Source organism: Symsagittifera roscoffensis, chromosome 2 (genome assembly GCF_963678635.1).
Source record: "Symsagittifera roscoffensis chromosome 2, txSymRosc1.1, whole genome shotgun sequence".
Lineage (NCBI taxonomy): Eukaryota > Metazoa > Xenacoelomorpha > Acoela > Convolutidae > Symsagittifera > Symsagittifera roscoffensis.
The window spans coordinates 27,386,756-27,456,128 of NC_087063.1; the positions used below are offsets into that span (position 1 = coordinate 27,386,756).

Sequence of the window (69,373 nt, forward strand, 5' to 3'; positions counted from 1 at the left end):
GCTTGACAGCAGCAGGGAGAAGGCACAACGAAGGAGTGGTCAGGTGGAACATTATTTTGAGGAAACTCGCAAGTCGGAACGCCGGAAGAATGATCCTCGTGGACATCGAACATGAGTTGAGAGCGATGGATCAGGCCAGGCTGACCACAGACGGCATCCACTTCGATAGTATTGAAGGACAGGCCTGGTTGAACAGAGTCTTCCAGGAGCGATTGGATGAGTTGGAGGTAGAACTCTTTGACACAGGAGTGCTGAAGGAAGAAGGAGCATCGAGCGAAACGGTTATTACCACCTTTGTGCCTCCTAACCTGGAAAAACGCTTGGTACGGTCCCGGCCGTCACGAATTATAGACAGCACAGCTCCAGCGAACCAGGTCAAAGGACGGATGTTCAAGATCGATTGGGAGAAGCACCGGTAAGGAGGACCATTCATCCTCGGAGAAGACTAGGAACTGTTAATCCAATCGAAGAGACAGCCAGCACGTCTAGATTGGACACGAGATCGGAGACGACAAGTACCAGTCGAGAGGAGAGACGCCCGGGCAGAGGCTCGTTGATGTGGTCAAGGCCCATACCATCTCCCTGGCATGTATACAAAGATGAACTAATGAAGCTGGATCTCCAGAGGGTGAGCTTCATCGTAGATGCAAGGATGATGCTGAATGGAGCGAGGCTATCCGTCAGCAGACTGTACTCGATAACAGGCGTGGACTGGTTGTTAGCCGCTAGCATAAACTTCAGTTCCACGACAGCCTTGAGATTTGCTGACCTAGAGGGACTGCCCTCTAATAACACAAGGGGACCAGTGAATGCAAGATCATTGCAGGACGTGAGGTTAAATCATGATGAGGGGAATTGAGAAGAGAGACCGGGAAGATTTCTGACAACGAGGGCGCCGATTGGACAACATGTGAAGATGTTCAGGCAGGTGGCGACACCCCCGAGTCATGTGAAAGCTAGAACATACCCGAAGCTAGTGAGTCAAGATGGAGATGTCCAAAGATAGGGCGGATTGAAAGCGATAAAAACAGATGAGACCATCTTCGCCGCCTATGACAAAGCAGAAATAAGGAAGGCCAAGATCATGATAGTAGCGAATTCAGAGTTCGTGTATACTTCCAAGTCTCTGTTTTGACCGGACGTCATAATGTTGGCAGCGGTCGATCTGGACCTACTGCAATCGGTATCTCTGGCTATAGGGGTACAAAGACAGACGGAAATGAACCCAATTACGATCGTGTTTACTGGCATCAATGACCATCTACACAGTAGAGGTTTTCTGATTAGACTCAGAGATCCTACAACGGCAGAGAATGCTGTGTGGCCAGCGATAAAAGATATCCTTGAGTCAATGGGTGAAGTGGTGGATGCGACGAAGGAGGGGTCGTTCACCAAGGTGACACCGAGAGTAGTATTCGCGTTGTCTCCGGGGTATGCATATCTCCCGGATGGACTAAAATTCGTGTATGCGATCGTGACCTTGCTTTCGGAAGGGAAATATGATGTGATCATATCAGCCGCAAATCGCATGATAGAGATGGAGAACCTGAGGCCACTCAGGGCTGAACTACCTGCAGTATGGTCAGATATCTCGAACGCGATGAGAGGATTCAAGGACCATGCGCTGCACATGTTAGTGTTGGACGAGGTGCTGGGGTTGGAACTGTCCAATTTCAGTCGACAGCTCAAACTGAAACCGGGAATAGACGACAACCATCGAGTGGTCGTAGCGATGTCCAACGACTTATGGTTCCGAGCAATGGAGATGACAGGTGAAAACACGAGAAGGAAAAATTCCCAAGAGACTAGAGCTCAATTGGAGGCTATGGTTTTGAGAACCAAACCGGAAGCCAACCAGTGGCTACACCTAAGTCCTCGAGTAGCGGCATTGGGTGCAGATGCTTTTGAGCAAGGCCCTGTGATGATCACGAAGATCCATGCCTACTTGTTAAAGGAGGTGAATCTGGCGGAAAATGCTGGAGAAAAGACCGCTGAATTTGTGAACAGAATGTGTCAGACCACCCTGGAAACCTTCTGGACCCAGGAAGTGAAGGGACAGGAAGGCTTTGAATGGACGGACAGCATGCTGGAAGGGTTGGGAGCCGGATGGACCGCGTCCTTCTTGGCAAAAGTCTACCCGAAAGTCTCTCGATATTTGATAAAAGAATTCCTCCAAGCAGTGGTGGAAGTATCAATCGTTGAAATACTAGCCTTGTTTGTCACGTTTGGAGCAGAGAATTTCGTAAAAGGACCAATTGTGCTGCTCACCGAAGGAATTCAGAACTTGCAGTTAGATGGGCTTCTAACGCTGATTGCGATTACCCACGGAAACTTGGGAGGACTAATGAAATTGACACGTTGTCCAGAGAAGATGAGAGAGAGAGAGTGAGGAATTTGGATATGAAGAAATCCACGGACTCGTGGAACAAGAAAAGAGACCTGAGACACACTCTCATCCAATATCTCTTACAACAAAATCGCTTTGGAACGGGAGAAGACGAGACTATTGAAAGAGAAGAAGATATTAGACGACATGTTGGGGGCATGCCCGTGTTAACCGATCTGAGCTTGGCTATGAGAACCGATCCCTTAGCATTGATCAGAGGAGCCACGGAGCTCGTGACAGTGATCTATGGACCAGCAGTCACGTTTGCGTTCCCTGACGTTAAGGTGGAGGCGTATAGGAGGTCGGTGCTGCACTTGAACCTCATATCAGCAGTGGACGGTAGTGCACTGAACTGGTGTGAGCAACACGCATTGCTGGAGCTCATGAGTGAAGATCTGTTATTTGCGAAAATATCAGAGCCAGAAATGACAGTCATCAACATTGACGATCACTTCCGTGATCGCATGGGAGAAGTAGAAAGAGGACACATCGAGGTGTTTCCGAAGCTTTGGAATTTTAGACCCTATGATAAAACGAATGGTGAGATAACCAGAGTGCCTCGCCTCGTTGCAGCATATCACAAGGTGAGAGAAGAGACGAAGGATTGGGGTGATTACGAGAAGCTGCCGGAAGAAATCCCCGAATTCCCTCTGATAAGAAGGATGTTGCTCGGAGCAGTCTCCGTGGTGCAAACTCCTAGGTTGAAAGCATTTGAAACCAATGAAAGGAGAATAGGGAATTTCGTGGGAACGATGGATCCATACTTTGTAGGGAGAAAGGCCGCCGTGTTACAGTACACACGATTTGCCTATACGGATCAAGCGACGAGAAGGCGAATAAGCAACGCCGCGACTCCCAAGCCTGGAAGATTTGACGAGGAATGGGCGGGATTAGGCTTAGCTCCTATGAAGATGAGAGGCAGGACCGAACTGCCTGAGGCCTCCTTGATCCTGACTAGTGTGAAACCGGAATTGAAAGTAGGAGGAACACTGCAGGCGAGAACCTTCCTAGCACCCTTCGGCTGCGAGGAGATCAAAGTGGTCCATGGAGAGGAGGAAGATGGATCAGCAGGCACACTGATCGTACCGAAGTTTCCGGAAGGAACCGACAATGAGAAGCAAGGACCCTCGAGCTCAAAGAGGGACATGTCAGAAGGAGATGATGGACAGGGAGGAAGCCGTCAAGCGGAAGAACCCATGAAACAAGATGCAAGTCAAGCTGGTGGGGAAGACGACAGGGCATCGACAGGAGGAGTATCCAGCATGGACTTCAATATCTTCAGTGATCTTGAGAACAACGCGGATACGTTGGAGACGACTGAGCCAGCGGATGAAGGCATTTCGACACTGGAACCTCCGACATCTTTTACAGAAATGAAACGGAATTTGCCGGAGAGCAGCTCTCCTGGCAATTCAAGAAACAACGAACAAAGAATCCTCATGGAATCACCTAGAAGAAGAAGAATAGAGGGCTCAGCCAGAGTACCTTTCTTGGGAACGTTGCCCGAAGAGGAGTGGGAAGTACATCACCGAGACCATGAGAATAGGACGGGATGTAAATTGGACAGAGTGGCGTTCATGGAAGAAGTCTGGACAGTAGTTCAGAGCTATGGGACCCAGTCCATTTTGAAAACAGGTCTCAACCGACCATTGATGCGGGAAGTCCTTGACAAGCTTGATGAGTGTGAAGGGAGATTGAGTGAGTTGTTGATTGACTCAGCCACTGACGAAAGTGAAGCGAACTCTCCCATCAAGATAACACCGCAGGACGATAAAGGAGAGGTGGTGTATCTGTCAAGAACCAGGAAAGGAACGATGCGATCGAAATTGGTGATTGATAAGATCAACGAGATGAAAACGAAGTTAGGCAGCAGAGTGATGCCGAGGAGAGTAGCAAGGACGAAGGTGGATTCGGAGATATCGATAAAAGCTGTCAATTCAGCGAAACGAAAACGAGTCGAAGAGGCCATGGATTTGGGACAAGGTGATTATCAATTACCTGGCACAAACAGAATGTTGACCGATGTAGCGATGGTGCCACCTATTCTCATGGCAGGGATAAAGTCAACAGGTTACAAATCCAGAAGGAGTGACCACACTCTGACTGGAGCAACCTTAGAAATGGAAATACTCAGCCAATGTGGAGAGAGCATAGTGAAAGACTTTAAGCCATCTCCCATGAATCACGGAAAGGGAAGTGTCGCAGGACAACTAGTACCAGTGGAATATAACCGTCTAACAGTGTCGGAGACTGTGTCGATAGATAAACCCACCGGTGGATACATGGAGATGTTAGAATACCGAAACTCGGCTACAGGGTATGTGATGGCCCTGGAAGACGAAAAAGCTAGGAAGGTTATCTGGAGACGATGTTGCGAGGTACCACCCTCAAGCAGAAGGCGTACGGGACTCTAGCATCGGCTGAGATACAGGCAGAAACGATGGAGCAGTTGGTGAGCCTTCCATGAAAAGCAGTGGTGTTACGGTACTTCGAAGAAGAGATGAGGACTGCGCCAAGAATACACGCTCTCATGGCAGTACCTTACGTGAGAACCGAGTTACAACTGAGGTTTGCCTGGTGCATGATGGGACTGACTCGCGAAGAATATGATTCAGAAGAAAAGAAGAGGTCAAAAGAGGAGAATGTTTTCCTTATGACGAACCTGAGGGATCTGATAATCCAAGAGGGAGCAGCAGTAGCGTGTGCGAAGCGGAGAGACGCTCTCTGTTTCATCCGATTCATGATAGAGCAGATTTCAATACCTGCATTGAACACCTGTGTCAAGATGCTGAGGGATTGCGATGAGCGAGCGAAAGCCTTACTCTTGCTAGCACTGCTGAATATGCAGCAAAGCAAACCGATGAGGGTGAATATGAAAGAACCCGAGGAGTTAGAGCCCATGAGAAAGATAGACGAAATCAGGAGATTTTCAAACAAGGAGCTGAGACTCACTAAAGAGTCTATGGGGGCATTGCCGGAATCCAGTGAGTACTGTGGACCGATCAAGAAGAAGTCGTACAGCTACGTGTCCGGAATCATAGGGATAGCGTACAACCCTTTCCTGAGTAAAGACATACGTGATTGCTTCTTCGATTATGAGCAGGCAGTGTTGCTAAGATTCTGGACGTCGAGAATTATAACGATGAAGAGCGCTACCAAGCCTCAGATCAAATTGGGACTGGTCTTGGAAGAAGAGGTGACTGCACCTTCCGTACTAAAATCCGACAAAAAAGTGGAATTTGGGTTGGGATTCTCAGATGAATTACTAAGAACGAGCCTGATGGTAGTGTGGGAATTGATGAGGCCATCATGGTGTCCTAGTCCCAACGCTGACTCGATATTACGGGCGACACATGACGTGCAGAGGGAGCTGAATGCAGACTGTAACCTGCGTGACCTGAACATCATATATAATGTGATGATAACGGCCTCTAGGAGCAACGGGCAAGATAAAGTGGAGTTGCCTGGCTGGGGACCAGAAGACTGAGTCAAACCTGGTAGCTGTCTGGCGGAAGTCTGTGGACTGGAAGGTCACGTTTGTGGAGGTCTGGACTGTGTGAAAACCCTAGAAAGACAACACAAGCAATTGACGATATTGTTTGGGAATGTCGTGATGAAAGCAAGGACGGAAACGGAACTGATCGCAGATTGCCATGGAGGAACCGAGTTAAATCTAGTGACTGCACTAGGATTCTAAAGCATGTTTAGTTCTTTAGAGTCACTATTGAATCTAGAACAGAAACATGAGATGGTCACAGCCATCAGTGTAGAAGTATTCCCAGGAGTTCTGCAAACCGAGCAGAAACACATAGGAAAATGGAGAGAAGCGATCGAGGCGGCGGAAATGAACATGAGACACAGTGAGACTTATTGTAGACCATCAAGAGCACGATATTTGGTGGGCTCGACATTGGCTCCAACGTGCAAGAGCAGATACCCGGTGCATTTCGTAGCTGTGGATGTAAAGAGTACGAGAACGATCGTGGATCAAGCCTTCTCAGTGCCAAAGTGTGTGAGACTAACGAGAATGTCCAAAAAATCTTACGAGTTGCTATGAAAGATGTTCTCAGCAGTTCCAGAGAGAACAAAGGAGGAGTTGGAATCGATACTGGGAAGGAAGTTCATGGGATACGTGAGTGGGAACTTCAGTGATTTTGAGAGACAGAAACAGAGAGGATCAACTGTTACAGATTACAATACAGTAGACGAGAATGATGAAGTCCACCGAGTGATGATGGAAATGGAACCATTACTGGAAGCTTCGGGAAAGCGCAATTGGAGGAGCATCATGTTGACACATGACGAGTTTCCCCGTCACTGCTTGCTGCAGACCTGGTGGTATCCCAAGCGTAGTAATCTGGTGTTGATCTGGGACTCTGGAGAGCTGCTCTCCATGGGTTTACCAGACTCATCACAGCCCATAACAATAGTGATAGTGGGAGTTATGATGGCGATACGATGGCTGGAAGCCCACGTAAGAGAGAACAATAGACAGGAAGCGCCAACGAGAGAACAGTTGCGGAAATTGGATTGTCTGAAAGATTTAGATCTAATTGAGACAATGTGCAAGGATCTAAACATTCCGATGGAAGTGAAGAAGATATGGGCAAGAAGACGATTGATGCCATGGTTCAGAGCTAACATGACTGCATGGTTGTACGAAAATGCTAAGAAGCATATGTCGAAGCACGGCAGAGTGTACAGTGAATATCAGCTGGATATTGGAGCAGGAGCTTTCAAGCGAGCTTTCGTGACTCATCGGAATGCAGTGACCACCGCTGTAAAGAGAATTTCCAGGACGAGTGAACGTAGTGGAAAGCAGAAGGAAGAGATGTTGAAGGAAGATTTGGAGAGAAACGTGACGTTGTGTCTCCACAACAGCTTCTGCCGAAACAGAGAATCTAACGTGGATCTCCTACCTTGTTGCAAACAGAGGGTAGAAGAGCAGAAGTGTTGGAGGACTGCTTCCAACAGCGTCAGGATAGCTAGCGATGTGTTGCAAGACACAGAAACTGAGAGTGCAGAGTCAGTGTCACAGGAGGAAGAGATGGAACATTGACAAACGGTCGAAAGAACAAGAAGCAAAAAGAGAGAAAATTAGAAGAATTTAGAAATTTTAGACCTTCTAAACGACGAAAAGAGAAAGAAAACAAAGGAGTGACGAAGAAGAAAAAATTAAAACTCAGAATTTTTTTATGTGTGTGAAAAACTCAAGTGAGAAACCAAGCAACCAAGTTGTGATTGAAAACTGGAACATTTAGTTGATCTTTGAACATTGAAGAATTTGTTGCATTTATAAATTTGCATTTTGATTTTAGTAAGTGGCTTTAGAGACACTCACTTATTATTTATTTAGAAAGGCTTGAGTGAAGAGTATATTTAAATATTCCAGCCTGCATGATTGTTTTTAATCAGCTAGGAGAACTGATCACTTTGTGGTGACATGGAAGGCTTGGGTAATCTCTCGAAGAGGGAGATTGTTTCATTGTTCTTTCTAACCACAGAGTTTCTTAGTTTTAATATTCAGGACAATAACAAGCAAGATTTTCGAAGGGAAGAAGCATAGTAGGATAATTTTAGCTTGTTGGTTGGCAGGACTGTCCTGCAAACCAACACTTTTTAAACCTAAGAGGAAAAGTTTTAATCGGGACATTGACATTGGAAGTCAGAAAATATGTTTTATCTTAGGTCATATCCTCAATGTGCAGATTAATGAAAGATTTTGAAGGCTATAGTGATGTGGTATGGTGCCATTTATATTCTGCAGTGAGTCGATATGACGTAGATAAAAATAATTTCGTGCATTTTGTAAATTCTGTTCGATGACACTGTACCAATTTTACGAACATTGCAAGATTCATTGAGGACATTGACCGCACTGTCCGGGGAGTATGTGACATTCGACCAGAATGCGACAAAATGCAAATTCAGCAGATTCGGAATTTTAGCAGCGAACCTTCTGAATTGACGGTTTTAAGCGATTAACAACGTTATTGGGACGATTAGTCAAACGGTGAAGGTCAAGATATTCTGGTATTTTGAAATTTTAAAAATTCGAAGTATGACGTCATATTTCTGAGAAACGTCAGAAATGGCCATTTTGTGAAAAAACCGAAGAAAAACACAACAACGATAGTTGCGATAGCGAAAACAACGGAAATTGTGATTGAAAAACGACAACAAATTGCAGGAATAGCAGAGACCGTTCCGAGTTGCAACTATTGTGTCGCTACAATAGTTGCAAGGCTTTTGCGAACAACGGTGAAGGGTGGAAGACAGCCTTCCGGAGGGAAGATAAAGGTCTTATTGCCCCGGATTCAAGAATCCGGAGGGGTCTCGGGACTGGAACTTTTATTAACTTATATAAACTTTTAGCTTCCCTATTATGTCCTGAATTGAATTTAATTAACATTTGAATTCATTCTGCTAAGATGAGAAGCTAGGAGTTGGGGGAAAGGGTTGATCCATCTTCGATGGAGATGATGATTTTTATCTACTGAACAAAAACAATAATAATTTAATAAATAGTAGTAGCCCTGATTTTAGGAGTGACCTCGTGGTCTGGGGATACTGAGACCCAGCCATGAGCTCACTATTTCTGCATGTAATCTAGTTAATTTGAGTGTTTTGACCGAAGCCGAAAGCAGTAACGTTTTTGTCGACCCGATGTTAGAAAGACCACCGAAAATACTGGCTTGGTAGAGACGGTTAAAAGCATGTAAAGCTCTGTTTAGACGTTGGCCAGTCGTCTTAGGACTTAGTTTTATTTTCCGTCGATATGTATCTTCCGGGCGAATGTTACATCGCCTGACTACCATGCATCCACCTAACCAGCCATTCATCATACATCAAGCTACCGTACATTTCGCCATCGATTGATCCATCCACCAGTCATCCATTTGTCTAGTTTGCCATCTATCAATAGTTTTCTATAATTCTTCCTCAATCCTGCCATCTCTTCATCGAGCCTATGATTCACCCGACTCAGCCAATCATCGAGCTGTCCATCCACAGAATCAGCCTGTCCTCTATACAGCCTTTCATCGTCAGTCTAGCTATCTATCCAACCGTCATGATATCCATCCGTCCCACGTCCATCCATCTAGTCATTCATGCATCTCAAGGGCATCCATGCAGCCCTCCATTGTTGATCAACCGTCAATCCAACTAGCCATCTCCGGTCAACAACCTATCCGCACAGCCATAAACTTATTAAATAGATTCCTCTTCCCTCGTTCAAACTGTGTGTTTTCAGACAAGTTGTAGCTAGGAACAAGAACACCTTATTCGAAACGAAAAAAGTCCCGTCCGTTCCTAGCCGTGGATGGGTGAAAACCAATGAGATTTCACATATTCAAGAAATCGTCGTCGCAACACTTGTTGATCGGAGACTCACAATTGAAAAATCTAACTTTCCCAAATTTCAATATCCTCAGCCTTCCTGGTGCAGGTATCGCGGATGTTCTAAACTTCTTGCCCCGCAAGAACGAATACGATATTATAGCTCTATTCATTGGTGCGAACGATCTGTTTACGAAAGACAAAAAAGACTCAACGAGAACACCCGAAGACGTTGCTGAAGAATTATCCCAACTTGGCCTACGGTTGACAGAACGTTGCAATAAAGTTTTCATTATCGCTCTACCACCCAGACTCGGAAGACCAGCCCGAACGGAACGTGTAAACGACATTCTTCGCAAAAAGAAACAACTCTGGCGATATCGCGGTATATCGAAAGGAATAACCACCAAAACTGTTCTATCTTCCGACGAAGTGCATTTAACAACAGCATCGCTTGCGATTCTCCAAACGATTTTGAAAAAGAAGATCATCTACAAGAAGTTCTGTGTAAAAACTGATAGCGAGGGCTACTTGAATATATACCACTGCGGCAACAACACTTGTCGGTGTCATCATTTTCACAGAGACTGAATTTTCTATTGATACCCTTTAGGTATCGCCAGATGTGATGTCTTTGTGAAATCACATCTATAAATAAAACCGTTTTCTCCCGCTAGTCATCAAGTACCCTTAAGGTCCCAAACAACTGTTTTCATAACCCTAACACTGATACTTCAGTCCTCAACCGGCGCCCTTTAGGTACCACCCTGAGGACTCGAGTACACTACCTAAACCTTCAGCCCCCAAACACAGTTTCCATAGAGATAAGAGGACGTAAACATAAATAAAACTGAGAATTTCAAAGGACAAAAAACCTTGCAAAACATGCAAGAAACCCATAAACGAAAATGACCCAATATACAATTGCATCACCTGTAATTGCTCTATGCACCTTGAAGTTGTCTGCACTGGCCTTTCGACCGTTGCACTCAATGGAATACTGGAACTTGGTAACAACGCACTACTGATATGCAATACCTGTTTGGCCAACGGAAAAAGAGATCAAGTAATCAGAAGCACAGCATCACATGACAAAAGTGAAAACATCAAAAAAATTGAAGAAGAAATTTCAAAACTAAGTAAAGTAGTAGCCGAAGTCTCGACAAAAATGGAAAATATTAAAGATCCCATCCAAAGCCTGCCAATAGCAGAACAGGGTAAAATCTGGTCACAAGTAGCGGCGCAAAACATAATCAAACCCCTGAGCAAAGGATTGAGAATAAGAGGGGTCCCCGAGATCAAGGAAAGAGATGGAAGAAAAAGACTTGACCATGACTATGATGAGGTAAATAAAATCATGAAATTCTTAAACCTCGAATGCAATATCACTGATCTCAAGCGTGTGGGAAAGTTCAGCGAAGAACGAGCAAACCACAGAACTATACTGGTACGAGTAACCTGTCCAAGAGAAATAGACTTGATACTATCATCAACACCGGCCCTCAAAAATTATGACAAAAATGTCTTCATAAGTAAGGAACTCTCAGTCGAAGAAATGAAATTGGAAAACGCCATCCTGAGAGAACGTAGAAATCTCATCAGCAGTGGTAAAAACCCCAAAAATCTTCGAATCAGAAACCTAGAACTGCATGAAAAAGTAGACGACACCTGGACAAAAGTTACAATTAAACCGGAGGAAAACAGCACAATTCAGACTAGAAATGACAACTGACTAGAATCGCTGAATGTTATGTCATTCAATACACGAAGTATACTGGATATAAATAGACGTATGAAACTTAGCAATATAATACTATCGAACGATTATGACATCATTTGCTTAAGCGAAACTTGGTTAACTGAAAATATCCCTGACAACGCGCTTTTTCTGCCTGCACACATAATAACTAGATGTGATAGACCTACCAACTCAACAAAATTGAAACACGGGGGCGTGCTCATTGCTGTTAAGCAATCCCTAGCTTTCACAAAACTTGAAATACACACTACGGACTGCGTTGGACTCCTCCTTAACACTCCGACACCTCTCATCCTATGCTGTATCTACAGTGCCCCGAACGAAAGCAAATATAAGCTATCCACAGATGACTTCAACAAACTATTGAATATGCTAACTGACTACTCAAATGAATTTCAATGCCCAATTATTTTATTGGTTGGTGACATCAACTTCGCTAATACGCATTGGCAAACCTTGCAATCAACCCAAAAACACGAACAATTAGTACTGCAGACTTTTACTGATATGAACTTTCAACAGTTTATCGAACCCCCTCATGACCAATTAGATATTGTCCTTTGCAACAACCCCGACATTATTTTAAACACCACGATAGACAACCATATGAAAAAACACTTCTCACACCAAGAAAGAGAATTATCAGACCACAACCCTTTTCTAATCACGATATCATCTCTTACACACAATGACGAAAAAGCCACTCCCATACAACACGGATCCGACTTTCTGGACTTTGGTGTCTTCTCATTAAACAACGTCGATTGGATTACTTTAAACAAATACATTTTGGAACACCCATTTCAACCGTTCATTCTACTCTAACATTGACCACTTAATCAACTCATGGTACCTCTGGCTATATATAGCACTAGAAAAACACATGAAAAAAGAGACCAAACACCGTATGAACCTAGCACCTTGGATCACACCTGAAACCTCCAATATTATCAAAAGACTCAACACAGCATCAAAAAAAGTAGCCTTTAAAAATACTCATACTTATAACCGCAATCTTGAAAGACTTAAAAACCTTGTAGATCATTTATCCGAATTAGATCAGAAAAATTTCGAAGAATCAACTTTCAAGGGCAGAAATTTCTCAAAGCTCCAAAAATACTTTAAAAGCATACGAAAAAACTCAAGTACTCCAAAAACAATGTACTGGAATGAAAAAACCGAATCAACAGAGCACGATAAAGCTAATCTTCTAAACAATTATTTCGTAAGCGTTTTTAACATTAAACAGAATGAAAACATTTTACCAATAGCTGAATTACCTGGCTCAATCAAATGCTTCAATTTCTCTGAAAATGAGATATACGACATCCTTAAAACATTAAACCTCCAAAAAGCAAGAGGACCAGATAGACTCGGTAACACAGTCCTAACCAATTTAGCAGATAGCATAACTTCATCTCTAAAACTGATTTATAACACCATCACCAACAAAGCAACATTTCCAACGATCTGGAAACTTAGCCAAATCATCCCAACTTTTAAAAGTGGAAACAAGCAATCGGTCACAAACTACAGGCCCATCAGCCTGCTAACTGCAGTATCCAAAGTCTTAGAGAAACTGATCTTCCTTAAAATCTCACCAAAGGTCTTCTCGCAAATCCATGACAGCCAATTTGGCTTCTGTCCTAAACGATCGACAACTCTGCAAATGCTCCAATTCCTCGACAAAATCTATGATGACTTCGATAACGCTAATATCAAGTCTCTACCGGCAAAATACTTAGACTTCGAAAAGGCTTTCGACAAAGTTCCTCACGACTTGTGCATATATAAACTCAATAAATTTGGCATATCAGGAAACGCACTTAAACTATTAGCAAACTACTTAACCAACAGAAAACAGCAAGTACGAATAGGTGCGGCAGTATCCAGCCATCTTGAAGTTAGTAGCGGCGTACCTCAAGGCTCACTGTTAGGGCCAGTATTCTTCATTACATTCATCAACGATTTACCGTCATCACTCACCAACTCGTGCTATAGTTACGCAGACGATGATAAAATTGTTGCAACGAACCCTTCCCTGCTCCAACATGACCTAATCACGATCAACTTATGGTGCAAAGATAATTCCATGAGTCTTAATTTGTAACAATATAATATTCAAAGACCCCCAACTTGGCCTAAACATGTATCTCGGTGACCATATACTTGAAAAAACCTGTTCAGAAAAAGACCTTGGTATACAAATAACCAACAACCTAAACTGGTCAGCACACACAAAAATAAGAGCCCAAAAAGCAATAGGCTGCTTATTTTTAATTAAAAGAAATATTTCAAAATCAGCGAGCTTAAAAATGAAACTGAACTCCTACTGTGGATATGTAACCCCAATTGTGTCATATGGCTCACCCATATGGAAAGCAAATAAGTGTGAATTAAAAATTATTGAAGATGTCCAAAGAAAAGCTACACGTTGGATACTGTCATGTAACAACATCAACTATAAAGACAGACTGATTAGATTAAACCTGCTTCCACTGTATCTCTACCACGAAATGCACGACATTCTCTTGCTTCATAAAATAATAAACGACCAATACAACTTCCATTGGAGACAATTTGTTCAGTTCAAAGAATCTACAGCCCCAACAAGAAGATCAACGAAAAATAGCTTAGCGCATAAAAATTATCATTACGAAAAATCGAAAAGCAATTTCTGGCACAGAACACCTATACTAGCAAACAAAATTTTACAGACTCAGGAAGAAGAAGACCTGTTTGCGATGAAATACGAAAGACTCAAATCAAGCCTCAAAAACGTTTTCTGGATATATTTCATCAGTAAATATGAGGAAAGTGTCCCATGCACATGGAGAATAAACTGCTGCAATAGCTGTGTAAACTCAAAGAAACTATAAAACTCAGTTTAAAACTCCCAACGCGGGGCATTTTAGCCCCATGGCTTGATGTCTAAATCCTTGTTTATTATTATTTTTATTATTCATGCACCTGGCCATCCATTCATTTAGTCATCTCTCAATTCCGTCATCCATAATCAGCAAGCCATCAAATTCATCTAGCAATCCATCCAGCCATCAACTCATCTAGCCACCCAGCCAGTCATATCTAGTCTTTCAACCAACCAGTTGTCCTTGTTGCCTTTCAACCAACCATCACTCAAGAGATCCTTCTCTCCAACCCCTGTCATTTTAAACGCTGTCAGAGATAATCGCTGTCAGTTTTCAGGAGAAAATTTAGCTGTAGAGGGCATGCTAGTGTTTCTCAAGGGAGTAATCCCGGGACGAATCTTTAATAGATACATACATCTAAACAGCCTTCAAATTTATCATTTTTCATGACTTTTTGACAAAATGTTTGAATTGAAGTCCCTTTCTGCTTGATGTGTAGCACCCGGAGTCTTAAGATTAGTGCCGTGCAGTTTTCCAAGTTTTCTCAAACTATGGTTGTCTGAGCTTTTAACTTCGATTTACTGTTCATTTGAAATAAATATCAAATTATTGTTAATACCAGATTGTTGGCAATTGCTTTTAGGTCAACGAATCTGAGCAAAGTTAATCAACCCTAAACTGATCATTTTGATGCGGGAAGTATTATTATTTTCGCCGACCCCAGCACAGAAATTTTTTTGAACAAGCTTTGTAAGAACCTTAGCATATGCACTGAGGAACCCAGAACAGGCAGCTTTTTAAAACAGAGAATCTCGCTGGCAATACAGATTGCGAACGCCGCTTGCGTACTCGGAACAATAAATGACAAAATAACTTTCGACGAAATTTTTTATTTGTAACACTTGTATTTTATATTTTCTCGTGTCGAGTTGCGTGTTCTTATTGAAGAAACGTAACCCGTATCGATTTTAATGGAAAAAGACTTCAACACTTGTCATCTTCTTTTATCATTATCACTTCCATATCTAGAAAATTCCAAGGATTTTGACTGGAATACGTGATGAAGGGACTCCTGACTGTAATTCGGTTACTATGATACTTTTGACCTTCTGATTACCCGTTAAAAAATATATTTTCATCTACATTCGTAAAAACTGAGTTCAAAGAAAAAATTAACCGAAAATGACATAGATTTTGATCGATTTAATTCATTTGGCATCAGCTACAAAAAATAAACATGTTTTGCATGACTCTTGATGTAAAATTTTACCTCTAGGTGCAAAGTTTCGTTGATATTCATTTTTACTTTTTTTCTTTTTTTTGTACCTTACTTATGTGCGTTGCAAAAAAAATATCTGAGGCATTTTAATTGATAGTAACTAGTTAGCCTTGATTTTAATTTTATATATTTTCAGAATGGCGTCCTTCCAAGTAGTTAATGTGTATGTTACGGGCAATACGAATAGCGGGGAAAATCAAATTTCACGACAGGACATGTTGGTATGGTTTAACGAATGTCTAAAACTACAGATTCGCGATATCGTTGAACTCGGCAAAGGATTTCATTATTGTCAAATGGTCAATGTGCTATTCCCAACAGTTAATGCTGTCCACCTGAAGCACGTGAAGTTTGGTGCTAAATCTGAACATGAATTCACAGAAAACTGGAAGAAGCTTCAAAATGGGTTCAAGAAGCTGAATATTGACAAAGTTATTCCTATTGAACGTCTAATAAAGCTTAAAATGATGGATAACATGGAATTCGCGCAGTGGTTCAAAAAGTTTTTTGACGCAAATGCAGGTTAGATCTGGCGCTCAGAATCAATGCAGCACGTGTTTACCAAAAATCCGATTTTTTTACGCTTGCGATTAGCAAGCGTTATTTAATCGGAATTTATACTTTTTCGGATTATCAACTTGATAAAAAATGACTTGTATCGTCAGATTGTGTTATCCCTCCCCTGGCGTGGCAATGATAGTGTGGGAGGCCGAGCTCTCAGTTGGCCTTCAGGTCTACCACAGCCTGGCCGATTTCGGCTGCAATAGTAGTACCACGTGAAAGTTCTAGACGCTTAAAAACTGACCTTAGTCGCAAAAAAAGAGCTTCGCTCAACAAAATAACTGTCTGGAATGCGGGGAAATAAGAAAAACTGACTATGCTTAGACAAGCTGCAAAGCTTTTCATGGATCCTCTGGGAATCGCAGAAACGAAAATTTTTATTGAATTCAAATTTAAATGCATGTTCGGCATTTAGCTTGGAATGGAGGTGAAGAATAAGCCTGGGACGGCAAAGTTGGGTTCGAATCTGACCTGGAACTGTTTTTTTTAAACTAGAAAAATTCCTTTCCAAAAAATGTCGGCCGATATTTTGCCTGATTATGTTTTTTCAGTTTAGTTGCCACATGGTGAATTGATTTTTATTTGTACTCAATGAAGTTGCTTTTGTTGTTTTGAATAACTCCTGCTATTTTTAATTATACTAGCCTTGACTTCGTATATTTTGATTTTTCTTTTCGCTTAAAAACTATTCGGCTTAAATGTTTTCGGCTTATATTTTGACTTAGTGACCTAATTTGGGGTCAGTTCAAAGGAAGCATGGGTTTTATGCTTCATTCAGGATAGCGCTAAATGCTAAAGTTCCTAGAATAGAGTTTGGAGTTCGACGTTTTTCATGACAATAATTATGTTTTTAGTTTTACGGGAAATTATTTAGGTTTCTTCGCCTTGTTGCCTTGAAATATAAAATAGTTCTAGACATCATTTTGAATTTTCATAAGTTAACGTTTTTTCATTTTTTTTTGGAGTGTGGCTTTCTTTTCCTGTCTGCTAGCTTGCGCTGCTATTTGTATGTTGTATCGCAAGTGGTGCGAAGCGGTTGAGACAAATGGCGCGAAGTTGTTCAGACAACGATGATCCGGCGTTAAAATTTGATGTGTAAACTGAAGTTAATTGTCGAGCTATCGTTGGTTCGCTTATTGTTTGTCGGCGTAGCCTGCTCAAATCGGGCTCTTCTTCTGATTCAAGCAATATTTACGATTTTTGAAAATCCTGATATGTTAGGTAAACTATTTATGTTCACACAATGAATCAGATGGAGAGTTGATATTTTCCATGATTAACTTTCGTAATCTATCTATCTCGCGGGCTTCACTATCTCGCCATGTTTAAGCTTTTTTAACGCTTTATTTTTGCATGTTTTACGAAAGAATTTTTTCACATTGAAGCTATATCGTACATTGCAATGGTTAAGAATTTTTTCAATTTTCCATTTTGATGTCAAGGATTATTTCATCGGCTTTGATATTAGCAACCCTATGATGAGATGCTATAAGGATTCCCCAGGCGTTGCGAACTTGGCCTCCAAATATGAATAACCAAATCTTTTTAGTTAACGAGATACGGCAATTTTCGAGATTTTCAAAAATATCTAAAAAATTTGAATTTGAAAAATTTCACAAAATTTGATATTCTCAACTCTGGACGCTTTCAGAGGGTACTCTCAGGAAGTTTTCGAGAAATGACATTTTTTATGGTTTTTCAGAAATTAAAAAAAAAAAAACTTAGATTTAAAAAAATTCAAAAATTTTGAAGATCTCCATCCTGTAATTGAAAACGCTGAAGGTACTCTCGGGGTTGCAATTTTTGCCTCTAAATATGACTGCTCAAATCCTTGAAGTTTTCGAGATGACAATTTTTTGTGATTTTTTCAAAAAAAAATTCAAGAAAACAAATTTAGTTTTTTTCTTCAAAGTTCAAAATGCCCTTTTTTGTAGTGGGGGTTCTCAGAGTACTCTCAGGGTCTCAGGTGTCGCTAATCTTGCCTCCAAATATGACTGATCAGTTCTTTGTAGTTTTCGAGATATGACATGTTTTATGATTTCTTTTTAATTTTTCAGAAAACTTGCTTTTTAACAAAATTCACAAAATTTTGAAATTTTCAACCTTGATTTTTCGTACTGCGAAGGTGCTCTCACGAGCTGCAAGTTGCAAATCTCAGTCCAAATGAGACTGCTGAAATGCTCTTAGTTTCCAAGATGTGACGTTGGTTATGTCTTCTTTTTCAATTGGTCAAAACTTAGTTATAAATAATTTTACAAAATTTAAGTTTACATCTATATTGAATTGTACTCCATTGTACTTTCAGGAGGTGCAAATTTTGATTCGAAGTTTGACTAAATTTTGATTGTAGTTATCCAGATTTTACGTTTTTTGTGATTTTTTCAAATTTTTTTTAAGTCTGAAGTTTCTCAAAGTTTGAAATTCCAACGCTGTAGTTGGGTACTGTGAGAGCACTTTCATGAGTTGCAATTTTTGCATTCCAATGGGATTGCTCATGTGCTTTTATTTTCCGAGACGTGACGTACTTGATGTCATTTTTAAGTGTTTTAAAGAACTTCACAGAATTTTGTGGTTTTTCAAAATTTAAGTAAAAAAAATGAATAATTTTTTAAACCAAGTTTGAAATTACCATTTCTGTAATTAGGTGCTGTCAGATAACACTCAAAGGATGAAGTGTTTTTTCCAGTTTCTGCGAATTTTTTTAGTTTGTTGAAAAGTCGAAGCACTGGAGGTGTGTTACTTCGCTAGTTTAACTGAAAACAAGTCAGTGTGGTATTATCCAATTCGAGGTTTCAAGCCATGAAGTTTGTGTTACGTTCAAAGTTCAAGAAGAATGTCAAAAGCTTGGTATTAACTCCCAAGTCTTGATTCATTTAAAAGTTCGAAGTCAAAAATGTTTTCTTTTCATGTAAAGTTCAAAAAGATAATCAGAACGGTGGTGTCAGCTCATAATTCATTTTAAATTTCTCCAAGAAGAAAGCTTTTGTTGAGCTTATATAAAGAAACGCCTTACTTTCAATTGAAAACAAGTAATATAATGTATTGTTATTAGTTAATGCATCAACACAATCGATCAGTTATTTCGCCTATAAATTTAACTAAAACTGCCGAATCTACAGCGAATAGTTCAATAAAAAATTAACACTTTTGAACAAATTGCTAAATCTTTGAATATACATGATAAACAACAGTGTGCTTGAATACAAAAGTAGCAAGAGTGGTTGTGTTCGGATGGGTGGTTTTTCCGGGATCACAAGTGACTTCCAGTGGTGTTTGTCATCTGAGTTCCAGCAAAACCTGACTTTCCGAAATTTTCCAGAAGGCTCGTCGACTCCAGTTGTTGTCAAACTCATCAGATGAGTAAGCATCTTGAAGCGCCGAGGGAAAGTTTTCATTGCACTTTTTACTTGGTATTTCTTCCTCAGTTCTGATGACACAAACTTTTTCACAAATTTCACGAGGTGAGTCGCCTTTTTTCTTAAAAAGTCCTATTCAACGGCAAAAACTGCTTCAGATGACGCTTCATCTACCTCTCTGGTACCTTTGACGGAATCTTCACGAGGAAATGCTCGAAAATCCGCTTCTTTCTCGACTTAAGTTTCTCTGGCTCCAGTTTTATTAAGTTTTCTTCGAGCTGTCTAAATGAAGCTAGTTGATTTATTTCACAGCTGAAATTGATCATTTCATAATCGGCAAATTATTTGATTAAGTGATGAAGATATGACTAAGTGTTTGAAATGAAGATATGAACCACTCGTTGTCGAGGATGATGATCCGGATGAAGAGGATGACAAAATTGTTCGCTGCACTTTTTTGCGATGTACATACGTATGATCACCTTATTAGTAGTATCTGAAGGTGTTTGGGCGCGTTTCGGGGCCTCGGGTGTTCTGTAGAGGAGCTTGTTGCAGTTTTTGCCTCTATCTAGGTTTTCTACCAAGTGTGGGTCAAATCAACCGGGAAATATTTCTCCGTCTTATCTCTGACAGACAGTACTAGAAATCTGCGGGGCTTAGGGGCCGGGGTTAAGCATGGTAGTATCGTGCTTCCAAATCGTGCCATACTTCTTTTTGTCTTGAAGTCCTAGGTCAGCTTTGATATTGCGCTGGAGTTCTGCGTCTTTATAGCTCGCAATGTTCAGAGTTCAAGTTACCAGCAGATGTCAATAAACGTGGTCAAATTTCTCGTTTAAAATTTTTGAAGGCCTAAATGTGGCTCTTTTTTAGGAAGTAATAGTATTTTTCAAGTCTCAGATTTGACACTTTATCAAAATGGAACAGATTAGGATAGTGAGCAAAATTGTATCAGTATCAAGTCAGTCCCTCAATTAAACCGGGACCTGTTGTTTTCCCTAAATCTATTTTTCGATACAGATTTGCAAAACTCATGTACATCATGCCAAGATCCTAACTCCAGTCCAACAAACTTTGTCTTTTCAAAGAAAACATAGAGTGAAAGTTCAATTCGAAGGGCGCAACTACAAGTCAAGGTCAGAAAGAAAAAATACCTCAATACCTCTATTAGACGAAAAAAAAATTTTACAAAAATGTTTCCACTGAGTTGCAGCTTAATCGATTTCGGCTCTAACTATGTCGGCTTATTTACGTTCATTAAATATCCGGTAAAACTTTTAGGGCTTTATTCGGTCTTCTCTGTGTTTTGGACCGTAAAACAAGACCCAAAAGTCATTGAGCATTGACACTCAACTAAACTGAGCACTGCATAACAAACTTGAAAATTGCTCGGTGGGTAACATAAATTTTGATATAGCTAATAATTTCATATAATCATATCTAATAATTTGGCCCAAACGAAATGCGAACAACAAATTTGTCCAATATCGGAAAGTGTATAATTTCGGGGGCGTTTCCTACAGCCGATTAAGAAAATCGAGAGTATTTCTGCTAAGCCAAGACAGAAAAGTTAAATGTTGTGTCCAAGAATTCAAAGCAATTTTTCCGTTTAAAAAACTCATTGTAGTCGAAGATTGCTATTTATATTGGTTGTTATTTTTCGAACTCAGGTTTTAAAATAATTTTCCGTTTTTTATTCGGCTGTTAAAGAATCGGCCTTATCTTGCTTCGTTTGATCAGCGAAAAAACTTTTTGCTTGATAAATTCTCTGCTGCTAACTTGATGTTCAATTATCTTGGCTTATTTTCGAAATTTGTTTTGTTCAGTGCATCTCGAATGAATTTTTTGAAAATTCGTTTGGTCTATTTTTTTCACCTTTTTCTGCTTTCTTGACTTTGCTGTTTCCGTATCTTTTTCTGCCGGCTAGTTTGCTATTCCATGTTTCATTGGATTGCAATTGGCGGGAAGCTTATTTTTGTTGTTTCATTTTTTGTTTTTGTTTCATTTTGTTGATGCCAGGGTATCAGTGCCATCAGGTCGAAGCGTGAGCTGTCAGAGCCATATCAGCACGAATAACCAAATAGCTGTGTCAAAAATGCTTCCACTGACTTTTTCACGATGAACTAATAATTGCGCTAATTCATTAAAATCTTGTTGCACCGTTAGATTTTCGCAAGCAATATGAGCAGCTTTCTGAAATATTTGTGTTGTTTGGATAATATTTTTTAGAATTAGTATTTTCGAAACAACGTGTTTGTAAGTTCGTTATATAAAGATACGCTTCATCATACAGTCTTTCTATGGAGTTCTTTGCAGGAATATTATGGATTTGATGGCAACTGCTATAACTGGTTTAACAGCTATTTATCAGAAAAGCTAAAGTTTGTTAAAATAAACAATAATGCGTCTGATTGGCTTTTAGTTAGTCCGCTGCACATAAATTTTCTCTTTTTTGCAATGTATTACTCTCCTTTTAATAGGAAGTCATATTTGTTAATGATCAACTGCCTTAGTTTTTTGCAGACGCTGTGAATTTTATTGTTTTCCGTTTTTCCTTTCAAATTCTTGTAAAATCGACATTCTAGAAAAAGAACAAAGATTTGCTACCTTTTTCCCTTTTTTAATTTTAAAACTGTTTTGAGACGCTACCTTACACAAATTAGTGTGTCCAACTGAATTCTTTTCGTCTGTTTTTCAGTTTCAGTTAAAGTTACAGTTCTGATTTTCCGGGTCTTTCCATTTCAGTTACAGTTACAGTTTTTACAGTTTTTTTCTTTCAGTTTCAGTTACAGTTTCAGTTGAAGCTTTCAGTTGGAAAAATTGAATCAAACAACATGTTGAATTTGAAAACAAAACTTACAAAGAAACAAAAACTTAACGAGTTCAATCAAAAGTCAAGTCATTCAATCAAGTCACGGTTGACCACCTCACCGTAGAAAGAGCCTCCATATGACTTCCGAGTCCAGCAGTCAAGTTGCACCTTAAAGACAGAATTTTAAGAACAGAAAAAAATTTTTTTTCAGGGTGGTGAAATTTTAGAAAACAAAAACTCAAAAACATGCGATAGCTCTTGCCTGTATGACTGGTAGCAGACCAGTTTCTGTAGACGGCGTTGTGAGAAGCTGCCTGATCTTTTCTTCAACACTGAGAGCTTGCTTCGAAATGTTGTTGCACAGAGTCTGCTTGCTCGGCACAGAAAACTTTCCTCCACTGACATACTTGATGATAGCATCAAATCCGTATTTCTTGTCAGCAATCATATTCGCACTTGCTCTTGGGCATGCAGCAACATAAGTCGCTAGCAATTCATTCAGACGTCGCTGGCGGTAGTCGCTTGCTGGGAGCGGAGTAGTTGCTGATCTTGAGCTGCTCCCTGCAATGTTGACGAAGCTCTCCATGGTTGTGACTTTCCGTGATTGAGAGTCTGTTTTCGCCTTCTTTTCTGCTGTTTCTTTGACTTCGAGTTGCTTTTGCCATTCAGGGTGCTTCTTTTTGAGGTGCAGTTTGAGGTTGGTAGGACCATGCTTCACCAGACTTGTGAACTCGCAGTCGTCGTCCGTACATCTGTACGCTGTCTTGCTCTCATCTATAACAAAGTATTGATGCACCGGGTTGCTACGCTTGCGACCAGTTGTTGTTGCTGCCATCTCGATCTGGAAACGTATGAATTGCGTCAAGTATTTATACTAAGCTATCTGCAACTGAAACTGCAACTGTAACTGTAACTGAAACTCTAACTGAAACAAGGACCGGAGTTGGTTTCAGTTACAGTTTCAGTTACAGTTCAAAACATCCGGCTGTTTCAGTTTCAGTTACAGTTTCAGTTGATCAAAACCATTTCAGTTGTGCAGTAACAGTTTCAGTTACAGTTTTCAATTCAGTTACAGTTGGACACACTAACACAATTGCAAGACTGCGAATTCAAACCTAAAATTATGAAGTCTTAGAACCTTCAGGTTTTAGAAAAGTCACGATTTTTCTGAAATATGGGAAAATCGAACTAAATTAGAAAAGATTCAATGGTTATTATTCTGGAGCATCATGGTCATATGTGACCGAAGACACCATTTGATTTTAGAAATCCAGCGGCATGATTTGAACCCATCAATTTTTTTCAGTTTTTCTAAGAAATTCCGACATGCTTTTCTATGATTATTTGAAAAACAAAATTATCTAGTCTCCAATCTCTTCCCTTGTTATGATTAGCTAAATGCTTTCTTCGTGCCCTTGAAAGTTTTTTTGCTATAAAATGTGTGTGCTATCTTCACTTTGTTTCTCATGCGATGAATGATAAAAACTGTTTTGTAATTTTTTTGAAGAAAAATACACTTAATCATTGTTTATTAGATTTAAAATTATCCAGGGTGGACAATTTTTAGGCATAGAACATGCCGTTTGTCTATCCCGTCCACTTTGAAATTTTATAATAATTGATGCGAATTGTGTAAAATTTGATTGCATTTCGGAGAAATATGTTTTTTTTCTTTCGTTGAGTTTTGATGTTGTTTTTAGGCATCGACGATTGCTTCGGCCAGTATGACCCCGAAGGAGAAAGGGCACGAGTGGGAGCGGTGGTGCCTGGTGGTCCACCAGGTAAAGCTGTGACAGCACCTAGGAGAACAGTACCGACAACAACTACAACCAGAGCAGGAGGTGGAGTGAAACCACCTGGAGCTCCCACGCCACCGAAAGCCGCCACAGGTGTTGTTGCTCCTCGAAAACCAATCGGTGCTCAGAATGGTGCGGCAGCATCTAACGTAAACCCAGCTGCCACAAGAAAAGTGCAGCCAACAGGTGTGTCACAAGTACAGCAACAGATGAAAGGAAGTAGAATTAGTGGAGACCAAGAAGCAAGCTCAGCAGCAGACCAACATTTGATTCAAGATTTGAGGACACAACTGGACGAGGCAAATGTGCAGATCGAAAGCACAGCTGCAGTGATTGAGGGATTGGAAAGGGAACGTGACTTCTACTTCAGCAAGTTGAGAGACATCGAGATCATCGCACAGGAACACGAGGACAGTGGACAATTACCCGATGAGAATGTTCTTAAGAGGATCAAAGATATTCTGTATGCCACTGAAGACGGATTCATTGCGCCTGAAGATGAAGAGGGCCTTCCAGATGAGAACTTGTCTCAAGAAGAGCTTGTGGATATAAATGATAACGTGCACGATGATGACGAGACGTATTGATAAACTTAAGGTGATAAATTGATGTGCATTTAATATGTTGGAGTTCTCGGACTCTTTAAATAAAAGTGAGTTGAAAATATGTACCATAAATTGTTGAATGACATGAGATGTATGTAATGTTCCTGTTATGTTGGAAGGAGTTCTCTGCCATACGGCTTGTTGGCGCTATTTTGAAATTTATTTAGTATTTCACTTAAATCAACTTGCAACTTGGAGACATATCGATGCATGACTGCAGAAAAATCAGTAACCAAAAGATAGAATACTGGAATTATTGTTTTTGGAGTGAACTGATATGTTTTCACTTAGGAAATGTGACCTAATTCAGTGATTTCTTTGGGAAATCGTGTAACTAATTTTTGTATTATTAATTGCTTGATGATGGAATTGAACCAGCTAATCGCAGAATATTTAGTTTTGTACTAGATAATGCATTTTTAATGGAAGAGTTTAGTTCGTCGAGGTCGAAAAATGAAGCGATTGAATCGCCAAAAATAGAGACAAAAGCAGATTATTTTATAGCCTAGTTTAGGAGAAGTTGTCTGAAGTGAAAGCGAACGAATTGATTAAAAGTTAATCAGCAAAATGGTTTATGCGCTGCTGGGTAGACCGGTCTAATTAAGAGTAATGAACGTAGTTAAAACTCTTATATAGGTCTTGCTATTTTTTTGTTTTAGGAAAATTCTTAAAAGTCTCTAATAACTACAGATGTGCATTCATGCATATGATGCATTTATGAATGCACATAGGTATATATGCACTTTCTGAGTTCAAATGAAATTCATCTGCTGAAAATGACGTAATCTGTGATCCGTGCGTTTTAAGGCAAGTAATGCGAAGCTCCGCTTCACCTCTGTGTAAATTTAACATCCATTAGCGTGAAATTTAAAGGGTGCATTTGAAAATATAGAGCTCATAAAATAGTATTAAAAATGGCTTTTGGGAATCAAGTGGATTTAGAACAGTCGGCCACCTCTGCCACCCTATTCAATTTTATAATTTTCAGTTTTGCTGTTAAAAAAACTTGAGAACCAGTGAATTGGATAGTGTATAAATTAAAGCATTTTCAGATTTGAAGATGGGCGATATTAAACCGGAAGAAATAGTGCCGACCCCAGCACCATTGCGTCTGTTTAATAGCATCGGAGTGAAATACCAGTACTATCTGGACAAAGCAGTACCCTACACGACGGCAAGATGGGCCACCTTCTTTGTCTGCTTTGGGCTTTATGTCCTCAGAGTTTACTTAGTGCAGGGGTTCCACATTATCAGTTACGGTCTGGCTATTTACTACCTTAACTTGTTCTTAATGTTTCTCACGCCCAAAATTGATCCCGCCTTTGCTGAAATGAGCGAAGATGACGGCATGTCTCTTCCGACTAAAAGCTCAAATGCAGAGTTTAGACCATTTATCCGACGACTTCCAGAGTTCAAATTCTGGCATCTGTCAACACGAGCAGTCATCATAGCCACTTTCATAACCTTTTTCCAGGTTTTCAATGTGCCAGTGTTCTGGCCTATTTTAGTCATGTATTTCATCATACTGTTTTGCCTGACGATGAAGAGGCAAATTAAACATATGATCAAGTATAGATACATACCACTAACTCATGGAAAGAAAAAATACGCAGCTAGTAAAGAAACGTCTTCGGGTGCCAACTGAATTTTCCTAATTGTGAACTTCGAATTAATTTTGACTGTACTAAGATTCTAAGTTTGTGTAGATGTCTATATTAACTATAATGTCAGCGCAGTTTTCTCGAACTTACTGGATATTTTTTTTCTGACTGCCCTTTGTATAGGTTTGCTCATTCGCTCAAATCATCAATTAATGAATTTTAGTTCAGTAAAAATCCACGTGTTTATACTGTCCCATCTTAAAGAGTCCTAAATACGGGCAGGGTAAGTCTGTAAAATGGAGGGGCTCTGTTTCAAAAGAAGAATGTCAGTAACAAATTTCTTCGTCCTGAGAGTCTCTGTGGCCATTGGCAGCTAATTGCTTGAATTAAAAAATGCTTCAACTGAAAGGTTTTCTATATGATAAAGTGTGTCTTGATTAAATATTTATTTTTAATTAGTGATATAATTGACGGAAAACTAACAATTAACAAATTGTGACAAAGATGTTTTAAGATGGGACACTAGAGTACTTTGATATTGTAATATTCATGCTTAGCTTGGTGCTTATTTCTGTCATAAGTTTTCTCATTCGAATTGCTAAAAGGAGTTACGGATCTAGTTAGCAATTCCACCGAATTCTTCCAAGGAATATCTTCCTTCATAGTTCGAAATCTAATTGCTAGAAATGAATTTACTTCGGTTGCAATTAGAGTTATGAACTTGATCCGTGGTAATAAACATCTCCTACTAGCGCTATCATATTTTGATGCAATCCATGGCATGTGACACCAACGTTTTTTTTGTTACCGGCGGAAATTTTCATGGTATTGGAAACCATTATCAGCAGCTATTTTTGCTTAGCTTTGTCTCCTTTCTTACGCTCATTCTGGCGTTCAAACTTTTTACTATTGTGTTTTGGTTATTTTTAGTAACACTGCTGAAACCGAATAGTACCAATATCTGTATAAATATTATATCAATTGAAACTTTCATTTGAATTCAATTTATCAAACAATCAATTTTTTGCTAAAATGAAGGATTGGTTTTTGTACTGCGTGAAAGGATTGTGGCTCAAAGTTCAGTCAATGCTCTGGATTTTCATGCGTCATACGCCATGCCCAGATCCACATGTGGCATTAATAATTGCGATTCAATGGAACATCAAGTATTTCAGCGAAAGAGCGATACTCAAAGGAAAGTCAAAATAACGAAGGTGCACACAAAATTGTGGAATAAAATTTAAAAAAGTTTACTCGTATCAGGTTGAAGGCTAGAATGTCCCGACTACCCTTTAACGTCTATGAAAAAGTTATAGATTTCCAAAAAAAAAGATTAAATCTCAAAAATGAAAACATTGTTTTTGAAATTTTCCTCCAGCTGCTATGTTAAGTACGAAGTGTTGTACTTAGTGTCGGATAAGGTACAGTGCTGATTTAGGTTGTCCGGACGAAAAGCATAAAACTTGAAATTTAAATTGCGTTTTTCTCAACTTGGGTTCACATTAGCTGAAAAATGATTTTGGCGACACTTGCTTTAAAATTTTATTAGAATCAATGTGGCAATTACTTTTGCGAAACTAGGAGCCACTACCGGGTCAGTTTTTAGCATAACTATGTCAAACGAGGCTCTTACGTAGCCAAATAAAGGTTATTAAATGTACATTTTCCAAAAAAAATGGTATGAAATAACTTACTTTTATTTGATAGCCAAAATTTGTCATTTTTACAATTTAAAAGTCTATTTTTATTTAAAAACAATTTTCAAACGTTTCGCGCAATCTTTGAGAATATTTATTTGTTAAACTTTGTTTGGCTAAAATTGTTAAAGAATTAATGTGGCAATTTTTTTTGCGAAATTAGGAGCCACTACCGGGTAAGTTTCTAGCATAACTATGTCAAGCGAGGCTCTTGCGTAGCCAAATAAAGGTTATTAAAAGTACATTTTCCAAAAAGTGGTATGATATAACTTACTTTTATTTGATAGCCAAAATTTGTCATTTTTACTATGTAAAACGTCTATTTTTATTTAAAAACAATCTTCAAACGTTTCGCGCAATTTTGGAGAATATACATTTAAACTTTTGTTTGACTAAATGAGAGGCTGACTTTGAAATAGTTTTTGAAGTTATTGCCCTGGTAGTTTCAGCGTAATGTTTGGTTGACTTAAAAAGCCTAATATGATCCGTTTTCTTTGGGTGAAAATTTTGGGCCCCACTTAGCAAAACAGATAGCATTATGATAATTTTCTGCTAAAGTTTTACGCTAGTTTTATAATCATCGTTTTCACCTAATGTATATTCAATCGGAGAAAAAAGAGTTTTGAATTTAAGTTGTGTGCTTTTCGTCCGGATAATTCAAATCAGCACTGTGTTACTAAGATCTGATAGCTGGCATTAATTTAACTTAGAACAATTTCTGAGCTGCATGAGTTGCCGCCTACGCATTTTTAGCACGAATTATTGCGCGGTAATGATCCCAAATTGGTAGTTTTCAAACCATCCTGAAATTGAATTTCATTGTAGATACTAGTGTTGTTGATTTACTCCTATAATTTGCAAGTTTATTAGCCCTGACATTGTATATTTACTTTGTTTTTTTTTTCGCTTAGAAAGTTTTATTTGGCTGATGTGGTTTCAGCTTTTGTGTTATCGGATTAGTCGTTTTTTGGGTCGTTGAAGAGAAAAAATTGATATTTGTTTGTAAGACTTAATAAAGGTCGTTTCTGGTGTAGAAATTTGAAGTTTTTCAATCTTTATCGTTCGAAAATTTTTTGTGATAAAAATTTCATATGGTATTTTGTTATTATTAGCTCGTGTGCGTTTTTTTTGTGTGTTTTGTGTGGAGGAAGACTCGAAAAATGTTTGATAGTTTTTATGAACTTTTTTTTGGCTTAATGTGTTTATGCTCAGGTATTTTCGGCTTTGTTGCCGCTTGTTAGGCTTTCCTCTAATGCTAATTTCATATTCTATTTTATTGGCATCTTTTTTTGAAACTAGATTGATTCATTATTCATTTTGATAGGTTTAGTTTTTTTCGAATTAGCTCCGTTTCGCCCCTGTGTTAATTTTCAAATTAAAGCTGGCATTATTGCTCTCTTTGGGCATGTTTAATAAGATGATTCATGGCGATGGCGTTGAGGAGTTTTGTAGACACTGTTATATTTTAGTAGAAAAACCCAAAATTGCAAAAAATTTAGTTCAGTTTTTATTTTTCAATTTAAACCTTAGTTGCATTAGAATCAACAGTTACGATGCTTCGGATTATTTTTTTGAATTTTTTTTTTGTTTTACTAGCTTAGGTCGTAGTAGGGTTTTTGTAATGTACGAAATGATGCGCAATATTCATGCTTTTTTCTATGATGCTCAGCGCGTAAACTTCTCAAAAAAGCCAAATTTTAGTCCTCAAATGATTTTTCAAATTGAAATGAGGCATGCTAATTAGTCTCAATATTTTCTCTACTAGACCCAATGTATATATTGTTGGTACTTGCTTTTTTTATACTTGCGAGAGCAAGTGCCTTAATGTTAAATTTGGTTTTCTGATAAAATATATTCAGTTTTTTTTTGGTTGAACTGTTCAGGTTTTTGGATAAAGTATATTCAGGTTGAGCGTAGTGAAGACTCTTATATAGGTCGCGATAATTTCTTTTTCAAGAATAAGTCTCGAAATTTGTTCATGCTCAATTTTGATTTTTCGGCGTTTGAATTTTGACTAGGCAAATTCCACTATCGAACAGCAAAGCTGTAAAGGTCAGGAAAAACGTATTTTATCTTTCAGATTTCCCCGCGGGATAAATTTTACCTATTTTTTTTATCCAGTTTTCTCAAATTGAGTTAAAATTATCAATAAAAGTTCTAAAATTATCAATATAAGTGTCAATCATAAATTGTTCTTGAAATTCAAACAGCTTTGAGGGCATATATTTTTTCTTTAAAATTCGAAAGTCTTTCAAAAAACAAGTCAATTGTTTTTTTTTGTTTCTTTGTGTTCATTGACTCTTTCCAACTGTCTGTTGCCTATGTTTACTTTGTTTGCGAATTGCAAGTTTGCAGTTGTGTAGAATGATAGTTTTGATACACGGTAGGGGCTTTAAATATCAAAACTGGTTCAAATGAGCGTTCAAACCGTTTGAATCATTTATCGAGCGAATTACATGGGCTAATAGTTCGCTTATGTGTCTGACAAATTTCAATCATTTCATATCTTGATGTGGTATTTGTACAGTGCAATAGCAATCTATCGCAAACTAAGAGCTATCAGTCAATCGAGTCACAACCTCTGCAACCTTTTCTGGGCCACAGTTAAGTCACTGCTCCCATCCAAAACTTAATTGCTTTCTTCTGGGCGCGCGTATCTAGAACTTCTAAGTAGGCAATGGCGTTAAGAGTAATTCTGATTCTGAGCGTCGAGTTCAAAAATTCTATTCTTAAGCTCCTGGCACAAAACTCAAATATTAATCATCCAATTAGCATCTACGCAACCGGAAACTTAGAAGCAAAGTTCGATGAACAGAAGGTTCTTCTCAAGTTGTTCAGCTCGGAGAATGAAGCTCTGGAAAACTTCAAATTGGATCAAAACTATGTGACACATCCTAGTACGTGTATAGCTTTCGGAATTTCTCGACATCAAGCTAAAAGTTTGAACTGCGAGTTTGTTACGACTTCAATTCCAACTTGCCTTGTCCTAGAAAACGCAGATTTCCATAGTTGCAGCGAATTAATGGCTAAATATCTTCGTGGACTTTCGCAGCAGCTTGAAGAATTCTCGCCTCTGAATGTTGTTGTTATGGAATCGTATGAAGATCAGTTCTTGGAGAGCTTAGAAAACCATTTGTCGAAAAGTGCTCTACACACCAAGTGTTCAAGCACCATACAATACGATGGAGTGAAAAGCTCCCTTTCGGATTTTAAAGGTGTTTTGATTGTTAGAAACTCCCATTTGAAAAGCAGTTTAATCGTCAAAGAGAAAAATTTGTTTCAAATTGTCAATATAATCAGTGCTAGAACGGTAGCTGAGGCCATAACTATGGCCAAAAACATGCCATGCAAAAGGGATTTGTTTCTATGGACTGAATCGGTGTCTTTGATATTCTCTGTTTGGAACAATCTGCCGTTCTCTAATGCAATTGTCAACAGTTTCGAATCAATGAGAACAGACTCAAATACGAATAACTTTGTAAGAGACAAAATTGAAAATTTGGTCAGCCCAGTACAGCAAACGGCGATGAAATTTCTGTACAAATTAGCATTGAAGTCAGCGGCAAAATCAATGAGCTCAGGAAACTTGTCGGAAAAGCTGTTCGACAAAAATCTGATAGACTTGCCGAATAGACTTTTGAATTGGTGCGATTTACAACCTAATTATTACATTCTGTCAAAAATTGTGCCGGAAGAAAAGCTAAATGTAATGATAGTTTTGAACGAGGCTTCTGATCTTGACTACGTTTTGCTGGCTTCAGTTGCGTGCAAATGGCAAAGTGTCTTTATCGCTTCTCGCGACCAAATGATAAGGGAGAACGAATTTATCGACAAGCAACAAATTCAGTTGACGGAATTCGATGACGTAATCAGAAATTGTGATGTAATATTTTCGTCGGATGGATTGGCACCCGTGAGTTTGAAAAAAAGCGTGAAGTGTATCGGTGACATGAGGGGACTGAAACTGGCCAAAGTGTTGGCCAAGGAAACTGGTTTGATGAAACACATAGAAGTTTCCACGTCTTATGTATCTTGCTAAAAGATATTGTCAAATAAATGTGATATTAAGATAGTGAATACATTTTTTATTGCTCATGTTTTAATCCGATATGAATGTGGTTACTGTTAAATGAGAAGAAGGTACAAGTGCGATAGTTGGGTCCCAAGAAAAAGCAAGTATGAAAGAGGGGTCTCGCAATTTTTGTGAAAATTTCAAAAACAAGTATACAAACAAATGCGAACTGTATTTCATGTTTTTAAACAAATGCGAACCATGTTTTCGAAGATTTTAAGCCTAAAAATGCTCCTTCTAAAATCTAAATTCAAGGGACCCAACTATCATTCTTCTACCGAGAAGAATAGAAAGGGCGAGTTTGTTGGCTTCTGTATCGGCGTCGATTTGTAAAAGATAATTTTTAACCGTTGATATGCTAGTAGTTAAACTTTTTCAACCGAAAGTTTCGACTCTTTCGATAAAAACCTAGTGTTTGTGAATTTTTCAAATTTGATAGGCTAACTTATCTGGGTGAAAATAATAGTAACAGTCGCATGCTACCAACAATCGGTGTCGATTTGTAAAAGATAAATTTTAACCGTTGATATGCTAGTAGTTAAACTTTTTCAACCGAAAATTCGACTCTTTCGATAAAAACCTAGTGTCTGTGAATTTTTCAAATTTGATAGGCTAACTTATCTGGGTGAAAATAATAGTAACAGTCGCATGCTACCAACAATCGCAGACACAAATGCTAAACGCTATGCTACGATTTCCGTCTTGTCGGCTTTAAATTTCCACCGGATGGGAGAGTGCAATTACAAGTACCTTTACTATAGTCGAGCACTGGTCATAATTGTCTCTTTCTTCTTAAATATTTCTTGACCTTGATAGCATAAATTAATATGCGATCCAAATTGTTCAATTTTTAAAATTAAATTGCGATCAATTTTTAATTAATATGCGCTCGAGCTGTATTTAAAACTGTTTTAAAAATGAATCAAGGAAACTTTTAGAGCTTGACAGTTCTTGGCTTTTAACTTTTATCTTACCCTTTGAAAACTTGAAATCAGCGAAACCTGAAGCTTTAAACTCTGGAAATACCAAGTAAGGAGAGATCATTTTGCCCTCGATTTTTGTCATTTCCGTTTTAACACTATTAAAAGTGGAGAATATAATTTTAAATTAAATTTAAAAGTACTGCTGTTTAATTCGAATATTTTCTTCGGTTAGTTGACAGTTTCTTTCAAGTGCAATTGGGAACCTCGAATCGACCGCGTGTTTGCCAAGTAATGAATCGCGAGCAAGTGAGGTGGAAGTTAATTGGACAACTTGTGATTTCGAATCTGCTTTGAAAGCTGACAACAACCCGGAATGCGGTTTGGAACCGGAGCTGGGAACCCAGACTAAATTACAAGAGCGGCCGAGGTATGTTTTTGGGGAGAAGTGAGTTGTTTTGGAAACAATCGCCACGTGAGGTTCGCTTATCTACTCGACCCTTTTCCCTCTAATTGGACCCGCGCGGCACAATTAGTGCCCGGCGTTGCTCTCACTCCGTAGGTGTTTTGCCAAGTGGGTTGTAGTTTAGAAGCAGCGCAGAAGTTTCGAATGAGACTTGAGTTTTACAACAGTGAGTTTACTATCGAGCGTCTTTGGCTTACAAAGTAGTTGGCTCCTTCTTGTGTTTTTCAACATTCTAATTCTTGTTTTTTGAGAGAAAGAAACAAAACAATGACTAGTTCCTACTCCACGGCGAACAAGCAGGTATTACCATGTTTAATAACTAGCATTGTTGTCTGTCTGTGATAAGCATGTAATTTTAGTTTTAGTTTATTTCCACTTAGGTACTTTGACTTTTAACAAGGATCCGCATCTGTTTTCAATGGTCAAAATAATGTCTAAAACACTGTTAGCAATTAGCCAAGTCGCGACTTTAATTTAACTAACAATGTTTCCGTCTCGTTGCGCCAGAGACCAAATCTCATAACTAATATCAGTTATCAGTTTTATTTATTACAGAGTCTAGCTAATATTTCGTCTGGGGAGCGCCTGGTCGATCCGCGACACCCAGAAAATGGATCGGATGCCTTGGACCGGAGTAAACATCTTCAGAACCCTCATGTCATCAATAGTTCGAATCCTTACCCTCTTCATGGTTCATCGAAACACACCTATCATCAACTCACAGGGGGCCATACGCAACCACCTCAAGCGCCCGGGTTGACCCCCTATCATTACATTCACAACCCCCAACTTGAGTTAGACTTGCAATCTGCTGCGGGGTTTGACTATGGCGCCGCCTTCGGGAACCCTTTCGAGTCCCAATCGGCTATGCATTACCTACCAGATTCGCAGTTTGTCGGCTATCGTCCTGCTGACGCCTACGCTCTCGGTTTTGAATCGCAACTTCACAATTCCTTCGGCCCAAATGGGAACTCAAAAACTGCGGCTACCCCTCAGTATAGTTACGGGAGTCATGCGAGCAGGTATGGCAACCAGAGTTATCCACCTAGCCAACAGTATCCAGACACACAATTGTTGCAACCGACCTTCGCCCACCCTTCTGAAAACATGAACCCTTCTCGGACGGTCGCTGACTCAAAAGTCGGCTCTCGGAACCCACAGGTACTCTTGCTTTTTTATTTCTTATTTTTTGTTTTCCGCTTATTACCTGACCTGAATGAGACTACCAAGCTTAAAGCGATATTTGAACTTCGTGACTACACGACGCGAATAGAAGTTGCTGATTCAGATGTTTTTACAGATGGCAGAAGTTTCAAGATTTTTTTTATTGACGCATGTAATAAAATGAGAAACAGTTGTGCCTTTTACGCGCTGCAGTACTTTAATCAAGGATCGAAGATATATGGGGTGGTTGGACCCTTTTCAGATTGAAAAAAAAACATTTTTCATTGCAAAACCAGGGAACAGATTTATCGTATGGGCTGAGAAGGAAATTTTTGCTCTTCTGATCAGTTCTGATTACAAACAGGAGCGGATCTAGGATTTTCTCGATGGGAGACTTTTAAAAAATCGAAGTTGCGTTTTTTCGGAGCTCGTTCCCCCTCAAAGTTAGTCTATTTTGGCGCGAAAGGGGCCTTAAGAAAAAATAGTACAAAGGGGAGACCTTTTGGGTCGGCAGGGGGTCGAATCCTTGAGGGAAAGGGGGGAAGGGCGTCCGCCTCCCTCCCTCCCGGAAATCCGCTGGTGATTACAATTATGGCAAAAAACGAGCCCAGCTATTTAATGCGTAAAAGTTAACAGAGAATCGACGGTTCGGATTGAGAGGTAAAACTTTCAATTTTTATCAGCAAATAAGTTAATTTTGGAGTAACAAACGTATCAAACGCTGAAATTTTGCTTACTTGGTTTCTCCTGGCGTGATAGCAGAACGTACGAAATCATACCACTCATCAATCACTCTCAATCAAACCTAATCTAGTGAGTCATATGCGCAGCATAAGTTATTTCCTCATAAATGAATTCTCACATTATAATAGACTGTTCTTAAGAGTCTCGTTGTTAGGCGTCAGAGGTCTAGCGGAAATTTAATGCCTGCTAAACGACAGGTTGTGAGATGAGTTCGGTTTTGCAGTGTGGGAAGCTGTGTTGGGCTTCATTGTTTATAGAAATAGGCCTCATTATAGAGCTCCCTTTTTGCTGTCCTTGGCCTGTTTTTTCAAAGCAATGCCATGTGGCTCTTGCTACTTTTCTAACTGTTTTTTTTTCTTCTATGAAACTTCATTCAGTTAATTATAGCGTAAAGAAAACTCACGTTGTTGGACTATTATTAATAAGTTGTTTTCTAATTTGTCGTCTTTTTAACATCTCTCAAATGTTCACATATACAGTGCTGATTTAAATTAACCGGACAAAACGCGTTAAACTTGAAATTTAAAACGCGTTTTTCTCAAATTGGGTTGAGTTTAGGTGAAAACTTATGAAGACAAAACTTGCTTAAAATGTTAGCAGAATTAATATGGTGTAATTTGTTTTGCAAAATTCGGGCCCAAAATTTTACCCCAAAAATGGGTCATTTTGGCTTTTCTTAGTTAATAAACAATTACGCCAAAAATAACAAGTCGATCACAGACATAATTATATCAAAGTGAGCCCCTTACGTAGCCCAACAAACGGGATTTAAGAAGTGTATTTTCCCCAAAACATTGTATAAATTAATTTATTTTTGTTTGATAGACAAAAAAGGTCGTTTTTACTAAATAAAATACCAACTTTTTATTTAAAAACAATTTTTAAACGGTTTGCAAATTCAAGTAACCAACTTTTTTTTGCCGAAACCGTTCTTCAACCACCTGCTGCAAGCTCGCCCAACTTTAGTCTGGTTAAAGCCAGCTTTTAAATATTTTTGACTTCTTCTGCTAGCCCTATCACTCAGCAAAAATTGATCAAAAAAATTTTCAGGTGTTATTAAAAAACATCCGTCAAAAACGCTTTGCTCAAAAGTCGAAAATCGACCAAATAATAAAACGCAAGTATTATTATTCCGCATTTTCTATAAAAGTCGAAACAATAAGGAAAAGAGGAAAACAGTCAATCGTCAAAACGTTTTCGAATTAACAAATTCATCATCCGTGTCTAAACGCATTCATTTAGTTAGCGGTGAAATTACCCAATGTGGTTGATTATCAAAGTTCTGCAAAATCATCGAATTCGTCATCATGGCTTTTTGGTTTCGATTCGCTGACCTGTTTTTTTTCAAAGATTTGATCCAAGCATGTTCAAAGCTATTCTCTTGAGTTTTGTCGAAAAAATTAAAATTGTCTTCTTTTTTTTAGGTTTGGGCAGAATTGTTGTTTGACTCGGATTAGATTACCCATAGTTTAGTTCCATACGTGCTAATAACTGTTGAATCTAAGAAAAAGCGTTGGTATGTAAATAATTAACGACATTGGTATGAAAATTCAGGTTGAAATATAGGAGCTTTTTACTAATTGCGCGTCCACCGCACCCCCCCCCTCGCACGCTGCTGGCACCTGCGTATCTTCTTGTGTTGTATCTGTTTTTTTTCCGGAGCTTTCGAGGTTAGCTGATCTCTTTATGCATAAAAACTTTCTTGTACTTCGTTTTTTTTCTCGTAAGATCTTCGCTTGTTAGGTTTTAGAACTAGATGAACGTTTTATAATTTAAATGTAAATAGTTAATATTATGATAATATTATGTTAATTTAAATCGATCAAATTGATTTCCTGAAATTTGATAAGCTTTAGGTTATGTATTGTAATTTTATGACTTCCAAAGATTGAAAACACAATAAATTGTCATTACTTTTCTGTTACCCTTGTTCATTACTTTTCAGTTGTCTGATGGCGATGTTTTTTAATTTCAGGATTGCAACAGTAATATTGTTTCCACCAGTCCATCCAGGGGTCATGTTATGACTCATCAGGAATACCAGCAGCCAGGAGCGGGCGACCCTGGATTCAACATGCAACTGTGTGCCCCACAGAACCCTTTTATGTTTGCACCTTTTCACCCCACCTCCTACCCTTCTCAGAACGAACGCCTTACGGTTGGACCGACAGAAATGTCGTCGAATTCTCAGGCACCGAACGCGACTGGTAGTCTTGGTTCAGCGGTTGCAACGTCGGGATCTACGAGCAGCATGCGCCGGAAAAATGCGTCACGTGAAACGACAGCTGCGCTGAAAACCTGGCTATTTGAACACAGAAAAAATCCATACCCAACGAAAGGGGAGAAAATCATGTTAGCCATCATCACCAAAATGAGCGTGAGTTGGAAGCAAAAAATATCAAAGAATGCTCTTTTGCGGACTGCTTTTGTTAACAAATGATTTAATAGTAGCTTTTAACGCATTTTATTGAAAGCGGCTCTAATATCGAAAGTATTGTTTGTTCAATTGAAATAAGCTAAAGCAGAAAAATTTCAACCGGCCCTCCCATTTTGTGGCAGTGATTAGTTTAACTGCATGCAGGGTTGAAAAACATTTCATACTTGAAATTTTTCAGCTGACACAGATTTCCACGTGGTTCGCTAATGCCAGAAGACGACTCAAGAAAGAGAATAAAATGACATGGACTCCCAAGAATAAAACAAACAACAACAGTCAGAGTCACAAAGAAAACAAACTTAATCACACTGCTGCGACAGATAACATAGAAGCTACCAAATTGTCAACGGGCGAAATATTGGAGAATGAAGCAGATGTCACATTCGATTCGCTGGACTCAGAATTAAAACTGGAAAACTAAGAATATATTTCGACGTGATTCAAAAAGAATAACTTATGTTTTAGATAATTTAGATTGTAATTTAATTTAATGAATGTACAATGATTCCCGGGTGGTTTGAAAAGCATATAATTTAATTTCAGGAGCGAAACTTTTTTGATTTTTGTACCGTTTCTATAGGGTGCGGGGCAGTAATTTTAAGTTTTTCGAGATCTGCCGACTCATCAATTTTGGGAGAACATGCCCATTTCTGAGAGTTTTTGGAGGGTTTTGATCAATAAATTGTGTCAGCTTGTGCCCTCTTCAAATAACGCGATATTAATGGGGCTCAATTTTTGGTTTTTCAAAATGAGGAAAGAATTTCAGATCATTGAGTTGATGAAGTACTTGGCTATTTGATGGATACTTACATACAATCTCTCTGTGTTGATTACACTTGCGTCAGCATATTGTATTATTAAGAACCTTCTTTTTTGTCTAACCTAAGTAGCAAATATTGGTGCAACTTTTGGGGCACTTCTACAGCTTTTTGATAGCATGTGGTTTGACATTCGAATAGTAATAGTAACACAGTTGATGCATTTTAAATTCATCAAACGAACCGAAAAAAGCTATTTGTTTCAAACAACATAACAATCATAAAAACTTGATTTCAAGTTTTCTAACTCAACATCTTGCAATTTTTGAAATTCATAATTTATAAATAGTGTGGCTTATGCTTTCCAATTTATCACATGCAAAATTAGTGTGGATACCTTTAGTTTGTTTTATTCCAAACTATTACTTTTTGCTGCATTTTGGCAAATTATTAGCATATGTAGCTGCTTTATGTGAGACTAGTGTTTACCGATTGTTAAGCGTTCATGGCCGATAGGGCAGGGCATGAGAACCCAGTTCTCGAGATCGCAGATTCGAAGCCTGTGAGTAGCAAAGTTTTACTTATTCGATGCCTATTTCACTTTTTCCTTATTTCTTCTTATAAAGCTACTTTTTTGTCGTTTTCTCGTAAGTTTTTGGTGAACCACAGCCTCGCCTCTGAGTTACACTTGCAAAAGCAAGTGTATGTAATCGGGAACTAAACTTTTCCCAAAAGCAACTTTTTCTACACATTCAACTTGCTTTATTATTGAATTTCAGCAATTTGAGGTTTCTTCGCACTTGCGCTAGAGGAAGCGTCGTTGTTTTTGCACTCCAAAGTCCGGGGAGTTCCGGTCGGATCTTTTTTCAGTAAGTATGCAATTGAAAATTTTTCGATGGTTAAAATTGATCGTCGGACTTTCGTTTATTTGCTCAAGTTTTGTCGGCTTAGTTGCTAAATCACGGATTTTTTGTTCTGTAAGCTAGTATCATAGGAATTGCAAGTAGTGTTCATTGTCGCGGGTGTGCTGGAAACTTTCAAAACCTTTTCATAAAACTGTTTTTTTTTCTGGCTCAACTGGTGTCTGATCGGTCGCTAATTTAAATTTCAAATGTCCTGCTAGCGCCAGCCATGTTTGCCTAGAGTTGTGGAATTGAGTTTTTTTTGGTATTTTATTTTGAGATGCTTCAAAAATAGTCTTTTTCTACCAATTTTTTTTTAGTTTTTCTCAAAACTATTCTACCGAAAAAAAGTATTAATGGAAAGACAGCCGCCTACTTCACTGTCTACTTGAATACTCTCCTAGTCTCTTTTTACTTCCTCCTCTGTCCACAGCCTTCGAAAAAATCGATTTGGGGAGAAATGTTTGACCCATATTTTCGAAAACTAACCACCAAATCTAAGATTATGGGCTCAATAAAAAGGAAGGATTGAAAAGCCTTCCTGCCTAAGCGGCTGCGTCCTCATTGTTTCTACACATAAACTTTTAACCCTCGAAATAGTCAAAACTATCTCTCATATCTGAGTTTTCGGGTTCAATCGAATTTCCAGGTTGCGTGCATTTCTTCTGCGTAAGTATCCAAACTTTCAATTTTTTATTAGCAAAAAGCTACAATTCTAGTAAATGCTTCTTGTTTATTGACTGTTTCTTCTCGAACCTTTCTCGATGACTATCCTGCTAAACCTGATATCTTAGTTTTAATCGGAACAATAGATTGTTGAAAACTTTTGTTTTTAACCCGAAAACTATCGTGCAGTTTTTGAGGTTAACTGTTCAATCAAGATAGCCAGTTTTGGGAATACTTCTAGTTTAGCGGCTTCGACAGTTTTTTGCTAAAAATGAGGATTTTGGAAATTAATTTTTTTGATTTTTTGACCGTTTTTCAGCAAGCTTTTGAGTTTCATTAAAAACTGCTCTATTAAATCTGAGATACAAAATTTAATCGAAAAAAAAACTTGTTGCGAGAAGGTTTCTTAAAGAAACGGCGACTCCTTATTTTTTTGTTTAAAAAATCCATCATTTCAAAAACTCACTCTTCACACTGATTTCAGTAAATAAACAACTGAGGCCTTTTTATCACGCATCGCTATAACAAATTCAAAAATATCAAACAGGTACCTCCAGCTTCAGCCGGGCCCTTAATTTTATTTTGTCGAAACATACTAATAACTTATTTCATCTGGTTGTATCTCAAGTGGCGAGTAGCTCCGCTTTGCCTCTGTGTAGCTTGTTTTTTTTTGTGAAAACTTAAGGCTGAATAACTGATCAAAGTTTTTGCTGCCACCAATTGTCACCTAAAACGAATTGTAGTTTTTTTGTAAATGCTATCGGTTGTCGCTTGTGACAAGTTGTTGTCTCAATAGAGAAACGGGTAATATAGTGTTCATGTTTTTCGACGATGTAAATGACTAATTTTATCTACACATGAATTTCAATAATTCAAAAAGCATAGAAAAAAATAGCAATTGACAATGCCTCAAAACATAAGTAGCACAGAAAATAGATGGGAAAAAGTCGTTAAAATAATCAAAATTAAAAAAAAATTAAATGTTAAAAAAGTATCACGCCTGTTTTTCAGGTAACGAAATTATGTGGGGAAAAACTAAAAGGCTTTGCAATAATTCCTTCCCACTGTGATTAGCGTGCGCAAAATTTTTCCGAGGAATGGTGCATATTGTTAATAAGACAAAACTGATTTTTTATCTCTGGGGTAAATTTTTGAAAAAAGGTTTCAAATTAAATTTTTAGGAAACTTTTTGGATTTTTTTGAGAAATTTGCTTGCTCAGAATTCATCTATGATTCAAAAAACATAGCTAGTCGGCAAATTTAAACCAACCAGTGGTAAACCACTCTTTTTAGACATAAAAAGCGTTTTAATTTAAAAAAAAATCGATCCAACGAAAAACATCGGGTTTTTTTCATTGACCGAGAAATATGTAAAGCTTCTCCATCGTTTTTTGTTCCTGAATTTTGGTTAATTTTAAACAGTTATAGATGATAAGGCATCACATGTCAATGATCCGAGCATTACGAGACCAAACTGTGCACTGGGTAGGAGCACAAATTTGTGTCTGAATGTTCCTGGATTCCAGAGACAAGTTTTGAAATATGGTCCAAAATGTAAGTGGATTCCACAAACAAAATTTCAGTGGATTCCGCATACATATACCTGTAAAGTAAGTTTTCTCGGCACATTTATTTTGTTGCGGATTCCGCAACAAGCAAATATAGCTAGTTGTTCTGGATTCCGCAACTGCAAGTGGATTCCGCAAAATGTAAGTTGAATCCGCAAATGTAAGTGGAATCCGCAAAATTTGTTTGCGGAATCCGCAAACGTAAGCGGATTCCACAAATTGTAAGTGCATTCCGCATTTTTGTTTATTACTGAACTTGCATATGAACAATTAAAAGCTAGAGGCTGAATATTTGATTTATTATCTATAGGAATGCGCAATTTGAACGCAAAAGGACTTATCCATTTGTCAGCGGAATCCACAAACGAATCTTAAAACATTGGTTAACTATGCGGATGTCAAATTTTTCGTTTTGGTTCGAAATGGGTTTGAAATGGCTGCTCAGGGTTTAAAATGGCAGTTCATGTTTGAAATGGGGGCAGTTAAGTCACTCATCAGTGTTTGAGATGAGATGGTTCAGTTATGCATAAGAAATCATCATCAGTATTTGAGATAAGATTGTTCAGTTTGAAATGAGAGCTAAATTACTCATCAGTATTTGAGTTGAGATGGTTCAGAAATTATCATCGCACTCATCAGTATTTGAGTTGAGATGGTTCAGTTGGTTCAGAAGATATCATCGCACTCATCAGCTTTTGAGACGAGACAAAGGACGGTTCGATTGTTTTTTTTTGAAAAATGAACTGAAATGTCCTCTGAAAACTGGATTAAACATCCTCGTTTAATTAAAACTGACACAAAAAAACTTATACAAGCGGCAACTAAAAAATACAGTACGAAAAGTAAAATATTGTTCTTAAGATTGTTTGAGCAATTGGATCAATTTTTCTGTTCTTTCTGAATCCTCTTGCTCGAAATCTCCACTTTCGACAAAGCGTCTGTGTTGTCTCAATAGCTCATTATGGTTTTCATAGTCTGGTATTTTTGTTGAAATATTTGTCTCCTCGGCTGTTTTTGCTGTTTCTGAATCCTTTCACTCGAAAACTCCCTCCTCGACACAGCGTCTTCATTGTCTTAATGGCTCATTATGGTACTCGTAGTCTGGTGTGTTTGTTGAAATTTTCTCCAGATAAAGTTTGCGTTTACCTCTCTCATTGAATTTAATTTTCTCTTTCCACAACTCTGTACTCGAAACGTTTGACGTGTTTGGATTATGATGTTTGAGCGTATTTAAATTAAAAGCTTTCACAGAGTCAAGTGGAGTATTTTTATCCGGACAAACGAAAGGTGTAATGCATTCGAACTGCAGACTCGAAAGGAAATCAATTATTTCGTAAGCTGAAGAGTGCAAAGAATAACAGTACCGAATGGTTCTCTCAGACACTGTTTTAACCAATCTCCCAGGCATTATCTCGTTTTAGAATGATTTTAAGCACTTCTGGACATGGGATGCCCGGCTTGCAAGGCAATTTTAAGTTCGCAGACGCAGACGACGGCTTGCACAAATGGTTTTTGGTACTTTATCATCTGAGGTGAGCCAATTTTTGGGTTACGGTGAAATTATTGGAATTAATTGTTGTTTGATACATCTGAGTAAATTCGAAAGTAAGTCGTTAATTCGGGATGATTTAGTTCGCGTAATTCATTTCCAATAACTTTGAGATGTTTTTTTTTGAGGTTTTTCTTTTTTCTATTGTTTTTTGATTGTTGTGTTTATTTTTTGATTGTTGTTTCTGGAGTTTTATTAAGTTTTCACGTTCTTCTTCAAGTAGCGCTATTGTGCAGGGTTATATGAGGATGATGATTGGTTGTGGTTGGTTTTTGTCTAACTCAAATGGAAGGTACATCTGGCTGCCATTTCTAAATTTTTCCAGTTTTTTTTTCTTAGATCTCATTATGAGTTCATCTGAGAGAGACGCTTTCCCGAAATTTTCAATTGATTCAAGCCTGATAAACATTGACAAAACTAACGAAAGAAGCGCAGAGGCTTGACTCAGTTCAATGGACAAGACTCAGATCACCGTGAAAAAGTTATTTCCTTCTGCTTAATAAAATCAATAGTTTTCAAAGTATAGGGAATCAATGCCTCAATAAAAGTGATACAAGATTTCAAATCATTTCTTTTTTTTTCGAGAAAAAGATCTCAGAGTAAGTCTAAAGAAGCAAAGAAAAGAAGAGCCCAAATTAGCGAGTCGATAAAGCGCCAAAAATTAAAACTAGATCTGCTTGCTGAAAAAAACCAGACGAGAGACTGCTAATGGTTTCATGAACTACTTCCATGAGCAGTGGGCTGAAGCAAATTCCATTCACAAAGAGGCTATGGAGAAGATCGATAAGTTGAAGAGCAGGGTCTTGCATCAAGGAAAGACAAACGTTCTACTTCAAAAAAGTCGTAATCAGGTAAGTCTTTCCTACTTTTGCAATTGCGCTCCAACCTTGTTTTTGCTGTGACGACCAAGTTCTTTTTTGAATAAATTTGCGCTCCAAACTAAAATATGTTGAGATTAGTTCTGATAGGAATAAGTGATTGAAGATGTTCGAACTTTTAGAAGTTTTTGAAGGGATAAAAATAATTATCGGCTTGATTGTGTTTAGAGTGAAAGTGTCCTTTGTGTTAAAAAGTCTGCAAAAATTGAAGATGACAGCTGCCACAAATTGCCAATAATTTACAGATCTTGAACCAGGTTTTTTAGATCTTATAGAATACGAGAGTGCGCCACATTTTGGTCCGCCGACTGGGACACCTTCGTGACTATCCCAGGGATTTGGACTTGAACCAGGGACCGGAAATATTCCTGGAAACTATTCCCGGACGTTAGCTATTCCGGACCGTATTCTGGACATTAGATATTCCGGACGATATCCGTGAACAATTTTCCCGGACGACCCAATTGGCCGAAAGTGTCCAAGTAGCCGAAATTTGTCCAAACACAACCCGATTGGCCGAAAGTGTCCAACTAGCCGAAATTTGTCCAAACACAACCCAATTGACCGAAAGTGTCCAATTAACCGATATTTGTCCAAATACGACTCAATAGGTCGAAATTGTGCAATTAGCCGAAAGTTGCCCTAAAGTATCCGAATTGGCCGAAAAAGTCCAACTAGCTAAAATTTGTCCAACCACGACCCAATTGGCTGAAATTGTGCAAAAGCCGAAAGTGGCCCAAAGCTGCCGAATTGGACAAAAGTGTCCAATTAGCCAAAATTTGTCAGAAGGTGACCAATTGGCCGAAACGACCCAATTGGCCAAAACGACCCGATTGGCCAAAACGACCCGATTGGCCGAAACGACCCAGTTAGCCGAAACGTCCCAGTTGGGAGAAGGGGAGGCCTTTTCAGGTATCCCGATTGTGGATGGTGGACATCCTTTTTTTCTCAACACCCGAAGTTTTCTGTGGATTTTGGAATCTACCGGTGAACGCCTCTACAAAACTTGCAAGACTAAAAAAAAACTTTATCCATTTGTGCTAACTTGCTCATTTGGTGCTTTAAATTCTGATACAAGGTTTTCGATGCCAAAATCGTAACCCCCAATTTTTCTCGATACCAAAGTCTGATCAGAAAATTTTCTGTGGGTTATCTTAATTACGTTATCCTAACACCAGATTTGTGAACTCAACACCGTATTGAATTTAAAGCCAAAAAAATTAGAAAAAAAATTGAAATTTTTTGGTTTTTTCTTTTCCAAAAATTTTTAAGATTTGCAAATTATTCAGCAAAGCGCTTAGTTTCATAATAAATCAGTTAAAACGATCAAGTCGAGTTTTTTGCCCAAATTTCGGACTTTTTGAGGAAAAAACATAAAAGTTTCCCAAACGCATCAGGTTACTGTTGGAACTTGAACCATTGGGTGAAAACGTGGAAAAAAAATATTTCGAAAAAGAATTTTTCGGAAAAAAAAATTTGGAAAATTTTCGGGAAAAATTTCTGAAAAACGCAGTATTTATTCTTGAAACGTGGTGCAGCTAACAATACTAGTTCAATTAGATAAAAGTAGCCGTAGTCGAGACCCGTAGCGTAATATCAAGCAAATCGTCTTACCTTTTGCCACAACCTTGTTACCTCAGGGTGTTGCGGGAGGTCAGGTCGCGGTTTGCTTGATTTCCTTCCTTCACAGTTGGTTGAATTCACTTTATGTTCATACTAGCTGCTAAATCGCTGCACCACGATTTGAAAATACTTTCGCCCGCTTCGCAAAAGCGTGTATCTCAATCGTGCATAGCCATTCCCGGGTTAAGTTTCTACCTTAACGCAGTAAACGTCCGTAAAACTTGTCAGTATCAACTTGATCGCTATCTCTTAAACTGAAACGACATTGTTATTTGGCACGACGCCGTTATTAACTCTATTAGTCGACACCGTAGTTATAACTGTAACGCAATAACTCCTAACCAGCTCAAGAAGTTTCTTTTAAACTATAAACGTAATATTTATGCAATCGTTTACTGTAAACGTGTCGGCACGGAAGATATTTATAGTAAGTTGAAAGAGTCAGGTATTTTGCTTATTGATATAGTAACAGACCTGATATCTAGAAGGAAGCAGAACCTCACTGAGATAGGGCAAAAGTACTTAGAACTTTACCAGGATCCCTCTCTAGAACTGAAAACGTTTACGATCCTTAGGCGTTATAGCAACAATTTGAAGTGTATTATTTCAAAAAAAATACTCCTAAAACAGGAAAACGCAAGCGGCAATTAGGAGTTAAATAAAAAGCTTCTCTAATCTGTCATATTGTTTAATGAATCATAATATAATTTATTGATATTAAAGTAAGGGTCTTAATTTAATTATTCCCCTTTTTTCTCTCAAACTGATCAGTTGAGCAGTTGAGTAGAAGTGAACAAGTTTATAATTATTCAAAATGACAGAACAAACTGAGTTAAAATATCGATGATTGAGCCAAAATCGAACAATAGAAATGACAGAACAAACTGAGTTAAAATATCGACGGTTGATGAATGGTAGAACATCACTAAAAATTGAGCTTTCCGTAGTTCACAGTCGCATAACTGAGATTTTAGAGGGACCAGTTAGAAAAACAAAAATAAACGCCTCAATTCAATCTTGCGAGAGTATTCTCGAAAAAGCATTAGCTAAGAATGATGAACTTGTGATATTAGCTAAAAGAAACCCGATAAATCTAGCAAATTATTAACGGAGTTGGCTGCATGGTCGGATAGGGTAGTTAGAGTTAACGATGAAAAAAACTGGTAAGGCTCGCGCTCATATGGAATTTAATCAGGCTTGAGAGGTCTGCGTCAGTGAAACTAGTCGATCAAAAGTTTCATCAAAATCGGCAAAATCGGGGTCGAGTAAGCAAAGCTCAATGAAATCCTTGACCCCCAGTGAGCGCCGCAACGAACTGCTCCTGAAGATGAAGAGAGAAGTCTTGGAAAAACAACATGAAGCAACCTTAAGACTGAAACAACAGGAACTCTATTAGTCGACACCGTAGTAATTACTTTAACGCACTATCTCCTAACCAGCTTAAGAAGATTCTTTTAAACTCTAAACGTAATGTTTATGCAATCATTTACTGTAAACGTGTAGGCACGTAAGATATTTATAGAAAGTTGAAAGAGTCAGGTTTATTAGATATTAATTTAGTAACAGACCTGATATATAGAAGGAAGCAGAACCTGACTGAGTTAGAGCAAAAGTACATAGAACTACCCCAGGATCCCTCTCTAGAACTGAAAACGTTTACGATCCTTAGGCGTTATAGCAACAATTTGAAGTATATTACTTCAAATAAAAATACTCCTAAGCCAGGAAAAGGCAAGCGGCAAGCTAATCGAAACGAAAAAAAAGCTGAGCAGCAACTAGGAATTAAAAAAAGTGCTTCTCTAATGTGTGATATTGTTAATGAGTCATAATATAATTTATTGATACCAAAATTAAAGAGTTAATTTAAATATTCCCTTTTTTTCTCAAACCGAGCAGTTGAGCAGTTGACTAGAAGTGAACAAGTTTATAATTATTCAAAATGACAGAACAAACTGAGTTAAAATATCGACGATTGGCGAATGGTAGAACATCACTAGAAAACGAGCTTTTCGTAGTTCACAGTCTCATAACTGAGAGTTTAGAGGGACCAATAAGAAAACCAAAAATAAACGCCTTAATTGAATCTTGCAAGAGTATTTTCGAAAAAGCATTAGCTAAGAATGATGAACTTGTGATATTAGCTAATAAAATCGATAAATCTAGCAAATTATTAACGGAGTTGGCTGCATGGTGGGATAGGACAGTTAGAGTTAACGATGAAGTAACTGGTAAGGCTCGCGCTCATATGGAATTTAATCCGGCTTTAGAGGTCTGCATCAGTGAAACTAGTCGATCAAAAGTTTCATCAAAATCGGCAAAGTTCGGGTCGAGTAAGCAAAGCTCAATGAAATCATTGACGCCCAGTAAGCGCCGCAAAGAACTGCTCCTAGCGAAAATGAAGCGAGAAGAGTTCGAAAAACAACATGAGCAACCTTAAAAATGAAACAACAGGAAGCCATTATCAAAGAGCAACAGCATCTGATTGAGATGGAACGAAAACAACAAGATATTAAATTTGAAATTGACCGTAAAGAACAAGATTATCGTTTACGAATGGAAAAAAGTCGACTTGAAATGGAACGATCAAGCGAAGAAACTTGTATTAATGTAGCTGAAGCAAAAATGATTGAAACTGACTACCTCGAGAGTCTGAAATAAATCAGCATCTCGAGCTGGCGTCTTCGGTTGATCGTCGTTCTGACAGGTTAAACCAAAAAGGACACAAGGTAGTTCCGTCTTCTTCGAAGTTTGCAACCTGTAAAAATACAGAAAGTGGTTCGCATCAACACAGAAATGTGTCCACAGCGGGAGCTTCACCTCGGCCATCGTTGCTTAATCAGACTCTTGATTGTGATCAACAATGTTATCCCTATCAACCAACCGTCTCCTTCAGAGATGGCAATGGAATCAAGCACGCTGTATCCACTAATCCTGAGCACGAAACGCAGTCATTGCCTATTTCAAATAACGCTGCACTTTGCGAAAACAATACATCGTCATTTTTTAACCCAGCTGTAACAGCAGCTACCAATACTCCGGTATGCTGTTACTTCTCTGTAGCCCATTCTTCGTCTTTCATTCAACCTATCCCCGTCAACAACTTTAATAACGATTCTCGAATTGTTGGAAACATGCCCGCCATCTCCAATCAATACTCTGGATACACCCCTTTTGCCATTTTGTCACAAATACCTGCAAATTTAATCTGCAGAAATCAAAACTTGCTATCACATAACGTGTATAACAACCCTGCGTCAGTGAACAATCCGTTTAGTGGACAATCTGCCGTTATTAGTCAACCCAATGTGCCACTAATGTTCCAGTGGACACCCGCAGTCGCTCGATGTATCACTGGGGTAACAAGTGTTGATAACACGAACCGATCAGTTGGTGTTTTTTCATCCGTAACACCAATATCTCAGCAACAATTCCAGCACGTATCACGTGGTGGTACTGTTTACTATGGGTTTCCCAATCACGACGCATCAGCTGAAAACACTTACATATATCAACAGCAACCTTTTGCAGCTGATCCTAGCAACACATTGCCGTCGTTGCAACCAGCTCCCCAACCGCAAGCCGTGACACTGAATGACTTAGTCCAAGCTCTGTCAGTGTCAAAGGAGGATCCCTTTCCAGAATGGAAGCTGGCCCAGTACGATGGCAACCCGCTCCAATGGCACGAATGGTTAGGCCAGTTTTGCAGTACTGTAGGGAAGCGTCCTTAAGCGATGATGTGAAGTTAACTTATTTAAAATCACTAGTCACAGAAAAAGCCAAGTCAGCCTTAGCAGAGTTCGCATACAGTGGAAGAATGTATAAGGATGCTCTGAAAACTCTAGAAAGAAAGTTTGGTCATTCACAAAACGTAATTACGGCCCACCTTGGTAAGTTGTCCAGTTTCCCGCAACTTCGAATGCACAACTCTGAGAACATCATTAGCTTCTCGATGACCATTTCAAGTCTAGTGGCTGTCTTTAGGTCTCTTGACTATGAAGAAGATTTGAAAAGCGTCTATCTGTTAAGTTTAGCTCTTTCAAAAATTCCACCAAAAATGAATCGTGGTCACTTTTTGTCGTAAAACGTAATTGGTCACGCCCGAACCTAATTGACTTTAACAATTGGTTAAAAGATAAAGCAGGTGAAAAACATGCCTGAAAAGCCCAAAGTCGAAAAGCCATCCAAAACTAAAGCTGTAACGAGAGTTTTTGCCTTGACAAGTACAGTTGAGAAAAAATTTGAAAAACCTTCGTGTATCCTCTGCAAGGGGAAACATGCCTTGTGGGAGTGTTTTGTGTTTAAGAAGAAAACCCCAACATAACGTGCGAAATTCTCTGCGGAAAACAAATTGTGCTTCTCCTGCTTACAATAACCACGCTTTCCGGCAATGTCCCAGAGCAAAGAAATGCACCAAACCAGGTTGCATTGGCACCCATAGTGTACTTCTACATGGTGCGGAACGTGTTTATCCTAATCGACATCACGACAAAAAAGATAGCCACACAAGAATCAACGCAGGTCAAACAAGAACTAATGCAGAGCCGGATGAAGCGAGCACAAACGCTGATAGCAAATCCTTCAGCAAGAATATACCAAACGCAAATTCGTATCATTCAGACACTAATCCGGTTCCGTTGCATGAAAGTTGCGCAATCTCGAACGACCAATCATCAATCATAACATCGAAAGGGTTACTGCCCATAGTCAAACTCCAAGTTTCCACCGGTTTCCAGTGTGCTGATTGTTTAACATTGTGTGACTCAGCATCTAGTCATTCATGGAGTTCGGCTAACTTAGTCAAATGTCTAAATCTTTCAGGAAGAGATTTGGATCTCATAGTAAATGGTATTAAAACAACGACTGTTGTTAAAACGAAACAATTTCAGATGAAGGCATCTTCTAACTTCGATGGACCCGAATACATGTTCGAATTAACCGCATTTGTCAAGGATGAACTTAAAGTCGGTACCAATACAGTCAACATCCCTGCATTACAGAGCAAGTATCCGTACCTTGCTCCAATCAAACCAATAGTTTGTAGCTACGCCGGTGTAGACTGAATAATTGGTCAAGACTTCTTCCATGCTATTCGGCCAGAGGAGTATTTCAAGAGTGAGGCCGATCCAAACCCTTCGCCCGTCGCGGTTCGCTTTCCAATAGTCTGGGTCTTGAGCGACCCAATGCCAACATTTACTGGTTTCCTTTCCACTTGTTTGAATGATACCGAACTAGCTTGTCACATCAAACGCTGGTATGAAATAGAGTCATACGGAGCCTACAAACAGGTCAACTCCCGTTCAGCCGAGGACAAAAGAGCGGCTAAAATACTTGATTCTTCCACCGTCCATGATGGATCAAGATACGCTGTAGGTATGCTTTGGGCAGAAAAATCTAACATGTTACCAGACAATTACTATTCGGCTTTGGTTCAGTTAAAATCGTTGGAAAAACGTTTAGCGAAAGATCCTCACTTGAGGAATCAAAACACAAAAACTATCGGAGATGATTTGAGCAAAGGATATGTGATTCAAGTTACTCCCCATAATTTTTCGAACCGCAGCATACGCGATTGGTGTCTTCCTCACCATCCCGTGGTGAACCGAAACAAACCTGGTAAATTGCGGCGTGTCCTTAACGGAGCGTCTAAATTCCACGGTACCTCATTGAACAAATCGTTGCTAGTAGGACCCGATCTACTGCAAACCTTGTGTTCGTTCTTTTCCGTTTTCGTCAACATCCTTTTGCCGTATCGGCTGACATTGAAGGGATGTTCCTACAAGTCGGCGTCCTTCCAGAGGACCAACCTGCTCTTCGTTTTCTGTGGCGGGAGGAACCCACAGCCGATGTGGTTGTACACCAGTGCACCAGACAAATCTTTGGAGCGAGAGATTCGCCGACGTGTGCAAATTCGGCATTGCAGCGGACTGCAATGGATAATCAGGAGATGTTCCCTGACGCAGCGTCCGCAGTTCTAGAGAAATTTTAAATGGACGACTATCTAGACTCCTTTGAGGACCCTGATGTTGCATTTAAAATGAGTCAAGAGTTGATTACTTTGTTAGCTCTAGTTGGTTTTAAAATAACTAAGTTCATAAGTAACGTAACTAAATTAATAAAGAGTTATACCCGCCTTAAAGCGCGCCGCAACAGGAAAGTAAAAATATTGTAAATTGTGGGGATAATTCCTCCCATATTCTTGGTCTGAAGTGGGACCATATCGGCGACACTTTGGTCGTAAGCCGTGGTTCCAGCCGTGAACTTAAAAAAATCGATAACACAGCGAACAGTGTTAAGTTTCGTTTCTTCCGTTTTCGACCCCATAGGTCTTGTAGCGCCCCATACCGTAAGAGCGCAATTGAGACGTAATTGAGTGATATTGAGTGATATTCATTATCGTGATATTGAGTGATATTCATTATCGCTATCAGCACCAGTTCTTAGACTATCTGCGAGCTGTAATTCACTTAGAGTTTGCAATCTTGAACCTTCGCTCTTTATTAAAGTCCATTGAAGTCCACTGCTTTATAAGTAGGAAGCGCAAAGCCAAAAGTATCACACCTATGATGGCAGAGCTTCCAGTTGAAAGACTTGGTTACCGCCAGCCTCTCTTTACAAACTGTGGTGTTGATAATTTTGGAACTTTTTACGTCTCAATCAGGAGGAGTTCTGAAAAACGATGGTGCTTTCTTTTTACATGTATGACCACAAGAGCTGTACATATTGAGATTGTCTCATCCATGGACACGAGTTCGTGTGTAATGGGAATCGAAAGATTCATTGCCCGTCGCGGCACTCCATCAGTCATTTGGTCCGATAACGGCACCAATTTTGTGGGAGCCGAGAAAGAACTCTTGAATAGTATTCAGTCCTGGAACGGACAAGCACCCCCAGAGCTGGGGGAAAAGGGCATTAAGTGGAAATTTAACCCCCGGCTAAGCTACGCCAACGCACCTTGGGAACGTCTCGTTCGGTGTTGTAAAAGGGTATTCTACGGCAAAAATAGGAAGTAGAAAGCTCACTCCCGAAGTCCTTGAAACAATTTTCTGCCTCGTAGAACAATCACTGAACGCTCGACCTATAACATCAGTAAGTGCAAGTCCGGATGGTTTTGAGGTGTTAGCTCCTAATCACTTTTTGTTAGGCCGAAATTATACTAGCTTCCCTTCTCTCTCTTTCCAGGAGCACCTCGACCATCGAAAGCAATATATCCGAGCGCAAAGCTTCGCTAACGCATTTTGGAGTCGTTGGCTGCGAGATTGTGTGCGAGCGCTGAATAAACGCAGTAAGTGGCACTCCGATACTCACGTTATTCTAAAAACAGGGGATTTAGTGTGGATTGTTGACGAACGCAGGCCAAGGGGACATTACCCTCTGGCTCCTATAAAAACTCTTAATTGCGAAAAGACAACATAGCCCGATCCGCCGTAGTCACCAACCGCTCCGGAGAACTAACTCGACCGGCCGTAAAACTCGCACCCGTTTTCGCTCCTTTGGGCGGGAAGATGTTCACGCTTAAATTAATCCTATATTATTGACGTCATTATAGCGCAAAAGTGAAAAAGCTAAAATTAGGTTTTCTTAGACAAAAGGCCTTGAAACTACTGGTTTGTCCGATTAAGGTCAGTTTGCCATCAGAAATTTTTACAACTTTTTGAGATTGTTTGGAAACCGTTTTGTTAACATGTTAACCGGAAGATGTTTTTCTTGTTTTTTATTATCATTATATTGTCATATTATCTGTTTAAATTGCCGATAATTTACAGATGTTGAACCAGGTTTTTTAGATCTTCTAGGATACGAGTGTGCGCCCAAGAGTGACTTGAATTGCAAATTTTAATTAAGCTCGGGTCATAATTTAGAAAAAGTGCAAAAAAGTACCATTGGGTTTGTAGTAAATTCTCATAATTTTCCTCTCGAAGGTAGTGTTTCCTTGGGATGATAAGTTTTATTTAAAGTGTTCATGTCCAATGAATAAGTAACAAACCATTCGTTTTTTTTACCGTTCTTCTTCTCGATTTTTTAAACCACAAAAAAATTTCCAATATTTTTTGTTTGTTGCGACAACAAACTTGTTATCTCAAAGTGAGGGGCTTTTCTAGAGATGCTGTCTGAAAGTTTCCTGGTATGTATTGAAAACTGAAATTAAAGGTAACCTTCTGACTTCAACAGGTCAGTCTTCTATGCAGAGTTTTTTGTGGTCTGCACCTATTGCACAAAGTATGGCAGCTTGATCGGTTTCTACTTCGACTGGTTAATTATAGAAGTGGTTTTTTTAGATTTTGTTGCTCAAACAACTCCTAGGAGTTCCAGTGCATTTGTGGAGTGTTTCTTTTCATAGGTATTTAAAAAATATTGGTTGTTTGCTATCATTTTCTACAATTCTTCGACCCATTGTTCCAATGTTGACCCCTACCTATTGTGAAAGGGATGCATGTTCGTAATCTTATGTCAAAATGGTTGCTTTCAGTGATGTTTCTTATTTGGTTTTTGAGATCTTCAAATTCGTTTAGGAGTCATACCAAATAAATAAAGTACCAACTTCTTGTTAAGTAGCGGGCTTAGTGGTGAAGAAAGGTTAAAAATATGAGAGAAAACCCGTGTAATGGTTTACTACACCAAAGATTGATTGCACTTCTGGTATGTTTTTCTCGGATTGGGTAGGTTTTCATCAAGTCCGCTTTTCGAACCAAAGGTTTTTTCCTGTATTCGAGATTATGAACCCCAAAAATTTGAAGAAAAAACAACGCACTGTACCCATTGATTGACATATTCTTGTTCTCAAGCAAGCTCAGTGTTTTCCATTGAATGGCTTCGTGTCTTTCCAATAATCCGTTCAAAGCGAATAAATTGTAATCTAGATAACATGAACGTTTGGTAGTCGGAATGTAATTTAAAATTGAAATCAAGAACCATTGAAATTCGTTGAGATTTTTGACAAAGCCGTCGAAATCGGTTAAAAGGCTATGTGCACCAGGGTTTTGTCACACAATATATTGAATTTGAATTTTTCTCTTGCACACTTGACAAGTTTTAGTTGGGTATAAACATTTCGCAAATCAAAGTTACTCAACCAAATGTCACCCAATTTTTTTTGATCATCGTGAAACAATGTTATCGATTAAGTTTTGTACGTCTGGCATTTGATGTTTGTATTCGAACTATCTGGTTAGTTTATTAGTTACGAATCTTTCTTTTTATTGGCTTTTGAACCATTTTTCTTCATTTTTTTCTATATCGACAGCATGCCTATCCTTTTAAAATCAGCGTTTGTCCCATTTAGGAAATATAAGGGGTCCTTCTACCTTTGGACTGATAGGTTAGAATGAGCGATTTTTCTTTTCGATGAGATTTTTCCGACTTTGTTAAAAAATTCTATCAAATATTGTAATACAGGTTAAGAATTGCGTTTGTATGTACATTCAGTTACCGCATCTGAGAACGGAAACGTTGTAGATTGTTTGAGGGGATTGTTTCTGCGCAATTTAAATCTCCAGTTTTAAAATGTTCTCGTTTCCTTAAATTATTTGTAAAAACCAGCCGTAATAAAAATAGTGTTTCATCGCATTTTGTTCCATTTGATTGAATTTGAGTGAAAAAAAAGAAAGTGTAGTTATCTGGTTATCTGGTGGATCTTCTTTTTCTGGATTTCAGCCAAAAAAAACTATTTATTGATTTAACTTTGATTTGAATTAGAAATTGATTGTTGGTGAAATTCATTTTCTTTGTACATTTTTGTTCAAAGTTGTTTCACTTAGAAGATGAAAGGTTGAGTAGAAACCATGAAACACCTAGTTTGTAGTGTTTGGGAAAAATTAGATTGAAGTTTGGCTGGATTAATTGGAAAAACGAACAATCAAAAGTTCTGCTTGAATTTTGGTTAATAATCCCAACTAAAAACAAAAAAAAATATTTGAATTCAGGCATATAGATGTAATTGAAAGAAAATTCTATTTCTGTCATTTGACGGAGTATGAAGTTTTTTCAATGGAAAATTTACCTGAGACAAATCTGCCTGAGAAATCAAAATCATCAGTAAATCATACAGTTTTTCCACTAATTTACCATTTTGGAGTTAAACAATATATTTTAGAGTTAAAGAATAAGTTTTTAGAGAGTATAATGAAAGTTTTGCTGGATTGTTCCTAAAATAAAAAGATAAATTTAGCAGAATCAAATCATTAAAACCTGAAAACATATGCTAATTGACATGTCACAAATCAACGAGAAGCACTGTAATCTCTTGTTTGGCTCTGGTTTGCCTCAATTTATTTTAAATGGCAAGTTTGGAGAAACTATAAAACTAAATAGAATCAAGCGCGCTTAGGACTTTTGAAAACATTGCCTAATTGATGCAGTTTTGTATCAATGTTTTTTTTTACTTGATTGTTATACAGCCATCCTTTGGCAGACTTAGAAAAAAGTTAAAATTCAGAATTAGGTTTCATTGCGAAGTTCTATTTGTATTTCAATTATGAAACTCCAAAAAAAAATCAGCTATAGAAAAAATTTCAGGCTCTATCCATTAGTTTTACTATAATTTTATTCACCAAAAACTTCGCAAGTTTACACCTATATGTTCTGTTTTTATCAAACTCTCATCTATTTTAATTTGAATGCTTTCCAATTATCTCTAACTTAACCGGTTTTGAGATGTTTTACGAAAATCAAGATTAAAAAAAGATTTTAGAAAGATTTTGTCTGGTAGTTGATGGTTTGAAATTGGTCAAAAACCAAAATTTAAAAATTTATTTTACATTTTTTTTACCAGCAATTGTTAGTACTTGGCAAAAGATTTATTTCTGCAGAAAACCATCAAAATATTTACTCAAATAGAAAATTTCTATCTGCTAAATCTAAATATAAACTTGCTTAGACGTGGTAACATTCAGACATGAGGTAACAATCAACAAAATAATTGAAACGAATTCAAAAGCGAGACACTATATAAAGGAGAGCAGGAACTAATTTAGAACGTAAGTTTTTTTTTCGGAAAAGTCATGTTGTAGAAGCAAAAGAGAGATTATGAACAGTGAGGAAACAGTTTTTGCTAAAATTTGATCAGATTCTCATATGCTTGTTTAGCTTTTAACATGACCGATTCAGTACTAAAACAGATTAGTAAGCAGAATTCTTGTCGAATTTCAGAAGGAGACTTGAATGAGTTTTGTCAAATAATAGATGAAAAATTCAAAAAATGTCTCTGAAATTTCCTCCAACGTTTTAGCATTTTTTCTTTTTATATATCATGATAATTGTCATAACCACTTTAGTATAAAGTCATTGTAAATCAATTATGCAAAAAGCTTGAATTTTTCAGAAGTTGCATTGATTTCAATCATCGACAAAAAAACCAGGAAGATTCGAATCCTTTTCTTTTTTTTCAATAATTTTCAATTATTTTTGATTGTGTTATATAAGGTTATCTTTACCATGACAAAAATTTTGTTGTTAATTCATGCATTAAGGTGTAAAGTGAAGATTTTTGCACAGACGCCAAGTCTCATATGAAATAATTTAGCTTAAATATCTCATACAATATGGATTTTGGAGAATATGGAGGTTTCAGCTACGTTTCAGCTAGAACAAAGCATGTTTTCAGCTAATATGAGTTGTTTGATTGGTACAAATTTAGACCACATATTATCTGTTTTTACTTTTTGAGAAAAAAGAAGGAAAATCCAACTGTTTAGGAAAAATTTGTGTAATTGTTCTTGCATGTTTCCTTTTATTAAACAGCTTGAGTTCATTTTTGTTCTCTATTTACATTGTTCCTTGTTCTTTCAATAAAAAATGTTAGGGAAAATGTTGAAGCCGTAGAAAAACTTGCCAAAATGTTGAGATTTTTGATTTTTTTTTCGAAAATTTAGAACTTCTGCATTAAAAACTCAAACCTTATAAACCAATTTCTGACATAATACTGAAACATTGCGTCCTAAAACATCTTCTATGGCCAATCCTAATACATGAACAAGTCAATACTCTATCTTAATACACAAAAAATTCGGGAGCAAAGTTTCTTGGAATTTACCATTTTACCATCTGAAACTCTAAAACCTGTATTCTATCATAGTTTATTGGGAAATCTATTCCTTATTTTGATACATAGGGCAGAGACCGGATAGTCTATAGCTTGTCTTAATATATTGAGGTCTCTGCCACCTCAGATGTTTTGGCTTCTATTACCAAATATCCTAGGACAGATTGGGACAGGTAATCGCTATTTAACAAGGAGACTTTTATTTTAAAAAATCCAGATGAATTTGTTTTTGGACAGAGTTTAAAATACAGAGAAAAATTTTAAAAAAGTTATATTTTTTTAACTCGATGGAAAAAAAGTCTAAACCGTTTCTAAAAATAAAAAATTTGATCAGGAATTTTTTTTCAGTGTTAAGGGAGTTATATCAACTTTGATGGCAAGAAATGTTCCATTGACATGATATGAGCTTTTGGTCAACTCGGGTGACATTTTGAAACTTTATACACTAAAAACATACAGTCAGGTTGATAGAAATCGTTTATTTTTTTTTTAAGGAAAATATGTTGTTCTAAATTTTTTTTTAAATTTTTTTTCAGGGAAAGATCTTAACAACCCGCAACGACTTTGCGAGTTACTTTTCCACTAAGGTTGATTTTTCCATTTTAGAGTTGATCAAAAATCAATGGTTGAGAAGGTCTTTTGTTTGATTTCAAAATTTGCACATGCTGAACAGTCGGTCAAAAAAAAATCAAATTGTACAGCTGAACACAAAAATGAGATAAAAAGACAAAGGCAAGTTCAAATTACAGCTGAGCTCAAAATGCAAACAAATAATTGGTCAAAACAAGATATTGAAACTGTCAAAACAAAGTCAAATCTAAACGAACTTTTCATGGTGCTTTAAATGAGGCATTTGGTGGACTTTTCCGGGGAAAGTGACGTGTTTTTCTTTTTTTTCCCCGAATTTTAGCGAAAATTTTTCATCAAATTTTCTTTTGTCTCACAAGCATTGGCCTGAACTCAAAAACTAGGAAATATTTATTTCACTTCTGATCATATTACTGATGCTTTGAAAATTGCCATTTTAGCTAACATGAGATCATTACTGCCCAATACTGTTCGGCTGAAAAAACAAATGGCAAAAAATTCAGATCAGAATGTTTTTCCAGATTGAATTCTGGCAACGTTGTGGTCTTTTCAAAACCTCACTTGGAAAAAAATTTTGTTTTTTTCCGCATTTTGATGTTCGGCAAACTGAAAAGAAACTAAACTGATACTACTGGAACTGTAAAAAAAATAAACTTCTCCTTAACGTTTCAATTCACCTTATGAATCTTTCTTTTTCTATATAGACTTGTAAAATCACTCATACTCTTTTAGAGGACAATTGCAACAATTACTATTTCTCCTATTCCCCCGCCTCCTAGGGTAGTGAGATAAAAATTCTCAAAATGATATCAAAACTGCTTAAATAAACCAAAGTTCAATGTCTCATCGAAGATCCAAATAACTGAGGGATAGTTCATAGTTCATTTCTCTCATCATTACTTTCAATCACTATTTCCTTGTCTTCATCTGTCTCCGTCTTATTCTCTTCATCGCTCACTCTCGTTGTGTCAGTTCTCGATGAAGTCACAGTCCTTCCTTCATGTAGTTTTGTGAATATTTCTTTGCTTGAGCTGGTCACAGAGCTTTCGGTCACAGACTTTTATTTGAAGTAGTCCGGATGAATATGTTTTTGGACAGAGTTTAAAATACAGAGCAAAGTTTGAAAAATTATTTTTTTTTTCATTTCGATGGAAAATAATTCATACACGTTTCTAAAAAGAAAAAACTTTTTCTCGATTTTTTTCATTGTTAAGGGAGTTATATCAGTTTTGATGGCAAGAAATGTTTCATTGATATGATATCATTTTTTGGTCAACTCGGGTGACATTTTGAAACTTTATTCACTAAAAACATACAATCAAGTTGATAGTTCGCATAGGTTATTTTTTGAATATATGTTGTTCTCAGTTTTTACTAAAGTTATTTTTCAGGGGAAGACGTTTAACAACCTGTAATGGTTTTGCGAGTTACTTTTCCACTAAGATTGATTTTTCCTTTCCAGAGTTGATCAAAAATCAATGGTTGAGAAGTTCTTTTGTTTGATCTCAAAGTTTGCACATGCTGACCAGTCGGTCAAAATAAAAGACCGAACGCAAAGTCGAATCATACAGCTGAACACAAAAATGATATAAAAAGACGAAGGCAAATTCAAATTACAGCTGAGCTCAAAGGTCAAAACAAGATATTGAAACGGTCAAAACAAAATCAAACATAAAGGATTTTTTCATGGTGCTTTAAATAAGCATTTGGTCGACGTTTCCGAGGAAAGTGATTATTTTTCTTTTTTTTTCTTTTTTTGTTAAGTTTTTTTTCTCGACTTTTAGCGAATATTTTTCTTCAAGTTTTCTTCTGTCTCAAAAGCATTGGCCTGAACTCGGAAACTAGGATTTATTGATTTCACATCTGATCATATTACTGTTGCTTTGAAAATTGCCATTTCAGCCAAAATGAGATCATTACTGCCCAATACTGTTCGGCTGAGAAAACAATTGGCAAAAAATCCAGCTTAGAATTTTTTTCAGATTGATTTGTGGCAACGTTGTGGTCTTTTTAAAACCTCACTTGGAAAAAAGTCAGGTTATATATTTTTTCCGCATTTTTATGTTCGGCAAACTGAAAAGAAAGAAAACTAGTACTACTGGAACTTGAAAAAAATTCTTCTCCGTAACGTTTCAATTGACCTTATGAATCTCTCTTTCTCTCTATAGACTTGTAAAATCACTCATACTCTTTTAGAGGACAAGTGCAACAATTAATTTTTATCACACAATCCCCCCGCCTCCTAGGGGAGTGACATAACAATTCTCAAAATGATATCAAAACTGCTTCATTAAACCAAAATTCAATGTGTCATCGAACATCCAAATGACTGAGGGATATGATTTCATGCTTCATTTAATTGTAGTTCTCATCAAGTCAGCCTTACATCCTTGTATCCTCACTTTCAATTCTCTCAGTATTACTTTGAATCACTGTTTCCTTGTCTTCCTCTGTCTCTGTCTCACTGTCTTCGTCGCTCTCTCTCATTGTGTCAGATCTCGATGATGTCAAATTCCATTCTTCATGTATTTTCGTGATCATTTCTCTGCTTGAGCTGGTCACAAAGCTTTCGGTACAGTTGATTTGTTGTCTGCTTGCGTTTTCTTTGTTCTTCCTCTCATCCTTGCTGCTGTCACTTAAATGTTCGCCCACTGATTGGTCTGATAGTTTTTTATTCGTATTCTGGGTTCATCTCCTCTTTTTTGTAGGCTCTGGTTGGCTCTATCATCCTCACTATAAATGTCCAGGCATGATTTGTTGTGTATTATACGGATCCTTACATCATGAGGTCTAGCAGCGCGTCTCTTTAATGGCTTTAGTCAAGCAGAGGGCGAGATGATTTTTTGAGTGGACAAACAAAATGTCGATTCCTTCATAGTAGCCTAATGATCCTACGTGAGCTACATCTCTTCTGCTGGGCTTGCTTTTTGATGCTTTGTTTCTGATAGACCGATGTTATGAAATACGCTTTCCAAAATACGATCTCATCCTTCGCGCATCTCGTGGCACGAAATTTTGCTTCGCATATATCATTTTTTGCTCTGATTATTGTCTTTCTTTAACAACAGAATGCCGCTATTGACGCTGAATTCTTCTGATTAATCATTCATAGTTGCCCCGTTGTTGCTCTTTTTGTGTAGCTGATTGGTGTAGATCTCCATCTCTAAGGACCCTGTCATCATACTCTGTTGTTGAGTCCTGGATTTTTAAGTTTTCGGATTCAGGTTTAGCTTCCGTACATTTTAAATATGTGGTATGGTGTTTAGTGATGATAAACAATCCTTTAGCCTCTTTGCTAGGTGTGGTCTCGATAGCGTCGTTGCCCACTGCATATGTCCTTTCAGACTTCCTACTAGCGTCATTTGCGCTGATGTTATGTCGTTCTCGTCGTTGCATGTGATTCCTTGGATTTTGTTGATTTCTCCTGTTTTGCCTTTAATTAGTATGGACATGATCCTTCTGTAGTGCCTGCTCCTTTTGGCTGTTTCAGTGTTAGTCTTCATTCCCAGAAATTCAAAAGTCGACTTCTTCACGGCTGACTCCCTGTAGTGCTCTCTTTACTTTGGCGTAGAATTCATCAGTGGCTGTGAAAACCATGTAGCAATATTTTTGCTACTGTATTGTTGGTCAGTTGCGCAAAACAAGCAGTGACTTATGCTGCTTTCGTTCATGCCTACTTGGTCGAGTTTTCTAAAAATGATTGTATCCCAGTCTACCGCTGCATCGGCCAGCTCAAATGCAACCACCTTCAATTTCCAAAATGTCGCAATGGATGTCCCTGCCTCACTTCGTGGCGGAAATATGGACTGGTCGACGAATGCCGTCCAGTTGCAGAAAGGCTTTGCTGGCATTGACAGAAAAGTGTATCCGCCCCTCTGCATTTGCGGACCGTGTGTCTGTCATTGATTCTTTCGTTTGCTGGCACCTCCTTAATTAGTCCATCCTTGTAGTTCTTCCTGTCTTGCAGTTTCAACTGTTTTTCAAATTTTCCTTTGAGGTTATTTCAGTGACTGCAATTAGATTAGGTTTTTCGGAAGAAATTGGTTCTCCATATCTGGTAAGTCTCGCATTTTTTTGGGTTTCTGGTTGGTGGTGTATTGTTGTTTCTCCTGTCTTACTTGATCTTCTTCACTTCGTTGAAGTTGTAACCTCCGTATTGAATCGCTTCATCACCAGCTCTCAATTTTTCGTTTGATCTGTATACCAAGCCGCCTGTGTACGGGCTGGGCTCACCACATATACCTTCGGCCTTGCTTCTCTCGTTTGTTGTTGGGCATCTTGGTTTATTTTCCTGCCAGTCAAAATTCTTGGTGTTTTCTTCCTCACTACTATCAGAACCCATTCATTTTCTATTTTTTTCATCTCGGATCGAAAGGCTGTCCAATTCCTGATCTGGGATTGTCTTGTGGGACTTCTTTGCTGTTCTTGCTAGATCATGTCTGGTTTTCTGCTGTTTCATTTTTCCTTTGTAGTCTTTTTCTGTCCTATCTTTCGCCCCTTTTCTGTCGCTTGCTCGAGAGACCGCTCCGTCTTTTGCACTTTTCTTTTTTGGTTGAAAGGCTAAACGACTGTTCATTTCCGAAATGGCTTCATTTTCGGGTATGGAAGATTTGGTGTGATTACTGTGAATTGTGAATTGTGTTGAGATTCAGACCTAGAGCAACTAGGATTAAGAGCTGGATTTAGAGAGTGAGATAGAATCTGAGGTTTGAACTGAGGATTGAGAAGAGGTAGTGATTGTTGAAGAATGAAGTCAAAGAAAAGAATATAAACGACATGACAAACTAAGTATCACAAAAGTACCAATTAATTAATTACAGACTAATTAATTAAATTGAGATCACTAGTTGAGCTTGTCTGAGTTTAATCAATTTTGATTATGATTCAATTAACCTGTCTGACCTTGAGATGGTCTGACCTCTACACCCCCCCCCCCCCCCTCAGGCTGAATTGGCTTTGTCCAATGTCAGGCTGCAACACACCAATGTTCGACGATGCTTTTCCACCTTAGCTTCGCTTAGGACTTATGTCAACAAGTCTGCATCCTTGATTTCAGTAGGGAAATATTGGAGTTCAACTGTCTCATTTTCTGCTCGTTCTCGAACAAAGTGGTATTTCACATCGATGTGTTTCGTTCGCTTCTGCATCACAGGATTGTTGCACAACTTGATACCTCTCTTGTTTTCCTCCTTGGTGATAAGTTGGTCCGTCAATAACTACGCCCATCTCATGGAGAAGTGATCGCAGATATGGAGCCTCTTGAACCGCTGCTGCCATTGCTTGGTACTCAGCCTCACTGGTTGATATGGCTGCAGTTGGTTGCTTCTTGTTGCTCCAACTAACTGCTGCCCCTGCCTTCTGCAAATGAAAGCTGTAGCCAGTAGTTGACTTTATATCATCCAAATCTCCAGCCCAGTTAGCATCTGCGGATCCATAGAGTTTTACATCACCAGCTTTCTTAGTGTATCACAGCTCCAGATCTTTGCTACCCTTCAGGTAACAAAGAATCCTCTTGGCAGCCACCCAGTACACCCTTCCAGGATTTTCCAGGAAAGGAGAGTGTTGCGTCACAGTAGCTAGGATATCAGACCTTATTTGCTTAGCTATGTACAATAATGAGCCCACAGTGCCTCTGTATTCCTCAGCCTTCATGGATACTGCCTCTGCTGACCCAGCTTCAGGGCAGCCCTTCATCGACAATTGTGCGCAGATGTCCGCTGGTGTGCCCACTGGTTTGCATTCAGCAGGGCCAAAACGCTCCAAGCAGTCGTGGGCGTAACGAGATTGATTTACAGGTACCGTCCCAGCTGATTGCTTGACCTGCATTCCCAGGAACTAGGACAATGCGAATCTGTCATCCATCTCGAATCGTTCGGAGAAACGGCTCCTCAGCTTGTCAACTTCGTCTTGACATCTGCACCCAATGATAATGTCATCTACCCAAATCAGCACAAAAATCATTGCATCGTTTTTTACCCTCATAATGAACAAACAGAAGTCGTTGCTGCTTCTAGCGAAACTTTCATCAAGTATGAAAGTGCTCAGCATCTGATACCAGTCTCTTCCTGCCTGCCGCAGCCCGTAGAGACTTAATGGTAGCAAGCACACTTGGCTGTCAGTCACTGTTGCTGAACCCCTTTGGCTGCTCCATGTACACTGTCTCTGCTAGAGGAGAATTGAGGAAGGCGTACTTAACATCCATCTGATGAAGTACAAGATCATCTTGTGCCCGCAGAGCCAGCAGTTTCCTCTTTGTTTCGGGTTTACAGGTTGGAGCAAACGTCTCATTAAAGTCAAGTCATTCCACTTTCATGAAGCCTTTCACTACATATCGGGCTTTGAACCGCTCCACTTGTCTCATCACATCTCTCTTTACAGCAAGAACCTATCATTCAGGGATAACTTTTTGAGATTTTGGTCTATCAACAAGTGTTCATGTTCGCATGGCTTCTTGAGACTTCACCTCTGGAGCCATTGCTGCCAGCCACTGCTCTTTTTCGGGTCCAGACACTGCTTCTGAATAGCCCATTGGCTCTTGGTTTCCAGTCACTGAAGCATCCGTATCGGGCAGTCCGTATCCAAAGGGTGGGTTCCTTGTTCTAACGGACCTCTGCACTGGATTATCAGTAGAGTGTGAATCTACTGCTTCCTCCTCGACCTGATTTGCTTCAGTGGCCCCCACTGAATCAGCACTATCACCCTCAGTTAGCGCGCTTCGTGCTTCGCTGGTTATCGTCGTGCTTGGTTGCTCAATATCGTTGCACCCCTCGATTGATAGCTCCAGGGTATGTAATGGCTCACTGGCAACCATGAAGTCATTTGGAATGATGTTCTCATTGAATGTCACGCTTCTTGCTCTCACCACTCGTCTTGTTTCTAGTTCCTTCAGCAGGTAGGCTTTGCTCTCCTCGTTGTAGCCGATGAATTTGCTTTTCTTGCCCTTTGGATCCAGTTTCCGTCTGTTGCCTCGATCCAGATAGTACGCCTGGCAACCGAACACACACAAATAGCTCAATTTTGATGGTTGCCCATAGTGCATCTCTGTCGGTGAAAGGCGCTTCTCGTTGCTAGACGTGGGACACAAGTTGCAAACCCTCACAGCTGTTGACATTGCTCGCAACCAGAACATCTTCGGTAGCTTTGCTTCGGCCAGCAGACATAGAGTCATCCCGCTGATCACTCTGTTGTAGCGCTCTGCTACACCATTATGTTGGGGAGTATTGGGCACAGTGAACTCTTGCTTCTACTGGATTTCTCTACAAAATCTCCTTAATGCATTTGACGAATACTCACCTCGATTGTCAGTTCGCAGGAACTTCGGTGCTCCATAATCAGCGACAAACTCCTGGAACTTCAATAGAGCATCACTCTTCTTCACCCGGTACTTGACCACAGCCAGCCGACTGAAGTCGTCGATGAAGCTCAAGGCGTAGCGTGCACCATGCATTCTCTGTACTTCAAATAATCCCTGAGTGTCACTGAAGACCCGTTGCCCCACTGCCGATGCTCTGCTAGGGTCTACTTAGACACTGTTATTTCAAGCATCTTAGAAGCTGTACACACTTTACAGAACTCTAGCTCGACCACATTGACAAATGATGAAATATCCTGCTGGTTGAGGTGCCCCAGTTGTCGGTGCCCCAACATTGCATCACTGGTATCATTCCTTGTTTTCGTCACTAGGGTCATCGGGTTTCTGTTAAACTTGCACTCAAGGAAGAAAAACTTGCCGCGCTGCTTCACAGGTAGCTGTCCCCATCTGGTGCCAGTAGATGTGACGCATCTGCGGCGAAACTGAAGCTTGAGCATCTAGCCACAGCTTAGCTCACACTCATCAAGTTCACACTATAGCTCGGTACAAACAGCACATTGTGAAAAGTGTAGCTCCTCACAGCATCATGATCTCCACTTCAACTGATACTTTACCCTCAACCCTTGACAGCGTGCCATTGAGGTTGCCACAGTTGTCCCTTCGTTCCAGCTCTCAAAGCTCGAAAAGATAGCCCTGTCGCGCACCACATGATCAGTGCATCCCGTATCCACAATGAGGTCGCCTCATTTCAGCGCAACAACTGAAGAACCCTGTCCTCCCCTGCTTGCACTCCCTTGCAAAATGTCCAGGTTGCCCACACTTGAAGCACCCTTGCTTCTTGGCTCCTGGCCCAATTGCTTCGTTTGATCCACTGCCTCGAGCACTGGATTGTCCGCTGTCACTTTCGGATTTGCAGTACCTCGCCATATAACCCTTCTGACCGCACACATAGCAGCAACTACTTGACACTCCTTTCTTCTTCCTCACAGCTTGCACGGCTATTCGACCATGTCATATCCTCTCTCCTTATAGATCTTTCCTCGATTCATCGAGCTCTGGAAACGTCTTGGCTGGTTGAAAGCTCTCTTGCACAACAAAATGCTCGTAGCTGTCAGGCAGCGCATTGATCACCAAAAAATGAACAGTGGGTCCGTGATTATGTGTTTCTCCAGCTTCGCTCAACCGTGTCATCAGCTCTTGACTGCGAACAAAGTAGTCGTCCAGATCCTCCTCTAATCCTAGGCGCAGCTTCGCAAGCTGACCTACTAGACTGACCACCGCCGGCCACTCTGCACTGCAAAACTTCCTGCGTTTCGATTGTCTTTCCTCTGCTGGATCAACACTGCTCGCTCTTGCATTTTGGTAACATAGGCTGCCTGCTGATCAGCATTCGGACTCTCGGGGAGAGTAGGTTCAGCCTCTGGCAGATCATCATTGCCCACCACTGTCCTGAACAGGGCCTTGGTGTGCATCAGCGCCACAAACTTCGTCGACAAAGCAGGAAAAGTTTCAGAGTACCCACGAAAAGCATCCAGTTTGAAGTCCATCATTGCTTGAGGCTGCTAGCTAAAAGCTAAAAAAAAAATCTGACAGAAAAATAATACAAGAAAAAAATCAGAATCTGGGCCCATAACCTGTTAAGGTTCAGAGTCAGAGCAACTAGGGTTAAGAGCTGGGGTTAGAAACTGAGAAAGAATCTGAGATTTGAACAGAGGATTGAGAAGAGGCAGTGATTGTTGAAGATTGAATTGAAAGAGGTGAGTAAAAATAAAATGACAAATTAAGTGTCACAAAAGTACCAGTTAATTATTTACAGACTAATTAAATAACGACAAAAAATTCTTTCAATATCGCACAATCACTCTTTGTTTCTGCTAACTGTTCAATTGATTCGATTGTAAATACTCGGACACTGGTTTCTTGTTGTATTTTGTTCTGTTTCGACAGTGTTCGTTCCAACTGACCTCATAAGTTCTGTCATTCTTATCATCTCGAGAAGTTTCGCTCTAATGTAATGCACTGTTCTGTCTCGGTTTTGTGATGGATGTTAGATGAGGTTATCGGGTCTGTTTGTACTCAATTCTGTGCATATGTGATTGTGGTATAATGTGCATGAAAAATTCTTTTTCCATGTTTAATAAGGACGTTTGCACAATTGCATATCACTAATTTTCCAGGGAATAACCATATGTTCTTTTCAAATTTTTCTATTTTACCTTACTACATCACCTGGCTTATACTTACCGAAAGTTAATTTTTTGATACTTTTTTCCGAGTTTTTCTCCTTTTCAGCTTAAACAAATGTTTCCCTAACTTCTGTAATTTTGTTGAGATGTATTTTTAGGTCATGAAAGTCGTGAGTTCTTGCGTTATCTACACACTTTGAAAAATCCTCTTGCTTCATTGTGTTGATCGCAGGGTACAATCCGTAAATTCTATGGAAAGGTGATACACAATTTGCGTCAAGCAGCATATTATTTGCCATAGTAGCATATGCTAACAGAATGACGTTGTTTTCAACCACAGTTTGGTCATTTTAAATTTTGCCCTTGTGTGCCCTTGTATCTCTCTAGTACCCCTTTTGAAAAAGATGCATAACCTGCTGTGGTGTTTCTTATGCATCCCAAACTTGAATTCATTAAAAACAGAAGATCATTGATAATTTCTCCCCCCAAATTGTGTAGGGCACCGTAAACTCAATTCTTCCCCAAACCGTAAGGGAATTCAAATTTATGAAGTTCATAATGTCTTTTGGTTTGTTTGATGGAACAAAAGTGGCTACGCTCAGTCTCAATAATTCACCCTTCATATGTGAAATAATGATTTTTAAAATCATGTTTGGGGTCGTTTCACTCAGTCAGATCAATTGCTACGCTTCGATTAAATTAGTTTTTTTTTGAATCCTGAATTTGTTTGCCTTGCTGACTCTATTATGTTTCGCACATTCACTTCAATTTTTTTCGTTTGATCCCGATAAATTCTCTTTAACTAAAGAGTTGTCGAGAAAAATTTCTACTTTCCCATCGAATTCGTGTCCCAGTCAATTTTTACTTCTGAAGGCCGGTGACCTTTTTCTTTTTTCGAGATTGAGAAGAAATTGTTTTTGTTTTGAAAATTTTTTGTTGAAAGTCTATTACTGAGTCCATTTTCTTTAAGGCTTGAATGCCAAATAGGCATGGAATGTCATCATCTTTGACATATATCTTGAGTGCCAAAAAATTTTTGCATTCAGTTACGGGTAAAAGCATTAGGCATGTTGCTCTGGTAGGATCATCTCTTCCGAATTGGAAAGTTTCGTCACTAACATGTTTTCTCTTTGTTCTTGATGAATAAGATTAAGCGACTTTTAAATTTTGTCAAGACGCTGTTTAGATATTACTGTCTTTGCTGCCCCTGGGTCAATTATAAATTTTAGACATCTGATCTGCTGTCGTACCACTCATTTTTTTTAATATTTTCTCCTGAAAAATTGGTTTCATTCAAGTACCAACAGGGTGATATGTCTGGTTCTTGTACTTTCTCTTGTTTTTCTGGAGTGTTGTTCTCAGTCAAGGTTTTTTGGTAATTCTTCTCTTCTGTGCACTGTTCATTTTCTTCCGAGTTGTAATTAGTCTGTTGATTTTTGCTTC

At 38.7% G+C, this 69,373-nt stretch overlaps 3 protein-coding genes across 3 annotated transcripts; all 3 read left to right on the top strand.

Annotated features, from left to right (window-relative positions):
• The first annotated feature begins 15,744 nt into the window (after window positions 1-15,744).
• LOC134839232 (microtubule-associated protein RP/EB family member 1-like) lies at window positions 15,745-25,174 on the top strand. The gene is made up of 2 exons (XM_063854712.1): window positions 15,745-16,157; window positions 24,062-25,174. Exons 1-2 carry the CDS (start codon window positions 15,773-15,775, stop codon window positions 24,742-24,744), a joined length of 1,068 nt encoding a protein of 355 aa, XP_063710782.1. The 5' UTR covers window positions 15,745-15,772; the 3' UTR covers window positions 24,745-25,174.
• A 644-nt stretch (window positions 25,175-25,818) lies between these two features.
• On the top strand, window positions 25,819-27,379 carry LOC134839108 (protein RER1-like). The gene has a single exon (XM_063854543.1). It carries the CDS (start codon window positions 25,823-25,825, stop codon window positions 26,405-26,407), a length of 585 nt encoding a protein of 194 aa, XP_063710613.1. The 5' UTR covers window positions 25,819-25,822; the 3' UTR covers window positions 26,408-27,379.
• A 6,186-nt stretch (window positions 27,380-33,565) lies between these two features.
• LOC134839455 (homeobox protein PKNOX2-like) lies at window positions 33,566-38,405 on the top strand. The gene is made up of 4 exons (XM_063855004.1): window positions 33,566-33,818; window positions 34,074-34,679; window positions 37,402-37,803; window positions 38,042-38,405. The coding sequence occupies exons 1-4, from the start codon at window positions 33,786-33,788 to the stop codon at window positions 38,282-38,284; spliced, it is 1,284 nt and encodes a 427-aa protein (XP_063711074.1). The 5' UTR covers window positions 33,566-33,785; the 3' UTR covers window positions 38,285-38,405.
• The last annotated feature ends 30,968 nt before the right edge of the window (window positions 38,406-69,373 follow it).

Excerpts from the sequence above, each read along its gene's own strand:
- LOC134839232 (XM_063854712.1), top strand. The coding sequence starts at position 15,773 with ATGGCGTCCTTCCAAGTAGTTAATGTGTATGTTACGGGCAATACGAAT. Across the intron at positions 16,158-24,061 it reads GTTTTTTGACGCAAATGCAG|GCATCGACGATTGCTTCGGC; the intron begins GTTAGATCTGGC and ends TGTTGTTTTTAG.
- LOC134839108 (XM_063854543.1), top strand. The coding sequence starts at position 25,823 with ATGGGCGATATTAAACCGGAAGAAATAGTGCCGACCCCAGCACCATTG.
- LOC134839455 (XM_063855004.1), top strand. The coding sequence starts at position 33,786 with ATGACTAGTTCCTACTCCACGGCGAACAAGCAG. Across the intron at positions 34,680-37,401 it reads TCGGCTCTCGGAACCCACAG|GATTGCAACAGTAATATTGT; the intron begins GTACTCTTGCTT and ends TTTTAATTTCAG. Across the intron at positions 37,804-38,041 it reads CCATCATCACCAAAATGAGC|CTGACACAGATTTCCACGTG; the intron begins GTGAGTTGGAAG and ends GAAATTTTTCAG.